General features: G+C 42.6%; 1 protein-coding gene across 1 annotated transcript; it reads left to right on the top strand.

The window, feature by feature from the left end:
• The first annotated feature begins 26,861 nt into the window (after positions 1-26,861).
• On the top strand, positions 26,862-68,851 carry LOC126237000 (circadian clock-controlled protein daywake-like). The gene is made up of 6 exons (XM_049946725.1): positions 26,862-26,983; positions 51,094-51,186; positions 56,604-56,739; positions 59,333-59,466; positions 64,560-64,712; positions 68,540-68,851. Exons 1-6 carry the CDS (start codon positions 26,890-26,892, stop codon positions 68,689-68,691), a joined length of 762 nt encoding a protein of 253 aa, XP_049802682.1. The 5' UTR covers positions 26,862-26,889; the 3' UTR covers positions 68,692-68,851.
• Positions 68,852-72,089: the final 3,238 nt, after the last annotated feature.

The following is a 72,089-nucleotide window of genomic DNA, read 5'->3' as shown; positions in this document are numbered from 1 at the left end:
GTATTACCAAACGGCACCTTCTTGATGACGTTGACGTCCCCGCTACTTTTCATGGCCCAACAAGATACACACATCCACCAAAAAGTCCAAAAACCAAAGAAAAAGTTACTCACCACACCACATTGTGCCAGTACTGTGTTGTAGATGTCGTTTCATTGTCACCGAAGTTCTGAGGTGACAGCCAACTCTGACACCAATATTATGACCTGAGATGCTGGAGCCGCTTTGTGTGCGGGAGGCTGAGTATGCAATATACACTCCTGGAAATTGAAATAAGAACACCGTGAATTCATTGTCCCAGGAAGGGGAAACTTTTTTGACACATTCCTGGGGTCAGATACATCACATGATCACACTGACAGAACCACAGGCACATAGACACAGGCAACAGAGCATGCACAATGTCTGCACTAGTACAGTGTATATCCACCTTTCGCAGCAATGCAGGCTGCTATTCTCCCATGGAGACGATCGTAGAGATGCTGGATGTAGTCCTGTGGAACGGCTTGCCATGCCATTTCCACCTGGCGCCTCAGTTGGACCAGCGTTCGTGCTGGACGTGCAGACCGCGTGAGACGACGCTTCATCCAGTCCCAAACATGCTCAATGGGGGACAGATCCGGAGATCTTGCTGGCTAGGGTAGTTGACTTACACCTTCTAGAGCACGTTGGGTGGCACAGGATACATGCGGACGTGCATTGTCCTGTTGGAACAGCAAGTTCCCTTGCCGGTCTAGGAATGGTAGAACGATGGGTTCGATGACGGTTTGGATGTACCGTGCACTATTCAGTGTCCCCTCGACGATCACCAGTGGTGTACGGCCAGTGTAGGAGATCGCTCCCCACACCATGATGCCGGGTGTTGGCCCTGTGTGCCTCGGTCGTATGCAGTCCTGATTGTGGCGCTCACCTGCACGGCGCCAAACACGCATACGACCATCATTGGCACCAAGGCAGAAGTGACTCTCATCGCTGAAGACGACACGTCTCCATTCGTCCCTCCATTCACGCCTGTCGCGACACCACTGGAGGCGGGCTGCACGATGTTGGGGCGTGAGCGGAAGACGGCCTAACGGTGTGCGGGACCGTAGCCCAGCTTCATGGAGACGGTTGCGAATGGTCCTCGCCGATACCCCAGGAGCAACAGTGTCCCTAATTTGCTGGGAAGTGGCGGTGCGGTCCCCTACGGCACTGCGTAGGATCCTACGGTCTTGGCGTGCATCCGTGCGTCGCTGCGGTCCGGTCCCAGGTCAACGGGCACGTGCACCTTCCGCCGACCACTGGCGACAACATCGATGTACTGTGGAGACCTCACGCCCCACGTGTTGAGCAATTCGGCGGTACGTCCACCCGGCCTCCCGCATGCCCACTATACACCCTCGCTCAAAGTCCGTCAACTGCACATACGGTTCACGTCCACGCTGTCGCGGCATGCTACCAGTGTTAAAGACTGCGATGGAGCTCCGTATGCCACGGCAAACTGGCTGACACTGACGGCGGCGGTGCACAAATGCTGCGCAGCTAGCGCCATTCGACGGCCAACACCGCGGTTCCTGGTGTGTCCGCTGTGCCGTGCGTGTGATCATTGCTTGTACAGCCCTCTCGCAGTGTCCGGAGCAAGTATGGTGGGTCTGACACACCGGTGTCAATGTGTTCTTTTTTCCATTTCCAGGAGTGTAGATGAGTGGCCCAGAGTAACGCCCAGAGACCTTAGTGGCACAGAGTATCTCAAATAACATTTATTTTACGGATGAGTTTACGGGGCTTTAAGGCTGCCTCAGTGCGTTAAATGGCAGTCATGCCTCAGTGCATGTTAGGAAGAAGCACTAACGTGTACCAGCAGCCAGTGGTGACGTTGGAGCCTCATCATCCCAAGTAGGCTTTCACGGCCGGCTAGTTTCAGGTGCAGACTATTTTCAGACCTACTAAGAAAGTTAGTGAATGCCTAAGATCAACAAAAGATGCTCGTCACCCCCTAGCCACCCCAGGGGTATATAAAATTCCGTGTAGTTGTGGCAGGGTTTACATAGGAACTACAAAAAGAAGCATCAATACACGTTTGACGGAGCACAAAAGAAACTGTGGCTTGGGACATATCGACAAATCGGCAGTAGCGGAACATGTTTTGAACGATGGAGATCACGAAATAAAATTTGGTGAGACAAGCGTGCTAGCGAGGACGTCGCATTATTATACACGTATGTATAGAGAGGCAAATGAAATCCACAAACATCAATACAATTTCAGCCGTAAAGAAGAAGGATTAAAATTGGACAAGATATGGCGGTCAACGTTGCATCAATCACGTGACAATCGATTACCTGCAATCGAGATAGCTACACATCGACGCCACGTGACGTGCGGTGGCGCCCTCTACGATCTCCATATAAGCGGCGGTCCCAGCTCCTAGCAGCCAGTCGTCGACTCACCTCGGAAGATGTTCTCCGTAGTTGAGAACGAAACGTCAGGGAGAAGAAGTTCTACAGATCGACCACGGAAATTTAGCCCGGAAGTGTTTACTGATATTGGAGCCACAGTTCGTGTGCGGCGGCAGTGTGTTGTCATGTATGCAACGGGCATTGGGAGCCGGGAAGGCATTGCTCAACCATAACATTCTGCAGTATGGTATGGCCCTATACCTCAGCACTCTCGTGGCAATCGTTCATGCACCAACGTGAGGCTGGCAGGCTACGTGGCACAAAATATGGGTTGTCGTGAAGATCAGGCCGTGGTAGTTCACAAGATATCGGTTGTCGTGAAGATCAGGCCGTGGTAGTTCACCGTAGCCGGTGTTCACGAGTCGGCAAGGGGCTGCATGAGCGCGCGATGCCTAGGTGGTGTGCAAATGACAGCTCACAGCTCATGCTCGCAGCACCCCAGTCTTCTCTTTATCCGTGGTTTCCGAGTCGGCAGCAACAGCAAACCACGGCTGTATTTTGTACCAGGTTGGCTGCGTCTCAGTGTTGTGTGTGTGTGAATTTTTAAGGGACCAAACTGCTGAGGTCATCGGTCACTAGACTTACACACTACTTAAACTAACTTAAATTAAATTATGCTAAGTACAACACACACACCCATGCCCGAGAGAGGACTCGAACCTCCGGCGGAAGGGGCCGAGCAGTCCGTGACATGCCGCCTCTAACCGCGCGGCCATTCCGCACGCCGTCTCAGTGCTGAAGTCAGCAAGGAGGTAGCAGGTGGACCATCATCGATGAGCTTGTAATAGTTTCACTAAAACTCAAAGATCGCCTTTGTCTCTGGTTTTGGCGGCACGACTGAATATGTCTTTGAGCTTGTCGGTGTCTCTGCATGATCGGATTTGACCTTCTTTATCGGTCTCGTCACTGCTCCTTGCCTCTCTGCGGTCGTTAAACAATTACTCTGAGTCACCAATCTCGGGTCTTGCTGCAACGAGGCGCTCTGGCACGTGAAGTTACTCTGGAAACGTGAAGTAACACTCTGTTTCAGACTGCAATGTTGCGACTTATTGCAACATTTGCTCTTTTGCTTTTCTTGCTCGGAGGATGTGTCGGAATGCCCACCTGTTGTCAATGTCTTCTGCTACATCGGCGGTACGATGGGTACACCGGGTCTTAGCTCGCCGAGCAGAACTTAAAAAAAAAGGCTATCAGTAGTTCTAATGGAATGCTGTCTACACCTGGGGCCTTGTTTCGACTTAATTCTTTGAGTGCTCTGTCAAACTTTTCACGCAGTATCACATCTCGCATTTCATCTTCATCTACATCCTCTTCCATTTCCATAATATTGTCCTCAAGAACATTGCCCTTGTGTAGACCCTCTATGTACTCCTTCCACCTTTCTGCTGTCCCTTCTTTGCTAAGAACTGGGTTTCCCTCTGATCTCTTGATATTCATGCAAGTGGTTCTCTTTTCTCCAAAGGTCTCTTTAATTTCCCTTTAGGCAGTATATATCTTACCCCTGATGATATACACCTCTACATCCTTACATTTGTCCTTTAGTCATCCCTGCTTAGCCATTTTGCACTTCCTGTCGATCTCATTTCTTAGACTTTTGTATTCCTTTTTGTCTGCTTCATTTACTGCATTTTTGTATTTTTTCCTTTCATCAATTAAATTCAGTATCTCTCCTGTTACCCAAGGATTTCTACTAGCCCTCGTCTTTTTACCTACTTGATCCTCTGCCGCCTTCAGCATTTCATCTCTCAAAGCTACCCATTCTTCTTCTACTGTATTTCTTTTGCCCCTTGTTGTCAATCGTTCCCTAATGCTCTCTCTCTCTACAACCTCTCGTTCTGTCAGTTTATCCAGGTCCATCTCCTTAAATTCATACGGTACATGAAGTCAGCAGACGAACATATCCAATCAATATAGAACGCTATCCTCCCCTTACAAGACGAGGAGAAGAGCTGATGTTCTGCTGAATATCAGGGCGTGTGTGAATGATGACAAACGAGTTAGCAGATATGGGAGGCAAGAAGACAAGCCATACGGTACATGAAATTAGCAGAAAAAGAAATGGAGATGATTCAAAACACTTTCCTCCATCTACAAGCTCTAGGGGAGGAGCTAATGCTCTGCTGAATATCAGCTGATAAACAAGTTATCAGACAGGAAGGGCAAGGAGACATGTAAAATATTTGCAATAACACAGTGAATCTTTCAACTCTGTTCTCAATCGTGTAGTGTCCAGATTGCTGAGGCACAGGAGGAACGGTGGCTGCAAGTGAAGGATAACAACACACGGAGAGTGAAAGCAACGATCACAGCCTTGGATAGCTCCTGCTACACACCGAAGCGACAGGAAGTGCTCCTAACACGTTGAGGAACTGGGCGCTACTCCCTGGCACATGGTTTCCTCCGCTGGTGAAAGAACCGAGTAGTGTGTTGTTCTTGTGCAGTGCGATTTCGGATGGGCTCATGGATTTAAAACTGCTGGACGCTACACCGCGTGGTCATCAGCACGCTTTCACAAGATCGTTACAGAAAACGTCACATACAGTTTCCAGTAGATCTAGTAATACACGTGGTAAAAGTATTAATAAAACAATGGAAATCAGCAAGAAGGCTTGTTGATCGTGGAATTAAGAGGATGAGCCAGCCACTAGAAAACACAATAAAAATGTCCAGCTAGATGGGGCATGTGTCATGACGCCTCAAAAGATTTCAACAATTTTCGTTATCCCCTTTAATTGAGGGTAAGTCACTAAATAGAGAAAAAGCTTCTCTCGTATCAGTGCACAACACACATGGCTTTAAAAAATGGTGCACTGTGAGTTTGCTGCCACAAACACTGCATTCCGATGGTTCATCATGCCGCAAGAGATATGCGTGTGGCATTGGGCAGTGCCCGATATGAAGGCGAGTGAGGACCACTTTGTCCCTTCGTGGAGACCGAAAGGAAGTGTACCAACGGCGAACAGCCGGTTTGACTAATAGTAGATTGTCACTAGCCACTTTCAGCCAACACTCTATTTGTCACCCACTCACCCGCGACTCGACAGCAGGTTGGGGGGGGGAGGGGGGGGGGGGACAGTTGCAGTGTGGTAGTTTCCTGGCGGACTGCTTTCGCTGCTCTATCGGCTTCCTCATTCCTTTCAATTCTCATGTATCCACGGATCCAGCAGAAAGCCACCTCTTCCTTCTGGTTGTGCACGAGGTGGATAAGTGTCATGGACCGTCTGATTACCCTACCTGCTGGAAGCATTTGCTGAGTAGCCTGTAGAGTACTAAGAGAGTCCGTGCAGACAAGAAACTTCCCTCTACCAATAAGTTTTACGGGTTCCAGCGTCTTTCTGACCAGCCACAACTCTGCGTAGTACACTGAGAAGTGGCTTGGTAAGCAGAGTTTAATGACAAAATTTGGGAAAATAATAGACACTACATTATTCCCATGATATCGTCCGTCGGAAAAAACACCATGGGCTTGCGATACTTCGATAAATTGCTGTTAAAAACTCGTTTAAAAACTAAGGTCGGAGTGGTGAGCTTGCTGTACTCCGTCATATCCAATTTAAGAATGAGCCTGTCAATTATCCAGGGAGGGAATTTGCTCCACGCAGCTACATCAGTTTGCTCAAGATATTCCTTCTAACGGACAGAAAAAAGATTAGTAGCCACGCGATAGATATTCCTTCGTTGTTTGGATTGTACAGTTCTGACATAGCTAACAGGTCTGTGATGGACTGCACTTAGTACATATGTCGCACCATGAGGTGTTCTCACCGAATGGTAAGAGGTAGATCACCAGCTTCTACAGAGGCGCTAGGAATGGGGCTGGTCTAGAGCCTTGTATACGGGAGAGTACCGCCAACCTGCCGGCCGCCGCCATTTTAGGCCTACTGCACAATGGCAGCCCTATGGACGGAACTGTAAAATTCGCCTTTATGAATAAGGGAACCGGCCTGAATATGACAGTGCGTTAAGTGAACAAATAACTATCGTTATTAATCGTTACATCCTTGATAACTCGGCGTTTACTGTGAAAATTAATGAAAATTTGCTACTCTGTCACTGAGATCGAGACGCTTATAAATATAGCTAGCAGCAATTTTTTTCTCACGCTGACCTTCGTGGAAAGTATTACATGCTCTAAGATAGACTCCAGTCAAGGTCTTCTGAGGTACATACATGACTTACAGTACATATTAAAATACAAATGCATACTTCGATTTGCATAATTTCTTTTTTAATACTTGTTTGTTTCAAATAATGTTAGTTGTTTGTAATTAAAAATAAAAAAAACACAAAATTACAAATTACCGGTACATCAGTTTAGCTAAAACATGTGAAAGACAATAAATTTCTTCTTCTTAAAATACCTTTGCTGCGTTCCTCATACCAATACTTCTACCATCGCACTTTGCTGTGGCATCCTTCTGTACCTGGCAATTATATTTCCTCCGAAGAATATAAATTAGAGTCTCCAAAAATTCATTTACGACTCTGTCCACGACACTGTGAAAAAAGGGAATATTCTGAATGAGTTCCTCGATTGATATATGTGCAACTGCCTCCATTGCTTGGAGGGACAACTTAGATTCCAGGAGCAGTTTTTCATTCACACGAAAGACTTTTTCTGTAATCTCAATAATGCGAAATATTTCTTGGGAAATGCATTCCAAGCTGTCTTGAGCTGTGTAATTTTTTAGTTCAGTGAGTCTTCGTACTGCTTCATATTCAGACCTCTCCTTTGCTGAAAGTGATTCTCGGCACGCTTCACAAAGCAAATACTTTTGCTTTACTTGATTTATTGTTCTGCCTGATAAATAATGTAGAGACTGTGCTTCCTCAGGTGGCATTTCTTCAACATCGCATACGTCTGAATTCGCACTTGCAAGCAAGTCAGCATCGTCTGTGCCTTCTGCTTAATCTACGTCCGTCTGTTCCTAGTATTCGACAAGAAATTCAGCATCTTCTGTCTGATAACTTCCATGGCGACTGGGACGAAAATACTGTGACACAGCAATAAGCCGCAGAATCATCTTGAAACTGAGACAATCTGGAACAGGATTACTGGCTCGAACCATATTGAAAAGGTTTTCCAGAGCATCCTGTGACAGCCTGCACAACAAAACACACTGGAAACCTTTTTCGTTCGGAAGATAACCCTGGACATTAATAGCTGTGCATGTTGCTAGAATAATCAATTTCCAAATTTTCAAACCGAGAGATGACACTCTTAAAGAACTGTACAGCATTATTGTGTTTGTCCTCAACGGCTCTACTCATGGCAGTTTTCCTGTTCCTTGAGGTCATTACTTTAAACCAAGGAAAATTGTGGCTATGAAAAACGCTGTTGAAGTGGCAGAATCTTAAAGTACATGTTTCTCTATTGCATACTGTAACGCTGCTGCAACGCTGTGATTTAAAAGTGCGTAAGCAGGACCAACCTTCAATTTTATCATAATGCCGTGGTCTTATGACATTATCTTTTAAATCCCAAGCAATATTAATTTCTTTTCCTTGTCAAACTCGTATAGTTTTTTGATAGGCTCAATCGAGACTACCGGTCCCGCCAAATTATTGTCTACAACTATTTGCTGTGGTAGGATAATGTGGTCGGAATTAGTTAGGTGATTCCTCACATTCTTCAAGATATGAGTTACGTCAGGCATGAAGTACAGGTTCCGCTCAGGAGAAAATGGATGTTGTCAGAAATTCTTTGTTTGATTATAACGGCCAGCAATAACACCACATTCACGCCACAGTGCCTGATTTTGTCCACACATAACTGATACAATAACTTCAACCACCAGACAAATCGCTTCACACTTCATAATTAATTGCCACAGGAAAGACATTCGTTCTTTACCTGAAATTGATTTCCCGGTGAAATGGTAATCAATTATTTGTTTCCATCGCGTACTTAGACCACCAAACATAAATACCAAGGCGTGACAAGCATGTTTTTCATACGATCCATTGGCTGCTGGAAGTGTTGTATGACCAATTACGAATTTCGGTGAAATGTCGTACTTTAGGCCTGGCGTGATACTCATCCATCGTTATTGCAACATGTCTTTCAAATGATTCATGGTCTCTACCTTCACCTTAAGAGCGGATACGAAATCCTCCAAAATACCTGGACTGGATGCCACAGACTCAAGTTTCCTTTGCAGAGTTCGTTTGCTAAGTAATGGTTGTCCCAGTTCTCTTACCGCATTATATCCAACGCTTCCACAAGCTAATCGAATTTTCAAAGCCTTCTTAATAGTTTCCGGTGACCACTTTGCCCCTCGCATAGTTTTTTTCTGCAGTGCCGAGATCTGATAGTCGTTTAAAAAAGGTTTCACAGATGCAGCCATTGTATCAGTTTCACCATTCGCACTGTGTAGTTGCTTCTGCAATAACTGGATTTTTCTTTTCAAATTTTCTAGTTCCGTTTCAGTGTCATTCTCAGGAGGTAATCCGACGTCAGAACTGTGAACATCCGCCAAAACTTCTTGAGGAAGTACGCAAACTTGCTCATTACCTGAAAAGAAATAATATTAATAATAATAACAAAAAAATATTTTGTCGAACTACAACGCCAGAAATTTAAGTTTCATAAAAAGCTAGTAGTGAATAAGATAGATAAGTTTCTCTTTAGTTACATATATTTAAACAGTACCTGGCTCTGTCTGTGTAGTGTAAGTGCGCTCGGGGCTCCCTTTGCAAACCCCTGTCCTTGGGTGGTTTTCGTTCCTTAATTTGAGGACGATGGCTAAATATAGTGGGTACCGCATTAGGCGTCAGTTTTTTAAAACCATCCTTACTATTTGCTTCAAACTGATCAGGTGTGAAGTGAAGCTAAAAATTACAATCCAAATTACACTGTTAAATGAAGTTCAAAACTAATGCTTGTAAAGTAGTATAGATAGCATTATGAACAACTAACAAAAAATCCTTTTCAAATTTCATATACGAGTACATGAAATACATCCGTATATGAACATTTGATTCTTCAGGTTCCGTCTCTTATTCAATGGTGATCGTAGGCATTATTGTAAAAATGATGTGGATGTAGCTTTATTAATACTATCGGTAACATTGTTAATGCATTTAGAGCTATTTCTATATAAATATTACTACAAAAATTTATATAAAGTGAAGCAAAAATCTTTGGTTTCAGGTGGAACTGAACCCAGGACCCACATATCAGAAATCAAATGCTATACCGACTTTTTTTTTCATCTCATTTTGCTATATATTGGTCGATGAATTTGTTCGTGGTGGACGTCCGATGACAGCTGTTCAGGTTCTTTGTTGATCAGTTCACTCAGTTTTTTGTAGCAGAGGGTAGCTAACCCTCTGTCCAAGCACGCTGAGCTACCGTACCGGCTGCCGACTGAGCTATACTTGCACTGTTACACTGTGCTTTGGAATACGTAATTCACATAATTATCTGATACAAAGATAAGTTTTCTTACCCCACACACTTTAGCTGTTTCGTATGGAAATGTATCTTTTCTTCCAATACGGTGTAGCCACAATTTGCGTCTTTTCGCATTCCTTTCGCCCTGTGGAATGCGGAAAAGCTTGCTACCTCGGTATGGTTTCGTATAACTATTTACAGCACAGCACTGCGGCATTTTCACTATAGAACAGTGGAACATGCAACGTTAAGCTCTTAATTTAATACACAAAGAGTATATATATTTCTAACACCTGTAAATACTAAAATATCGGATAGTTAATTCAGATTGGCCACTTACGCTCACGTATTGCTTAGGCTCAAAATTGCTGCCTCCTTCCGCTCGCCTCAACCGACCAATAGCAGCCGCTGATTGTCGGCAATCCGCACATAAAAGGTTGGCGACTCTCTCATACAGGGCTCTAGGCCGATCCAGTAGGGTCCTGCGGGTAGCCTAATGCCTTCATGGTGGACAGCAGGAAATATCTTTACATTCCAGTGCCTAACTGGTCCATATACTTTCGATACACGCATTTCGCAATTCATTTCAAGAATAAAATTATTCCCTATGAAAATGTTGGAATATCGTCCTGACTCTTCATCATCCTTTCCTTTAGTGGAAGCTTTCCCACATAACAGAGTAAGACCGTTTTTCACTGTTTGTGAATAAAATTCGTTCGGAAGTGACGTCACTTGCATACATAATGTGGAATAGCAGGAAGAGCTGCCGAGGACTTTTTTTTTGTGCGAAGAGATTGGTTGGGCAATTCTGAAATAAAGACAGAAAAAATCATATCAACACATCACGAACAATAGAAGTTAAAATTGAAGAAACTCACAAGCTTTAACACGACAATAATAAATGCTGCCAACACGTTTTAAACCGGTCTATCTGACCAACGTAGAACTCATAAAAACGGACAACACATTCAAAGTCAGGGATTCAAAGCTCAAACTCAACATCTATACAACACACAAAATAGTCGAAGGCAACATTAGGACAAAAACAGGAAATGAACAATAAGGGTAGTTCAGGGAAGCCTCATCAAAGGCTGATTGTCAAGTGAGTACGACAAGTAATCCGAGAAAACTACAACGTCATAAATGAAAGGGAGGAAACCACCAGAGGGAGAACATCAATAATTTATTTCTTCATTCAAATAAGAATCGACCAGCGTACACAGAACATCGAGAGAACCAGTCTCGAAGCTACCAAAGATCAAATAAATTATATAACTCGCAAAAACATCTAAAAAATAACAAGGCATCTGAGGAAGACATCTTAGTCGCATAATTACGGAGTCACTCTACCGACAGTATAATAGCATGCCCAAAAACAATAATTCAAGAAGTCTGGGAAATAAGCACCTTCCCAACTGGATGGGCACTTACATTAACACATTCTTGCATAACAAGGGAGATGAAACAGATCCTAACAATTATAGAGGAATCTCCCTCTTGCAGATGACCTATAAAATCCTGTAGAAGGCACTTTAAAGCAGATCTAAGAGACTACCTGATTCGAAGTTGCGACAGTATTAAGCAGGGTTTAGGAACAGAAGTTCATGTCTAGACCAAATCGTAAATTTAAACCACATCTTAGAAATTAAGAAACCTAGACGCTTGGGATGAGTGGTTGCATTTGAAGTTAAAAAATAAAAAAAGCGTACGACTGAAATGATAGAAATGCATTAATTAACACATTTATAAAATTTTGAAATAAAATCAGGAGTAAGATATGGTGGTGGCGTGTTAGCCCACTTTTTATTTGTGCATTACAGTTAGTGGTTAGAGAATACAGAAAGGCAATAATTATGGAGGGTATACAACTAGGAAGACAGTCAAACAAAATCACAGTGGATTGTCATTTGCAGATGTTATGACGCTTATCAAAGACTCTTTTGAAAACTATCAAGAACAAATTACAGAACAATAGCGTCCAGCAAATGTAGGAATACATATACTACTTGAAAAACCATAGTTTATGAGATATATCGCAAATGCACCTCAAAAGTTGAAAATAAATATAACACAATATCCAAAGGTAGCTTTTGAAAGTCTCTAGCAGAATGGAAGTCAAACAACGTGTAGGAAAAGACAGCAATAGAAACTAAAACACATGAAATGGAGAGTGCCCATCAAATAACAAGAAACTTATATACTATGAAACCTTTACCCTGGAACACAAAACTGAAACACTAAACCAGTGGTAAGACCAGAAATACTTTATGCAGCGGCCGCGCCATTTTTCATACCACAAGCGAACTCGCAGAACACTTCTTACACGTACAGAGAATGGCTTACTTTATGTTACCAAAAGAGTAAATATGTTGTTGTTGTTGTGGTCTTCAGTCCTGAGACTGGTTTGATGCAGCTCTCCATGCTGCTCTATCCTGTGCAAGCTGCTTCATCTCCCAGTACCTACTGCAACCTACATCCTTCTGAATCTGCTTAGTGTATTCATCTCTTGGTCTCCCTCTACGATTTTTACCCTCCACGCTGCCCTCCAATGCTAAATTGGTGATCCCTTGATGCCTCAAAACATGTCCTACCAACCGATCCCTTCTTCTAGTCAAGTTGTGCCACAAACTTCTCTTCTCCCCAATCCAATTCAATACCTCCTCATTAGTTACGTGATCTACCCACCTTATCTTCAGCATTCTTCTGTAGCACCACATTTCGAAAGCTTCTATTCTCTTCTTGTCCAAACTGGTTATCGTCCATGTTTCACTTCCATACATGGCTACACTCCATACAAATACTTTCAGAAAAGACTTCCTGACTCTTAAATCTATACTAGATGTTAACAAATTTCTCTTCTTCAGAAACTCTTTCCTTGCCATTACCAGTCTACATTTTATATCCTCTCCGACCATCATCAGTTATTTTGCTCCCCAAATAGCAAAAATCCTATACTACTTTAAGTGTCTCATTTCCTAATCTAATTCCCTCAGCATCACCCGACTTATTTAGACTAAATTCCATTATCCTAGTTTTGCTTTTGTTGATGTTCATCTTATATCCTCCTTTCAAGACACTGTCCATTCCATTCAACTGCTCTTCCAAGTACTTTGCTGTCTCTGACAGAATTACAATGTCATCGGCGAACCTCAAAGTTTTTATTTCTTCTCCATGGATTTTAATACCTATTCCGAATTTTTCTTTTGTTTCCTTTACTGCCTTTCACTCCCTGTATTTTACCCCTGCCACCTTTAGATTTTGAAAGAGACTATTCCAGTCAAAATTGTCAAAAGCTTTCTCTAAGTCTACAAATGCTAGAAACATAGGTTTTCCTTTCCTTAATCTCTCTTCTAAGATAAGTCGTAAGGTCAGTATTGCCTCACGTGTTCCAGTATTTCTACGGAATCCAAACTGATCTTCCCCGAGGTCGGCTTCTACCAGTTTTTCCATTCGTCTGTAAAGAACTCGTGTTAGTATTTTGCAGCTGTGGCTTATTAAACTGATAGTTCGGTAATTTTCACATCTGTCAACACCTGCTTTCTTCGGGATTGGAATTATTATACTGTTCTGGAAGTCTGAGAGTATTTCTCCTGCTTCATACATCTTGCTCACAAGATGGTAGAGTTTTGCCAGGACTGGCTCTCCCAAGGCCGTCAGTAGTTCCAATGGAATGTTAGCTGCTCCCGGGGCCTTGTTTCGACTCAGGTCTTTCAGTACTCTGTCAAACTCTTCACGCAGTATCGTATCTCCTATTTCATCTTCATCTACAATCTCTTCCATTTCTATAATATTGTCCTCAAGAACATCGCCCTTGTATAGAACCTCTATATACTCCTTCCACTTTTCTGCTTTACCGTCTTTCCTTAGAACTGGGTTTCCATCTGAGCTCTTGATGTTCATAGAAGTGGTTCTCTTGTCTCCAAAGGTCTGTTTAATTTTCCTGTAGGCAGTATCTATCTTACCCCTTGTGAGATAAGACTCTACATCCTTACATTTGTACTCTAGCCATCCCTGCTTAGCCATTTTGCACTTCCTGTCAATCTCATTTTTGAGACGTTTGTATTCCTTTTTGCCTGCTTCATTTACTGCATTTTAATATTTTCTCCTTTCATCAATTAAATTCAATATTTCTTCTGTTACCCAAGGATTTCTACCTACTTGATCCTCTGCTGCCTTCACTATTTCATTCCTCAAAGCTACCCATTCTTCTTCTACTGTATTTCTTTCCCCCATTCCTGTCAATTGTCCCTTATGCTCTCCCTGAAACTCTGTAATACCTCTGGTTCTTTCAGTTTATCCAGGTCCCATCCCCTTAAATTTCCACTTTTTTGCAGTTTCTTCAGTTTTAATATACACGTCATAACCAATAGATTGTGGTCAGTGTCCACATCTGCCCCTGTAAATGTCTTACAATTAAAAACCTGGTTCCTAAATCTCTGTCTTACCATTATATAATCTATCTGATACATTTTAGTATCTCCAGGGTTCTTCCATGTATACAGCCTTCTTTCATGGTTCTTAAGCCAAGTGTTAGCTATGATTAAGTTGTGCTCTGTGCAAAATTCTACCAGGCGGCTTCCTCTTTCATTTCATAGCCCCAATCCATATTCACCTACTACGTTTCCTTCTCTCCCTTTTCCTACTCTCGAATTCCAGTCACCCATGACTGTCAAATTTTTGTCTCCCTTCACTATCTGTAATATTTCTTTTATTTCATCATACATTTCTTCAATTTCTTCTTCATCTGCTGAGCTAGTTGGCATATAAACTTGTACTACTGTAGTAGGTGTGGGCTTCGTATCTATCTTGGCCACAATAATGCGTTCACAGTGCTGTTTGTAGTAGCTTACCCGCATTCCTATTTTCCTATTCATTATTAAACCTACTCCTGCATTACCCCTATTTGATTTTGTGTTTATAACCCTGTAGTCACCTGACCAGAAGTCTTGTTCCTCCTGCCACCGAACTTCACTAATTCCCACTATATATAACTTTAACCTAGCTATTTCCATTTCAAATTTTCTAACCTACCTGCCCGATTAAGGGATCTGACATTCCACGCTCCGATCCGTAGAACGCCAGTTTTCTTTCTCCTGATAACGACATCCTCTTGAATAGTCCCCTCCCGGAGATCCGAATGGGGGACTATTTTACCTCCGGAATATTTTACCCAAGAGGACGCCATCATCATTTAATCATACAGTAAAGCTGCATGCCCTCGGGAAAAATTACGGCCGTAGTTCCCCCTTGCTTTCAGCCGTTCGCAGTACCATCACAGAAAGGCCGTTTTGGTTATTGTTACAAGGCCAGATCAGTCAATCATCCAGACTGTTGCCCTTGCAACTACTGAAAAGGCTGCTGCCCCTCTTCAGGAACCACACGTTTGTCTGGCCTCTCAATAGATACCCCTCCGTTGTGGTTGCACCTACGGTACGGCTATCTGTATCGCTGAGGCACGCAAGCCTCCCCACCAACGGCAAGGTCCTTGGTTCATGGGGGGGTGGGTGGGAGAGTAAATATATATGACTAAAATTACAGTTTAATATTAGTTTAACTGAACAATGACAAAATAAACTTATACAGTATGACCAACAGCACTGTTTAATTAAACAATAATGAAATAATCATTATTATATCACTCTGTTGCCACTGACAGGTGTTTCCCCGTAGTAATGACCCATTCGAAGCATGAATCAGTGCCAGCCAACCGCTGTTTCGATTACTATTAACCTCGTAGGCTGTGGACTCATTGTGGCGTTGTGTTGCTAGCTCGTAATCTTTCTTGCAGGGATCTTAAACTTTTTTGTTACCTAGCTATCTGTTTATTTTTTATTACAGCTGCTCACTACACAGTTTATAGGTGTGTTAACCGAAGCATAAATGAAGGAATGTGCATGTTTGAGTTCGCAAAGGTGAAACACCAATGGAACAATGCAAAACAGTTTTCGTTGGCATACTTTATACACTACTGGCCATTAAAATTTCTACACCACGAAGGTGACATTCTACAGACGCGAAATTTAACCGACAGGAAGATGATGCTGTGATATGCAAATAATTAGCTTTCCAGAACATTCACACAAGGTTGGCGCCGATGGCGACACCTACAACGTGCTGGCATGAGGAAAGTTTCCAACCGATTTCTCATACACAAACAGCAGTTGACCGGCGTTGCCTGGTGAAACGTTGTTGTGATGCCTCATGTAAGGAGGAGAAATGCGTACCATCACGTTTCCGACTTTGATAAAGGTCGGATTATAGCCTGTCGCGATTGCGGTTTATCGTATTGCGACATTGCTGCTCGCGTTGGTCGAGATCCAATGACTGTTACCGAGCGAGGTGGCGCAGTGGTTAGCACACTGGACTCGCATTCGGGAGGACGACGGTTCAATCCCGTCTCCGGCCATCCTGATTTAGGTTTTCCGTGATTTCCCTAAATCGCTTCAGGCAAATGCCAGAATGGTTCCTGTGAAAGGGCACGGCCGATTTCCTTCCCCATCCTTTCCTCACCCGAGCTTGCGCTCCGTCTCTACTGACCTCGTTGTCGACGGGACGTTAAACACTAATCTCCTCCTCCTCCTCCTCAATGACTGTTAGCAGAATACGGAATCGGTAGGTTCAGGAGGGTAATACGGAACGCCGTGCTGGATCCCAACGGCCTCGTAGCACTAGCAGTCGAGATGACAGGCATCTTATCCGCATGGCAACGGATCGTACAGCCACGTCTCGATCCCTTAGTCAACATATGGGGACGTTTGCAAGACAACAACCATCTGCACGAACAGTTCGACGACGTTTGCAGCAGCATGGACTATTAGCTCGGAGACCATGGCTGCGGTTACCCTTGACGCTGCATCACAGATAGGAGCGTCTGCGATGGTGTACTCAACGAGGAACCTGGCTGCACGAATGACAAAAAGACATTTTTCTCTAATGAATCCAGGTTCTGTTTACAGCATCATGATGGTCGCATCCATGTTTGGCGAAATAACTGAGAACGCACATTGGAAGCGTGTATTCGTCATCGCCATACTGGCATTTCACCTGGCGTGATGGTATAGGGTGCCATTGGTTACACGTCTCGGTCACCTCTTGTTCGCACTGACGGTAGTTTGAACAGTGGACGTTACATTTCAAATGTGTTACGACCCGTGGCTCTACCCTTCATTCGATCCCTGCGAAACGCTACATTTCAGCAGGATAATGCACGACCGCGTATTGGAAGTCCTGTATGGGCCTTTCTGGATACAGAAAATGTTCGACTGCTGCCCTGGCCAGCACATTCTCCAGATCTCTCACCAATTGAAAACGTCTGGTCAATAGTGGTCGAGCAACTGTCTCGTCACAATACGCCAGTCACTACTCTTGATCAACTGTGTTATAGTGTTGAAGCTGCATGGGCAGCTGTACCTGTACGCGCCATACAAGCTCTGTTTGACTCAATGCCCAGGCGTATCAAGGCCGTTATTACGGCCAGAGGTAATTGTTCTGGGTACTGATTTCTCAGGATCTATGCACCCAAATTGCGTGAAAATGTAATCACATGTCAGTTCTAGTATAATATATTTCTCCAATGAATACCCGTTTATCATCTGCATTTCTTCTTGGTGTAGCAATTTTAATGGCCAGTAGTGTATATACGCGTTCCCGCTCGAGCGTTAAGATCTCACACAGAAATGTATCCGAAAGTTGAAAAGATGATAATGTAATGAGAAAAAAATGTAATGAGAAAAAGGAGAATAAAATTCTATGGATACATACGCAGGATGTATAATGACAGAATAACAAAACAAATCATTGACTTACTAAATAATTATAAATCAAAAACCACTTGGATGAGAGAAGTAGGCTGAGATACAGATATGGACGAAATAAGAAACAGAATACTTTTTAAGGAAGCACAGAAAACTCAGACTTTGAGGGCAGAAAAAAGTCAAGAACTGGAAGAATGTAAACTCAAGAAGAGAAGGAACAACATTCCCGAAGAATGAAAGAACTGTGAGGCAAGAGGAAACTACAAATGGAAACAAATAAGCAGAAACAATGTTTATATATCGTATCCTCGAAAAGAGTTATTGAAAATAAATAAAAAAGAAGAAAAAACAAGATTTGCAAGTGCTATGGAGAACATATGGATGCTAAACTATGCATATTATAAATTGTAATACAAGGATGCATGCAGACCGCCTAATAATAGAATCTCGACAATCACATTAAATCTGCAGTTAAGAAATAAAGATGTAGATGGTCAGGGCAATAATACCAGGCTACCCCAACGACATTGTTACGATATGACAGTAGATCTTCTGCAGTCCTATTTGACGGGCGTAACTTTCACAGGGTTTCCGTCCTCTGAGTTCCTCCACAGTCTCAGAATTCATATTCTTTCAAAAATTCTCACTTGCGCAGATTTGACTTCTGTCTTCCAACTGCGACACTGGCGCTTAAGCATCTGTTAATACTTATACAAATATTTATTCATTGACAAATAGACATAAAAAGAAATAAAATTTACTTGCCGAAAATATCGGCAGTTGGTATCAGTTGGTGGTAGAATGCTCTGCTTCGAAAATTCTTCAGTTTTAGCAATAACACATCGCAAGATGTATGTGAGTGTGCTTTACCAAAAACAATTTTAGATTCCAGGTAAATCACACAGTTAAAAGTAATCAACAGTGCAATCATATGGCATGTATTCTCTCAACTCTTGGTAATGCTGTTATTTCAGATTCAAGTAACGTATATGAAGTTTAATCTAATTAGTTTTATCAATAATAATACACAGAATATAAGAACAAAGTCGAAAACTAATAATGCCTTGCAACTACCACAGAGTTAACCACACACAGCACTCACATATGCTGCCTTCGGGAGAAGTAGACTGCTAATCTCTACAGCAGATAGCTGGGTCGAATCAAATTAATAACATTTTAGTATGAGAAACAACACTAAATTGGTCTTCCTGCCCTATTGATAATAAAATTAAGGAAAACAACTATGATATTACTTCAGGAAATAGCGCAAAACCTCGCAGTGGCCAGTCGTGGTTTCACCAACCTCACTGACGTCTCTGGTTGTACAGCCAACGACGTAAGTGTCTTCACAGTGAGAATGCCCGAACGATTAAGAAATTTCTTGTTTCACTTTACAGAATTGAACTTAATATTACATAACTTTGACGTCATTCGGGAGCAGATCTGTTCATGATTTACAGAAAATAACTCTACTGGTTCTCTTGCCTGCTGGCGGTGGTTGATGACATCGTCGTGATTGACTTTTTCCTTGACTGAAGGCGGGTAAACTATAGTACATGTCGGCCAGCCGCTCTCTGCCATTGGCATTGTCAGCGTGTGGATTAGGAAACAAATCTGACATAGAAGGTTAATCTAATTTATTTTATCAATAATAACGCACAGAATATAAGAACAAAATCGAGAACTAACTACACCATGCAACTACCGCAGATTTAACCACCTACAGCAGTCACATATGCCACCTAAAGAAAAGTTATTATTGAAGAAATTAGTAAAGAAAATATTAGAGAAAAAAGTGACTTCTGAACCTACACACGGAGTAGCTAATCAATGTACTCGTTGTGTGCAAAACCTTATCTTATTATAATTAGCATTTGAACAATGAGGCCGTTTCCTTTTCTAAGCCTTTACAGCACAATATCGACTATCCTCTTAATGAGACAACCATCAACAACAATCGGTTACAGCCAAAACAAAATAAAATTAATACACCATCCAGTCTCATTAATGTGGTCACTTGTAAAATGCCTCGACAAGCACTTCCGCAGCGCGAGAAGTGCAGGGAGAGAGTCAATCACTATCTAGAGCTACCGGTTGGGATGCGGAGCTATTCAGACTCCAGTGCCGTGGCCAGGTAAGTTTTTCAGTTGATGATCCTTTGTGCGAACAGCCATGTCAGGGGACTACTGTAAACTTATCGTGGTGCTCTTCGACCCATCTACGAACATTGCGATTTGTGTGACACGTTAGATTTTCTTGCTGGCTGATGCCGTCGTGCCGAGGAAAAACAAATTGCATGTTGGTGTGGACGTGGTTCCCAGAGACACAGCATACTTCTGTTTATCTATTACGTCTTTCTGAATGACAATGTCACCCAGGGGATGGCACGAAAACATTCTCCAGACCATAACGCTGCCTCCTCGGCCCTGGACCCTTCCGACAATTGTTGCAGGGCCGTATGCGCCAACGACCATCTGTCCGATGGAGCGTAACACGAGACTCATCTCGAAAGGCCACTTGTCGCCACCCAGTGACGTCCAGTTGCAGTACTGCCATGTAAATTAAAGCTTTCGTCGTCGATGAATATCAGTCACCATTGGTGCATGAACCAGGCGCCGGCTGCGGAGGACCATTCGTAGCAACGTTCGTTGAATGGTTGTTTACGAGACACTATGGTAGTCCTTGCTTTATCTGGCAGGTCAGTTGCTCAACAGTTGCACGTCTATAAGACCGTACACATCACCGCGGCTGTCATTCACCTCTGTCATCTGCGGCTCGTGGTGCCACATAGTTGCTTCGGCGCCGGGTTTGGATAGCACGATTTTGCCAAGCACAGTGCGCAATGGAACAGCTCAGCGTGGCATGGACTCAACAAGTCGTAGAAAGCCCCCACAGCAATACTGAGCCATGCTGCCTCTACAGCCGTCCATAATTGCGAAAGTGTGCCGGTGCAGGACTTTGTGAGCAAACTGACCTCTTGATTATCTCCCACAAACGTTCGGTGGGATTAATGTCGGGCGATCTCGGTGGTCAAATAATTCACTCGAATTGTCCAGAATGTTTTTCAAACGAATCGCGAATAAATGTCCCCTGCCGAATTGACGCATTGCCCTCCATAAATTATTCCATAGTGGTTGGGGGATGGTTGCATGGGGTCTCCAAGTAGTCAAATATAATCATTTCCAGTCCATGATCTATTCATTTGGGCCACATGACCCAGTACATCGCACGTAAACACAGCCTACACCTGTACGCAACCACCAACAGATTGCACAGCGTCTTCTTGAAAACTTGGGTCCACGGCTTCGTGAGGTATACGCCACACTCGAATCCTACCATCAGCTCTTACTAACTGAAATAAGGACTTATCTGACCATCTCACTAGTGGTAAGAAAGATACTGCCTACAGGAAAATTAAAGAGACTTTTGGAGAAAAGAGAACCACTTGTAGGAATATCAAGAGCTGAGATGGAAACCCAGTTCCAAGCAAAGAAGGGAAAGCAGAAAGGTGGAAGGAGTATATAGAGGGTCTGTACAAGGGTGATGTCCTTGAGCACAATATTATGGAAATGGAAGAGGATGTAAATGAAGATGGAATAGGAAATGTGATACTGCTTGAAGAGTTTGACAGAGCACTCAAAGACCTAAGCCGAAAGAAGGCCCCGGGAGTAGACAACATCCCAATAGAACTACTGATAGCCTTGGGAGAGCCAGTTCTGACAAAACTGTACCATCTGGTGAGCAAAATGTGTGAGACAGGAGAAATACTCTCAGACTTCCAGAACAGTATAATAATTCCAGTCCCAAAGAAAGCAGGGGTTGACAGATGTGAAAATTACCGAACTATCAGTTTCACAGGCCACAGCTGCAAAATACTAACACAAATTCTTTACAGACGAATGGACAAACTGGTAGACTGACCCTACTTCTTATATTTGAAAATAGATTAAGGAAAGGCAAACCTACGTTTCTAGCATTTGTAGACTTAGAGAAAGCTTTTGACAATGTTGACTGGAATACTCTGTTTCAAATTCTGAAGGTGGCAGGGGTAAAATACAGGGAGCGAAAGGCTATTTACAATTTGCACAGAAACCAGATGGCAGTTACAAGAGTCGAGGGGCTTGAAAGGGAAGCAGTGGTAGGGCAGGGAGTGAGACAGGGTTGTAGCCTATCCCCAATGTTATTCAATCTGTATATTGAGCAAGCAGTAAAGAAAACAAAAGGAAAATTCGGAGTAGGAATTAAAATCCATGGAGAAGAAATAAAAACTTTGACGTTCGCCGATGACAGTGTAATTCTGTCAGAGACAGCAAAGGACCTGGAAGAGCAGCTGAACGGAATGGACAGTGTCTTGAAAGGACGATATAAGATGAACATCAACAGAAGCCAAATGAGGATAATGAGATGCTTAAAGTAGTAAATGAGTTTTGCTATTTGGGGAGCAAAATAACTGATGATGGTTGAAGTAGAGAGGATATAAAATGTAGACTGGCAATGGCAAGCAAAGCGTTTCTGCAGAAAAATGGTTGAAATGGCTCTGAGCCATACGTAACCCCAACCAACCTAAGGACATCACACACGTCCATACCCGAGGCAGGATTCGAACCTGCGACCGTAGCGGTCGCGCGGATCCAGACTGAAGCGCCTAGAACCGCTCGGCCACTCCGGCCGGCGTTTCTGAAGAAGAGAAATTTGTTAACATGGAGTATAGATTTAGGTGTCAGGAAGTCGTTTCTGAAAGTATTTGTATGGAGTGTGGCCATGTATGGAAGTGAAACGTGGATGATAAATAGTTTGGACAAGAAGAGAATAGAAGGTTTCGAAATGCGGTGCTACAGAAGGATGCTGAAGATTAGATGGGTAGATCACATAACTAATGAGGAGGTATTGAATAGAATTAGGGAGCAGAGAAATTTGTAACACACCTTGACCAGAAGAAGGGATCGGTTGGTAGGACATGTTCTGAGGCATCAAGGGATCACCAATTTAGTACTGGAGGACAGCGTGGAGGGTAAAAATCGTAGTGAGAGACCAAGAGATGAATACACTAAGCAGATTCAGAAGGATGTAGGTTGCAGTAGGTACTGGGAGAGGAAGAAGCTTGCACAGGATATAGTAGCATGGAGAGCTGCATCAAACCAGTCTCTGGATTGGAGACGACAATAACAAACAACTGACCATGGCCTGATTTTCTAGTCTTCTAGGGACCAACCGATGTGATCGCGAGCCCGGGAGAGGCGGTGCAGGCGATGTCGTGCTATTAGCAAAGGCGCGTGCTGTCACAGCCCATCCTGACGGATATGTTCGTCGTACGTCCCACATTGATTACTGCTGTTATTCCTCGCAGTGTTGCTTGACTTGTAACACTGAGAACTCTACGCAAACGCCGCTGCTCTCGGTCGTTAAGTAAAAGTCGTCGGTTACTGCATTGTCCGTGGTGAGAGGTAATGCCTGAAATTTAGTATTCGGCACAAACTTGACACTGTCGATTTCGGAATATATAATTCCCCAACGATTTCCGAAATGAAATGTCCTATGCGGCTATCTCCCCTTTTCGCATTCAGTGTCTGCTAATTCCCCTCATGTGGCTGTAATGACGTTGGAAACCTTTTCACACGAATCGCCTGAGTACAAATGACAGCTCTGCTACTGATCTGCCCTTTTATAATTTGTGTATGCGATACTACCGTCATCTGTATATGTGCACCTCGCCATTCTATGAATTTTGTCGCTTCAGCTCCCTTTAACCGCAACGACACGGGAACGGTTTACAAAATTAATAATTTTGTACGTAGTTAAAACTTTTCTGGTACATTCAGTGATGTATGAGGATATGGTCTTCAAAATGTGTCCTGAATACAGTTAGTAGTAAAGAAGTAATAAATCAATACACGTTTCAGGGGACATTGTTACTGCATCAACAGCAGAGATGTAGTAATCGATAAGCTTTTTTTCTCTCTTAATTTTGTAGGCGCCATCAAGGCGAAAAAGTTTTGTAAACGTTTGAAAATACGTGTAATGTTTTTTTACAATCTCTAAGTGCTCCCATTCTCAAATCTTGAACGGCTGAAGTACGGGTATTCGCTCATCGTGGACTACACTGCTTTTTTTCGTCGAACCTCACCCCTTTGGCAAGTAAGTTATTTTCACAGTGATAATTTCCACATATTAAGTGATATGTTTTCCAAGTCTGCGTGTAACCGGTCCAGTGGTTTAAGAGAAGATGTAGAATATGCATGCTTACTTATATACGCACATCCATATTTGTGATATATATGGGCTGAGAATGGTCTACGGGTAGCGCCTTTGGTTGGTAATCACGAAGTCCTCGGTCCCGTGTCTGAACCCCGCCGCTTCTTAAATTTTGAATAAAAATAGTTAGTAATGGCGGCCGAAAAATTCCAACATAAGATGTCACCCTCATTCTGCCAGCGGCCTTGTCAAAGAGGGTCGAAGAGTGGACAGAGTTTCAGAGCACCCACCTGCTCTTGGTGTGGGAAACCTCCACTAAATGTCGGAATATTCAGCAATGATCAACGGCATGAGGAAGCAGAAGACAATGGAAAATATTCCGGACTAGTCCCCCATTTGGATCTTTGGGCAAATACTGCCAAGGGGAAGGTGACCATGAAAAGAAGATTGACTAACCATTAAAAGGATAAAGCTCTAAAGATCGGGGCGTGGAATGACAGAAGTTTGAAGGTAGCAGGTAAACTAGAAAACCTAAAAATGGAAATGCAAAGGCTCGTTCTATATGCAGTGGGTGTCAGTGAAGTGAAATGGCAAGAAGACAAAGATTTCTGTTCAGACGAGCATACGGTAACATCAAAAGAAGCAGAAAATGGTATACGAATAGGATGGTACGACAGAGACTGAGTTGTAGTGAACAATTCAGCAAGCCAAGAACCTAACACCGACGAGAACCTACAACGCCTAGAAGTCCGTAACAGAAATTTTGAATCGTCCTGTATACTCCGGAAGTCACTGTGAAGTGCAAGGCAGGGAGTACGTCACAACGGACTAGTTATTGTGGCTTTTTCCCATTCCACTGACGTATGGAGCGCGGGGAGAATGATTGCTTGAACGCCTCCGTGAGTGCTGCAATTACTCTAACCTTGTCTTCGAGATGCCTATGGGAGCAATACGTAGGGGTTGTAATATACGACTAGATTCATCACTTAAACTGATTCTACAACTTTCTAAGTAGGTTTTCGTAAGATAATTTGCGTCTATCTTCAAGCGGCTGCAAGTTTAATTCTTTCAGCGTGTTGGTGACACTCTCTAGTGCGTCAAACAAACGTACGACTTTTCCTGCTGCTCTTCTTTGTATCTGTCCAATATCCTCTGTTATTTAGTATGAGTCCCACACATTTCGGTAATATTCTAGGATGAGTAACAGGAGCGTTTCGTATGCAGTCTCCTTTGCAGACTCATTCATTTTCCCAGTTTTGTACACATATACCGAAGTCTACTACTTGCTTTACCCACCACCGAACCAGGCCGAAGCCTATGTGAGCATTCCATTTCGTATATCGACAAAATGTTGCACCCAGGTATTTGTTTGAGTCGACCGTTCCCCTCTCTGACTGACTGATGGCTCAAAATGGCTCTGAGCACTATGGGACTCAACATCTTAGGTCATAAGTCCCCTAGAACTTACAACTACTTAAACCTAACTAACCTAAGGACATCACACACACCCATTCCCGAGGCAGGATTCGAACCTGCGACCGTAGCAGTCCCGCGGTTCCGGACTGCAGCGCCAGAACCGCACGGCCACCGCGGCCGGCTGACTGACTGATATTACACTCGCAGCACACTGCGTTATTTTCGTTTCCTGAAGTGCATAATTTTACATTTCTTAACATCTAAAGTTCCCAGTCTCTGCATCTTTTGTCTTATCAAGATCTGACTGATTTTATGTGAAGTTTTTTTCTGATAGTACTTCACTACAGATAATCGAATTTTCTCGGAAAGTCTGAGGTTTCTATTAATTTTGCAAGGGTGCCAACACACTTCCTGAGACACACCGAAAGTTATTTACCTGTACATCTTTCGACTGTCCTTCCAAGATAAGATGCTGTGTCCTTCCTACCAAAAAATTGTAACTCTAGTCATAGTCACAAATTTCGCTTGACACTCTTAACACTTACCGAGCGAGATGGCGCTGTGGTTAGCACACTGAACTCGCATTCGGGAGGACGGCGGTTCAATCCCGCGTCCGGACATCCTGATTTAGGTTTTCCGTAATTTCCCTAAATCGCTAGAGGCAAATTCCGGGATGGTTCCTTTGAAAGGGCACGGCCGACTTCCCTCCCCGTCCTTCCCTAATCCGATGAGACCGATGACCTCGCTGTTTGGTCTCTTCCCCCAAAACAACCCAACCCAATCTTTACAGTCGTACTTTTCACGATAAGCTTAGGTGTAATGCAGAGGCAAATGCTTCTCTGAAATAGAGAAATATTGCATCCATCTGCCTTGATCAACGGTTTTCAGTATCTCATGTGAGGAATGTGCGAGTTGGCCTTAACATGATCGATGTCTTCGGAATCCATGGTGGTCGGCATGAGGGTGTCATTCTGTCCGAAGTAAGTCATTATTGAGCTCAGAATATGTTCTAAGATTCTATTAAAATATGAAGATTACAGCGTGTTATACAATAGTGAGAAGACGATAGGACTACATTCACTCTTATTGTCCTTACGTTTCATGGAGCAACCTTCCGTTGAATTTTTCTCAAACGTACACTGTCCTTAGCAATGCCTGTCGTTAGTGAAGCTCGTTTTCGTTGGCTGGCTGCAAGTGGTTAACACGTTTGGTAGTTCGTACCAAGTGCAAATTAACGCCTGATGTTAGTAACTAAAGCGACTTGTAATTAGCGGCGCAGCGAAATAATTTCAATTGTCAGGTACTAAGACAACAGTTGTAGTGGGCTCGTTACTTCATTTCCTGCCAGCCTCAAGGCGAAGGGTGACTAGACATTCTTCAGTACAGAACCAGGGAGTTAAACGTGAAACCTGCAGTAGACGACGGCCCGTGTCTTCAGACTGTACGTGCAGTCACAGCGGATTCGCGACTTGACATTGAGGCTGCCTTGTTGACCATGAAAAGCAGCCATCAGGTACCAAATTTGATTCGCGTGGCCGCTGAATGGGCAGCGGCAGCTTCCCCCTCTTCTGCTAGCCCGGTGGTGTTGGCAGCCTTGCATCCCCCACCAGCGCCGCCCGCGGGAAGGCGCGCACTTAAAAAGGGGCGCGCAAACGGACGCGGCACACCGGAACGGCACGGAGGACGCGGCGCCATGGCCCACGTCACAGCCACCGCCACCGCCGCCCGCATCTGCGCCGTGCTGGCCGCTGCCGTCGCCTGCGCCGCCGCCGCCGCACTCCCCCTGCGTGAGTACCGTCTGCCAACCCCAGCAAAGAGTACGCGCTCGTGGGTATTCGAGAGGCACTGTACGTGAAACTTACTACCAGATTCAAACGGCGTGCCGGACCGATACTCCAACTTTTCCCTTTCGTGAACAAATACAAAATTGTGAGGACAGACAATAAATCGTATATGGACAGCTCAATCGGAAGAGCATCTGCGTGCTGACGGTAAAGGTTCCGGTTTCACGTCCCTTGGCCGAAACGTAGTTTTAATCCACCAGGAATTTTCAAATCAACGAATTCTTCACTGCGTGGTAAAAATTCATTCTTAATGTGAGTAAGTGGTTTCTCCGTAAAATTCTTTATTCCAGGAAAGCTAGTACCTTAAAGTATGCAGAAGAACTTCTGTGCAGTTTCGCAAGTAAAAGAGAGGTACTGGTAGATGAAAACTGTACGTTCCAAGATAACTTAGTAGAGCACCAGTGTACACAGATTCCTTAAAGAATGGAGTTCTCATATATAAAGCGGTTTCAGAAGTCTGATTGCCTTACAAACGAATTGAGTAAGAAAAATTAGGAAAAGATTTGAAATTTGGTTTAAGTCTGTTGGAAGACGATAACACTCAAACTTTCAAATGTCAGACACTCAGATCGGTAGCAAACGTTGTATGTCGATAGAGTATCAACCAAAACACCAATTTAGTTCGTGCTGTGTGCTGTCGTCCGGTAGAAGATGCGTTAACGGTTATTAAAAGTAACAACACAACTATGGACCATATGAAACGCGTATCAGTGAGTGATATCTTGGCAGATCTCGCGTCGGTGAGTTGGTGGAGCGTGTGGTCGTTGTACCATAGGTTCCACGTTCAAACACTCCCATGACAGTTTGTTTTAACTGTTTAGGGTGAAATGGTTCAATGGTAGAACAGTTTCCTGACATGTCAAGGGACTTTTCTGAGTTCGTAACAATGTTCTTTTGGCGTTGGAGACCACATTTGTATAAATAGGTTTGGTGCTCTGTTGGGCAGGCCGGTGTGGCCGTGCAGTTCTAGGCGCTTCAGTTTGGAACCGCGCGACCGCTACGGTCGCAGGTTCTAATCCTGCCTCGGGCATTGATGTGTGTGGTGTCCTTAGGTTAGTTAGGTTTAAGTAGTTCTAAGTTCTAGGGGACTAATGGCCTCAGATGTTAAGTCCCATAGTGCTCAGAGCCATTTGAAACATTTTGCTCTGTTGGACATGTGGCACAGAACAGACACCACTCGTGATGAAGCAGCGAGTGCATTTGAAATTTCGCAGGATAAACATAAACAGTCGGAACAGTAGAATAAAGAAACAATTGCATAATACGTTCGAAAGTATTAATAGTCCCATATAACACGTTCACGCATAATACAGAAAAAAACAAATTTTCATGACTGGGGTAAGAACCCAGGATCCTCGGTACGACAGTTAACCTTCTACCAACTTCTCCAGTGAAGGTATACATATTATTTACAATCAGCTATGCTTTTCCTGAGCTCCGTAGTCCTGGTGTTATTTTTAATTAACGACCCTTCTGCACAACGGCAGAATATAGTACGAATTAAATCGGAGTATTGGTTTACACTCTGTCGACATAAAACCTTTGCTACCGGTATGAGTGTCTGACATTTGGAGGTTCTGGTGTAAGTGCTCCTATTCTCAAATACTGGATCAATATAGTCAGTGTGGTTTGCGCCTCGTGAGCTACGTTGCTTCGAGACATATAAACAGTTTCTAACTGTAATTCTTGTTCTACTGAGTCAGCCTTTATGCATAAGATTGCGAAAGCATTTTACATTATTAAATTTGGTCAATAATAATATGAAATATTGAAAATAAAACTTTTGTTGGTTCAAGAAGCCAGCAGGTAAGCAATCTTCATGGGGCTCTGCATCATGAACCAAGAACCATGAAGTGGGTTAACTTTTTAGATTTGCCCGCAAAATGCAGACGTCCCGGGTTCGAGTTCCGTTCCAGCACACATTCTTAATCTGCCAAGAAGTTTCAAACCAGAGCACTCTTTGCTGATGAGCTAAAATCCAGTTTGTAGACCCTATACCTGTTTATCCGTCGACAGCAGTGAACTGATATCACATTTGCTATGTTGCATTCACGGTGGCTTCATTCATATTCTAGGATCATGCAATCTGTAAACAGAAAGAACATTCGGCTACCTCAAAAAGTTTATGTAACAGGATTTGGAATTAGTTAAAATATCGGATAATTGAATCAAGCACGTGCCATTTGTAGGATAACCGCAGATGTGTTGTTATAAGCCGCCACAGACTTTAGTATGAGATATTGTCTTAGTTAATATAAATCTATTTCAAATGTTAGCTTTTCGAGTAAGTCTCAATCTAATTGGTCTCACCATCAAACTGGACTTATTGTACTACACACTGTGTACACTAATAGCCATTTCACAATAATTGTGGCAGTTCTCGTACCCTAGGGATTCTTGTGGCAAAGAAGACCGTAGTATCATACTAGGCAGTACGGGGACGAGTATGCTCTTGGATACGTTCATCACACGCACAGAGCATACCGCGCTATATGCTCTGAAACACCTACTTTCATTTCCGGAATCGAAAAGGGCTGCTGACACCTGCAAAAATCGCTTGAAGAGGGACGTTCGTTCATTGCCTACCACGCGCGATTTCAGAACATCGGTTACATCGGTTCACCAACACTGCAGTGTTCGCTTGTCATTTCGTCTGGTACTTACCATAGAAACAGCTTGCGATTAAATTTAATACCCACTACGCTATGCGACCCTAAACGTATTCATTTATGTACCTTTCTAGCTGGTAAAATAAAAGTCACAGTTTGCATTTCTGCCTCCATAACGGCTGTACTGCGACATGGAAAAGCCGACTGCAGTTTGCTGTAGCCACGTACTATTTGTTACACATATCCATCAGCATTTTACAACGGATGGCTACCATATCTTGACAGCGTCTAAATTGCACTGAGATTCACGACAAAATTCTCACGGTATGTGGACTAAATGCAGTGTCGTGTACAGGCGTTGAGAAATGGTACGAACAAATTGCCGAGGGATACACAGAAGTAGTTGGTGCTGCTCTGGTCTCTGTCATAGGTTTCATTCTGCCACGAACCGTTGTGAAACAGCGAGGCCAACACAGATTTAATTCTGTCACACAGAACAAAAATGGGGCTGAACTAATCGACTATTTTTCAGGCAGTCTGCTTTTTTTCTACAAATATAATGAGCTAATCAGAAAAATCACTCAATACTTTCTTAACTCGGTATTCTCAGATTTGATATTTCTTCTCCTCCAAGCATTAGAAGTCTTAGCTAAGAATTAATTTTAATGCTCCATTTCGTCATGTTTAATTTTTTACCAATCGATAAATGTTTCGTCTTACATGTTTATTTGTTTACTCTGGACGTCAAATTAATACAATAGCGGTACGAGAAGCGGCAGAAATAAATTTTGTTCTGATATATTTCATGAACAATTAAAACTACAAAACAAATATAACTATTCCAGAGGGCAACAGGCCACACTTTCTCTCTTCTTCTACTCTATGAAATTCAAAACAGAACCCGTAATAACAAATTAGGATGTTGTTCGTCTGACAACTTGGCACCCTGTTGCAGAATGATGATCCAGCGACGTATCACATCCTGCTAACGCTGGTACAGAAGTCGCCGAATCATTTGTTTCCTTTTGGTAACTGGTGTGATATATTTCCCATATGTCTCAATATTTTGCTTAATCTTGTGACCAGTGAATACCTCCTACACTCCTCTGTAACTTGACCTCGATATTACAGTCTCGATGTGTCCCAGAAACTTCCCACATCACGTCTTCTCCAGATGTAAAGTTTATTATTTCTGGATGTCTTAACACTAATACTAATAACATTTCGTTGGAACGTAATTCCATAGATCGCTTTCTTAGCATACGGATGTACCACTTCATGAAAGACGGTCTAGCACAAACGCCGAGTTTCTACTGGAGAAACAATTGTAAGACTGATTCAATAATTGTAACGCTTTTCCCATACCAATAGCTTTCTGCCAAAGCTTAAAGACGCGGTAGCTAGTTGTTGACAGATCTACTGTGTACTTACGTTGAAGAACAGTCTAACTGATCATATGTTCTCACTAGGAGGTTCGAAATTGTAGTCATAGCTTTTCGTAAGCCTTGTACACCATGTAAGCTGAATTATCTGAAGATATTAAGTCAGTGGTATTACTTCAATTAATTTCTCGTCATTTCACGAATTTGTTAAAATCAGTAGTGCGTATGTTACACTCGTCGTCCCACGCTCAACCATAGTGCAGTTAGAGTGGCGCATTGTCGGAAACGAGTATAAGTTCCCCGTGTCGTACAGACAGAGTTCTACTGCGGTACGGGTAGCAGGTGTATCACAGTGTGCGAGAGAAATGGCGTGGCAACTAGAAACGAACTCCAAAGCAGAAGTACACGGAACATTACGATTCTTGTTGCGATAACGTCGAAACTCAGATTCAGAAAGAAATTCTGACGGTATGTGGACCAAATGTAACGTCACGTACCGTCATTGCGAAAGGGTACCAACAGTTTGTCCAAGGATGCACAGGCGTAGTTGGCGCTAATCGGAGCGGAAGGCCATCGACATCGACCACACAATGATAGTGTCCAGGCAGTCGTGGTACTTGTTCTGAGCAGTCGCAGATTTGTCAGCGATCTGGATGTTCACACAGCAGTTCTCCAATGGTTCCGTGAACAAGGAAATGATTTCACTTGCAGAGAAACTGTGGAATTTTCCAATCGTTGTTTACACAGAATTGGTATCTATGTTGAAAAATAATGGCATACATCTGCGTCATTTTAAGTACAGTGCAGCATTCAATAAAATTTACATAGCTTCTCACCACAATGCGTAATTAACTTTTTGATGTCCCCTCGTAAACATGAGGACTTTTTGATAAGTTTGAATTTTTTATTCTGTTCTCAGTATGGGACTATTACACGTCATGCACATTAATCGCTCGACTTTCCCGACCCACCGACGCAGGTTGCAACCCACGACCACTAGAGGGCTCCGAATTGTAACATGGCGGTATTAATGTAACTATGTCTGTGCGTAAGAAACAACGTGCTGTAATCGAGTTTCTGACCGCAGAAGAATTCGTGCACACATTGAGCATCCTCTCCTTCAGCACGATAGTGCCAGACCACTCACGATCCCTGTGATATCACCAACAATACCACGCCTTGGATTCACTGTGGTCGATCACCCTCCATGCATTCCCGATTCGGTCCCATAAGATTTTCATGCGTTTCCAAAACTTAAAGAACACCTTCGAGAACTGCACTTTGATAACCGTGCAGCGGTGCCAGAAGAAGTGAGGTTGTGCGTCCGCCAAAGAAGTCAAACGCTCTACAATGACGGTATCTACGGACTAGCCTCCCAGTGGGAGAAATGTTGAGAAATAAACACGTAGACATGAAAAATAAAGATGTAAAATCTTAGTGAGATTAGTTTTATTTAAAACAGCGTTAAGAGTTTTCACATAAAAAATTCGGAGGCGTTGCTTTCAGAAACGCCCACGTAATGACATTGACACATAATTGTTATCATTCTAGCGTGACATTGCAATTTTTACACGTGTGTAGTAGCCTCATTAGCCCCTGCAGCAGTGCACAAGGGTGATCATTATTTGAAAATGCTACTTTTGGGAATTCGATGAAAATTTTCCCTACATGAAACGTTATAGATCAGTGAGTGCAAATAAACGAAACTCACAGATGAAACATCATGTGTTACTTAGCGATCTCTTGGGAAGCAAAGGTGAACTGCTCCCTTACGTTTCTCAGTTCTCAAACGTGTCGATTAAATAGTAAAGGAACGCACATTTTCGTGCAGGGTCTGTTGTTAATTGGTAGAAGGTCAGTCTTCACTATTGCCCCGTTCGCCCTCTTTGAGAGTTGGCAACACAAGTTCATGATCTTACGATTCAATTTTAAGAGTCACACATAACTGTACAACTTTTTGGAACCGTACATGTAGAGATTTAACTGTAGATACCCTACATATAGTTTAACTTTAAATACGCCCATTTTTGATTACACTTAATCACGAATTTTATCAACACGGAATGAAAGAACGAATTTACTGCTACCAATCACCATTTATATTGTAGCTTGCTTTACACACAGAAGATTCAGTTGTTATAAATAAACTGAATGTAAGTAAATAACAAGGTTGCTGTTGCCAGTCAGTATTTATTTCCATAACGCGTTTCGAAGGTTTAAGGCTTAAGGCTTCGTCATCATGAGGATTTATGTAGATTTATGTTGCATGTATGTAATTTCGTCACAGACACCTTTCCCTGTCGTGTTACATCAGATACCTCATCATACATTGTAAATGCAAATATCTCGGTGCATGTGATGCAACACGACGGGGAATGGACTCCAAGAGTTAATGGAGGTAGGCCGATGGTTACTTCTAAGTACTTACACATGCAGGTTTAATCTACAGAAATCCTCATGATGATGAAAGTTTAAAACTTCAAAACACGTTGTGGAAATAAATAGCGACTGGCAACAGCAACCTTATTTCATTATATTCAATTTATTTACGACGACTGAATCTTTCGTGAGGAACGCAAGCTGTAATTAGTAAAATAATGAAGCCGTGTTGACGATACAGTCTCGAGTACAATGTTTCAAAAGTTCTTCCTATTGTTCGTCCAAATTACGGATGTGTAACATACCCGTCATTTCTGGTACAAGGCCTTTCCTTTGCATCGAGAGATGCTAACGAGCTCATACCTGTGCCAGGAACGTCTTTCTGGGAGCTCCCTCTGTCGACCTTCCGTAACTTGGTGTCTTCTGCAGTAAGGTACAGCACTGTAATCTGCTGTCAAAAAATGGTTCAAATGGCTCTGAGCACTATGGGACTTAAGTTCTGAGGTCATCAGTCCCCTAGAACGTAGAACTACTGAAACCTAACTAACCTAAGGACATCAGACAGATCCATGCCCGAGGCAGGATTCGAACCTGCGACCGTAGCACTCGCGTGGTTCCGGACTGGAGCGCCTAGAACCGCACGGCCACCTGCGGCCTGCAATCTGCTGTCCTTCAGCACTCTAGACTGCAGTTCTTCACGACAAGATTTGAGGATGCACAGTTCTTAGGACCGGCTGTTAACCTACATTTACGTTTTACAATAGTTTCAATTTTTTTCAGAAGTGTCTAGGAAAACATGGATTACTTCATTAGTAGTTTACAAGTGTACTTCATCCATATCATACTAGCACTATTTGCAAAAAAATTGTTTCGTTCTGAATATTACTTACTGTTATGAATTCGACTGTAGACGACAAACGTATCGCTTTTTAATGACTAGCACTCACTTTGCAACATTGGGTACCTTTATGTCAGATAGTACCTTTATGTTAGACACACAGTCCAGTCACATTAATGAGAGCACCGCCCCTGTACGACATCAAAGTGCAATAACAACTGGCAGACGGCATGTGGCAGCACTGGCACTAGAGGGTATGTAAAGCGTGGCGGGATGAAGCAGAGAAGCAGTGCACGCGTTGTCGTAATCCGGAAATGGAGCAATTTATCTGAGTCCAAACTGGCATGATCACTGGCTTTCGGGAGAAGGCGTTTGTAAACAGTTCGCGTGCCGCTGTGGCTAAAGTATACAGCGCGTGGCAAAACGGCGCTATCCAAAATCGGCGCCAAGGCAACTGTAGTGGACAAGGGGCCTAGATAACAGGGTGAACGACCTGCAACTGTTGACCAACTGACCGGCCAGGTGAACCAAGGGGCTACCAACAGTGCCTCCTTAACGACTGTTCAGGAACATTGCTGCATATGGGCTTCCACAGCAAACATGCGCCCATGTTCGCTGTAGTTTATCGGTGACGAAGGCTGAAATTTGCACTCCAGTACCGCTAATAGAAGTCCACTGAGTAGCGAGGAATACTATGGTAAAATGTAAGCTACGATATATAAAGTGTATAAATATCAGAACAAGAGCAGTAGTAAACTTGCAAATTAAACGACGTATAACATAAGTCATTTTATTAGCATCCCAGACAAGAGCATCTATGGGCTTAGTTTGTATCAGATGCCATATTGACTTAAGACCATCTGGTACCCCACTAGTACAAGATAAAGAAATGCGCTACTTTTAAATATGTCGTCTTACTGTGCGTGTTCTGGAAATGAAGTAAGAAAAGATCTCGAATGTCTGTTATTTAACTGATGAAATCTGTTGTGCGAAAAGAAAACTGAGACGCCAAAAAGGAATTAGAACAAACTAAGAAAGAATTGAAAAATTACTATTGTCTTCGTATTTTATCCGTACATTAAAATCCGTTTAAAGACTGCCACAATTTGAGAACATAGCACACAAAGGCCTTGCGGCAGTTAATGGAAAATGAGATCTTACCGAGTTTATAATTTGTGACATGCAGGTGTCTATCTACACATGGCAACCAGTATGACAGTGGGGTACAACTAAATAAGTTTTGGGTTACACAGCTAAGAAATTCTAGCTAGCCGTTTTGAAGTAACTTACAGCCTCGTGTGCTTAAGGGAACTAAAGGGTGTTCAAAAAGTCTCTCCGCACTGCCGTGTGATTGTTAGCCGCGCGTGCTAAATGATTGTTCGCCTGCATGGGTTACTTCCCTTCAAGTGCACTCTCCCAACATCCCACTGCTTCGTTTATCTCAGCCAGCTTGAGTAGTATCGTTGGTGTGTGTTCTTACGTGTTGACGTGAACATTTTAGTCCTTTGTTCGTTTGTTTCGTTTTTATCAGTGTTAAAATGCTAACCATTGAAGAACGTGTGTTTTTAGTCGAACAGTTTCAGTTACTCGAACATTTAATTCAGTTTTCCCGGAGACAACACTCCCACATCGCGATACTGTGCGAGATTTGATTAACAAATTTCGAAGTACGGGTTCAGTGACAGATGCACCGAGAAGTGGTCGTCCTAGCGTTTTGTCTGACGATAAACTACTCGATGTTTCCGATAAAATGTCCATGAGTCCAAACACGTCAGTAAGAAAACTCACCCAGGAAATCGATGTTAGTATCGGAACGGAGCCGGCCGGAGTGGCTGAGCGGTTCTAGGAGCTACAGTCTGGAACCGCGCGACCGCTACAGTCGCAGGTTCGAATCCTGCCTCGGGCATGGATGTGTGTCATGTCCTTAGGTTAGTTAGGTTTAAGTAGTTCTAAGTTCTAGGGGACTGATGACCTTAGAAGTTAAGTCCCACAGTGCTCAGAGCCATTTGAACCATTTGTCGGAAGGGCCCGCACAGCTGTAAGGAAAAAATTAGAACTATTCACATACCAAGTGACAGTCAAGAACTGAAAAATACTGCATTATTGTCAATGGTTCAAAAATGTCGTTCAACAAAATGGAAGGGATATTGTTAACGAAACGTTTTTCACTGATGAGACGTGGTTTCATTTATCCGGGCACATGAACTCGCAAAATTCTCGTATGTGGAGAACTTATACTCCATTGTGTTTTCATAAGGAACCACTTCATTCTGTGAAAATAGGAGTTTGGATTGCAATTTCTAGACGTCGGATTGTGGGTCTCATATTTTTCAACGAAACAATAAACGCACAACGGTACTGCAATGATATTCTGTAACCATTCATAGGAGAGCTTGTGTTAAGTGAAATACTGTACGGTTGTTTTCAACAAGATGGTGCAACCGCGCATACAGCCTGCGTTTCAATGTCACTGCTTGCTGATGTTTTTGGTGATCGCATAATTTCACAGGGACTTTGGCCTCCACGATCGCCTGACCTAACACCACCCGACTTTTTCCTCTGGGGTGCAGCGAAAGCAACTGTCTATAAAAACCGTCCAAAATCCGTCGATGAATTGAAAACTGCAATATCCACTTTCACTGCTTCTGTTACAGAAGAAATGTTACACCTTGTGTTTGGAAACATGATTAGACGAACTGAATTGTATATTCAACAACAGGGGGGACACTTTGAACATACAATGCGAAAATTTACAAGTACAAATGAATATTCAATAAATGAATAACTTGTATTTCATTGAGTTTCATTTTGGTACATTCACAGCGGCATACGGCACGCGCGGCTAACAATCATACTGCACTGCGGACAGACTTTTTGAACACCACGTATTTATTTCATCTGTGTTATCGTTGTTGGCTCATAAAACAGCTGGGAAACATTAACAGTTGCATACCAGTGGCCAACACCAGTGGGAGGGGTCAGCGACTGACCCCACAACCATAACACATTCTCTATCTAGGTTAAATCATATTACTTATGTACTCGTACTTCCATAATTTTGGCAGATTATAAGATTAAAATATTGATTATTATTATTGGGAAAGGGTTTCTGGGACATATTTTGTAAAAAATAAATATTTTTTTTACATTTATTTGTATTAATTTCACAATTACAAGGATTACTCAGATACACATTCATAACACTTTACTATACGAACTACTTCTTCTTTCTTGGTGTGTGCACGGCAGATATACTTCCTGCAAGAAGTGCAAGCCCTCATGTACTTACGGTCTTTGCTTCTGGCGCATAAGTAACAGCGTCCTTTCTTTGGCAGACTATGAACAGCTGCACGTGTTACTTTCCATCGCGGCTCTGTAACGTTGTTTCCTCTGCTCACCGCACCTTGATTTTGATTACACACATACCCAAAAGTTGATAACGCTGTAGTGTATTTTGAGTGTAGGCCTACAGCATTTTGAGCGCGTCTTTTCATGTTGAGGTCATAAAGTTCACGAGCAAGATCTTTCTTCATTCTTCCAGAACTCTTTGTCGGGTAATTCTTTGTCCATTCCTTGTGTGTATCTTGAAATACAACATATGAATTGGATGTTGCAATGTCAATCAAGTTGAAAAACACCGCCATTGGCCATCGACGCGTTGCTCGTCGGCAGCTGTACGTTCTTACACACTTACAGAATGTATCCACTCCTGACTTTGTACAATTGTAGAATAGGATGATGTTTGGCTTCTCTTCCGTCACATTCATATCATGATGTTGGGTTGACAATACTGTAACAACCTTTCCTTTCTTAGGCACGTAACTGACTAAAGTGGCATCATCACTAAAGGCAAATCGGATTGTTCCTGGTGAAGCTTTTCTTAGAAAAACAGGACGGAGTTCTGTAGGAACATCGCGTTTGTCACTTCTAATAGTACCAACTGTAGTTATTTTCTCATTTAAAAGATCAGATGTGAGTGGAACGGTAGTGAACTTTCTGTCCATGGTAACATTTCTTCCAGATTGTTTCAAGTTAGACATTTCAATCAATCTTCCAACTATTTCAGGGCCACTGTTATGGTTCTTCTCATTAGCGTGCTTTCCAGCGTAGGGATCCGCAGCGAAGCAGTATTTCGTATCTGAATCACATAACAAGTTCACCTCTATTCCATATTTTTCTGGTTTTGTTGGAATATATAGCCTGAATGCTCATCGCCCATGGAAGGTCACAAGTTCTTCATCCACTGTGACTGACTCATAGGATTATAAAACACAGGAAATTTACTATCAAGTTCCATATATCCCTGATAGGAGCAAATTTGTCGGTCTGTTTTCTAGCTGCTCAAGTTAGAGCATCATCAAAGCGCAAGCACTTCAGTAAGAGCCTCAGTCTATGCTCCGAAAATGAGGCTCGGTACATCGGAAAGTTTTCTTTACTAAATATATCACGTACACTGTCCTTGTTCTGTCTATGGACTCCACAGTTCAATAGAATTCCAATTGCTGATACAATTTCTTCCCTTTCAAATGCTTTCTATTTTTTTATGAAAATATCTTCAGATGATTTCCTAAGATTTCCAAGCTTTTGATTGGTACACATCAAAATGTTATCCAGGATGTTATCGTCGAAGTACTTGAGAAAAGCTTTACCTGGTATATCAGGTTTTATCCCTGGCTTAGTTCCTTTCGGGGTTCTCATTACGTTAGCAACAGACCTCCCCCTTTGATTTACGTAAGGGCTTCTCTTCCATATCATACTTGACGGGGCCACCATGTGTTTTTCAAGTTGATCAATTTGTGCTTTCGGCTTGGGTCGTCTTCTTGTTGGTTGAATATCTATAAAAATATGAAAACAGAACCGAACACTAGCAAACTAAGCCCTCTACCGAGACACACATCCTAATATACTCCAAAATATCTGCAAAAAGTAATAAAAATCAATACCCTGTTCACGTTCATCCAACTCGCTGCTGTCAGAAACTACTTGATCTGGAATTTCCATGACTGCATCTTCAGTTTCACTGCTTGAGGTTTCAGGTAGTTCACCGCTAAATTCATTGTCTGAACTCTAAAGCAAATTGCTAATTTTGTCAGCTGTCAATTTCATCTTCTGTCAAAGTTATTACACAAACATATTGTTGTGTTGGCAGAAGAGCCAACACCGTATTACTAGTAGAGGCCGAAATGCACGCGTTTTAGCTCACGCAGGCTGGCGTGAAGAGGGAAGAACTATACTGACGTGAGGTCTGGAACATGACAAGGAATGCGAATTCAGAAAGCGGACGAAATTAGTTTGATACTTTAATCCATTGAAGATGAACGTCGCTCTTGACGGTACATGGTTCACAATATTATCTGTTCAGATTATAGTAACTGAATATGGCGCTTTGATAGGTCGTAGCAAATGACGTAACTGAAGGCTATGCTAAACTGTCGTCTCTGCAAATGAGAGCGTCTGTAGTCAGTGAACCATCGCTAGCAAAGTCGGTTGTACAACTGGGGCGAGTGCTAGGGAGTCTCTCTACACTAGACCTGCCGTGTGGCTGCGCTCGGTCTGCAGTCACTGATAGTGGCGACACGCGGGTCCGACGTATATTAACTGACCGCGGCCGATTTAAAGGCTACCACCTAGCAAGTGTGGTGTCTGGCGGTGACACTCACCACACTGTTTACCAGTTGACTGCGAGTGGTTATTGTTGAACTGTTACACCTTCAGTTATAACAATCGCTATAACTCAACAGTGAGTATAAACCAAAAGCTGTTCTTATTGTCGATTGTAGCAAATTATAATTACGATAAATGTCATGTATTTATTAAATAAACTACTGAACTGGAAACTTCGTTGGGGTCAGTTACTGACACCCTCCACCCCCCACCCCCCCATTGGTATGCAACTGTTAAATGGAGAGGAAACGAATAAACTTTTTCAGAACTCGCTACACGCTTAAACAATAGCACCGACAGGTAGAGAACGGTAGTGAAGGTCGGCAGTTAGCCATCACCTCGACCAGCTGTGATGCGGAGCAATTGGCTTGCGCTGCCGCGTGCCACCGCGGCGCGTGGCGTGAATGCAAACTGAGGCCGAGATTAGCAGACTGGCCAGTGGGCTAGCGCGCCCTTGACAGCGCCAGCGCAACGTCACACCCGAGGAACAGAGTGTGACTGCGTCCGTGGTCTCCACATAACCCTGGACTAAGTCCGCATCCTTCTACAGGTCTCCCATAACATCTTCGTATTGTTCCAGATTAAATTCGAGGTGCTTGTCTACTAAATACCAGGGTTGGAACTTAAATAGTGGCAACTACTTATTCACAACCGATGATGTGTTACATGTTAGCATCTGTTACTATCCTTCAGAGTAGTCACCATCGTTGTGTAGAACCCGTTGCCAGCGATGTGGAAGGCGTAGTATACCGTTAGCAGAGCCTATTCTGTTGATGGGGCGGATGGAGCCTTCTAAAGTTATTGCGTTTCTCGTGTACGACTGTGATGGTGTTATCCTAACGCATTACGTTCCTCCACGGCAGACCGTCAAATGCACAGTACGTTCGGTTTTGGAGCATCACCTGCGACCAGCTTTGCGAAAGAAGCGGCGACACTTTCTGCGCAACCCACCCAACATTTCGCACAATGCGCGGGCGTGCACAGCTCAAGCTGTGGCTGCTCTGTTCGGTCGATGGGACTGGGAGGTGCTGTACTATCCACCATACTCCCCAAAATGGTGCAAATGGCTCTGAGCGCTATGGGACTTAACTATTGAGGTCATCAGTCCCCTAGACTTAGAACTACTTAAACCTAACTAACCTAACGACATCACACTCATCCATGCCCGAGGCAGGATTCGAACCTGAGACAGTAGCGGTCGTGCGGTTCCAGACTGTAGCGCCTAGAACCGCTCGCCCACACCGGCCGGCTCATACTCCCACGACTTAAGTCCTTGTGACTTTGATTTGATTCCGAAGATGAAGGAACCACTTCGTGGCATTCGCTTCAGAACTGTTACAGATATTCGATAGGCAGTAGACCACTCCATTCAAACCATCAACAGAACAGGCTCTACTAAAGGTATACTACGCCTTCCACATCGCTGGAAACTGGTTCCACACAACACTGGTGACTACTTTGAAGGACAGTAACAGGTGCGAACATATAACTCTTTCGTATCTGTTGTGAATAAATAGTTGCCACTATTTAAGTTCCAACCCTCGTATATTATACCGAGGTCTTAAAACTGTTGTTGCAGTACTTTCATCAGAGTGACATAGCAGACTACTGTAGATGTTAGTAGTAGTTATAGGCTAAGTTTATTGCAACTGCTGTTACAACATTACTAAGAATGCTTCATTTTGCAAACGATTCTTTTTCACTCCATTGCAAGTCGGCCGACTGATGCACTGTATTTTGGTGCATTAAACATACACATACGCACACTTTGTTTCTGGAACAAATTAACGAAAGCGCCAATCCCACACCTCTGCTCCCTGCACTACAGTTCCGACCTAGGTATTCGGGAGTTTTCCTTTTGTTGTAAAGTAAATGATAGTAAACGCTCAATTGAGTACCACTCTGCCCTGCCCTCAGTTCACTGGGATTTGGGTTAAAAGGTCCAAATGTACTGTGAGTCTTTTCTATAACAAACCGCCCGACCTTAGCGTAGGGAATGCAGACTAAAAATATACAAAAAATTTGCAGATTCTAAGGATTTTTCAATGAAGTACAGGATGATGCAAAGTTGCAAATACACCTGCAAGAAGTGACAAGGGCTCCTTACAAGTAATCTGGCTAGCACATAAGATATGAAGGAAAAAAGACATCACTATCAGCTTTTCATTTTCATACACTGTAGAATCGAGTACAAGATGATATTGGTGCACTTTGCTACATGAGAAACGTAACCGTCTCTATGTTGCGAAAACAACGTTCTCAGTTACAAGACCGAAATCACCACAGACGAATAATTGTTTCCTATTATCTACTAACTAACAGGGTAACGCATCTTCTGTAGTATTTTAAAAGGAGCTGTTGCAGTTGATATTACTTGTAGGACTACAACGTAGCTGGTTAATTTAGCTGTATTCAGGTTGATCGGAAACAGGCTGAAAATCTTTATCTGACTCCAGGGGCCTGATAATTGGCTTTCGGGAGAAGGACGGGTGCGTTTCCGAAACGGCTGGGTTTGTAAGCCGCGTTACAGGGTAGGCTGTGCTGAGAAATAATTGTTAAGTAAAAAGTTTCGATACATTGCGCCGTTTCCGGGTTAGTTGGCGTTGAAGTTAGCCAATCAGGTGTGCTAATTCAAGCGGCCCATCAGATGTAGTGTTAGTTGGTCTCATAGCGTAGATGATAGTGCCAGAGACTGCTCTGCCTTTGTCTCGGGTTCGATCCTTACTATCGTCCCATGTCTCTATTTGCATCGCTCTCTTGTTCAGTTTTAGGAACCCATACGAAGTACATGTTGGCAACAACGCTACTGACGGCCACCTTAAATTTGCGCGCACGGAGGCCAGATCGCATAACTTCAATGTTAATTAAATCAGACACAGCACAACATATCGAATTTTTTTGTTAATTATTATTTCTGAGTACGGCCTACCCTGGAACAGCCTTACAGTCTTGGGACCCACTACCTTTACGATTGAATTCTCTACCAGTTATAAATTTCTGAGACCCCTTTCGAACAGCTCTTTTTTATACACACAGAACTGCATAAAATACCGGAAAACTTGGGGATTAACAAAACAATGGTGAAACGATTGGCTGTTTATTCTGAATATAAGAAAATATATCGGAATGTACCTGAACAGAAAAAAAAAATTCGTACCGTTTGTCTCAAAATGTGGTACGTTTTTAATGTCCGCTATATCCGGACAAAATTAGACGGTAATATACATGCAGTTGTTGGGAAAGCTCATAAAATGTCATCCCCGAGTGGGACTCATATCACGCACACACCTGAGCATAGTTCTCCAATTCGGGATCGATACATAACAGGTTACCAGAAAAAATAATCACAGACGACGTTTACTATTCGCCATATGTCGTTTAAGGCAGAGGGAAAGAAGTCACAGAGAGAAATTCTAAAACAAAGGCGCCGTACATGATTGAAACGATTCCTCTTGAAATTACGAGAAATTAGCTTCCGAGAGTAAGACGATGACAACAACATCAAAGAAATTACAATTCATCTAGAGCCGAACAGGCAGTGACATCCCTCGCCCAACAGAAAGGATCGTGGTTCAGTGCCGTTGCTATTAGATCGCTCGTACATTCCAGAGGGTACGCGGCTGCCTCGTCAGTTGCCGGATGAACCTTGAAGCTAGTAAACGAGCCGCCTTTCCAGAGTCAGCAACTGGAAATGCAATATGTGCTAAACCAGTTCCACAACAGCCATACTTGCAGGAGTGGCCTCTGTGGCAATCAAACAGTAGCAGTTTCAAAACTCCGGACAGAGGTCTACAGTTTTTCCCCACTCTGCTGTACAGCACATTCAAACCACACTTTATCCTTAACTGTGGCTTTGTTATTAATATGTTCTGAGCTTCTGTAAATGCATAGCAAGTTCTTAGCGTTTGCTTCTGAAATGGTATTGGCAATTTATGTACAAGTAAATCAAGACTCAGACTGGTTCTTCCAGTTATAACGACAACTTACCAGCGAGAATCTTTGTCTTATATCGTTAATGACTTCAGCACCTATCCAGCGTACTTCGATTTTGCGGATACCATACACTTAGTCTTTCAGGAGCATCCACTAAGTGGTCAGGAATAACATACTCGTATCCTAGCAACAATACCGAACGAGGTGGAGCATGGATTTCCACACGGAACTCACATTCAGGAGGACGATGGTTCAAATCCGTGTCCGACCACCCTGATATAGGTTTCCCGTGATTTTCCTAAACCGCTCCAGGCAAATTCCGAGACGGGTCTTTAAAAAGGGCAGGGTCGATTTCCTCCCCCTTCTTTTCAAAAACCAGAGCTTGCGCTTCCTCTCTAACGGCCGCGTTGTCGACGGGACGTTAAACCCTTACTTCCTTCTTTTTCTCCTAGGAGTCCCTACATGCGAATCATGGAGTTCTCATTTATCCGAAAATTACCTCGAGCAATTAAACAGAGAAACGACTCGTGGAGATAACATCTTGGACCTACTGATAATAAACAGACCCGAACTTTTCGACTCTGTAAGCGCAGAACAGGGATTCAGTGATCATAAGGCCGTTGCAGCATCCCTGAATATGGAAGTAAATAGGAATATAAAAAAGTGGAAAGGCTTATCCGTTTAGCAAGAGGAATAGGAGGCAGATTTCAGACTAACAGATCAAAACGAAAATTTCTGTTCCGACACTGACAATGTTGAGTGTTAATGGAAAAAGTTCAAGGCAATCGTAAAATGCGTTTTAGACGGGTACGTGCCGAGTAAAACTGTGAGGGACGGGAAAAACCCACCGTGGTTCAACAACAAAATTAGGAAACTACTCCCAAAGCAAAGAGGGCTTCACTGCAAATTTAAACGCAGCCAAAACCTCTCAGACAAACAGTAGCTAAACGATGTCAAAGTTAGCGTAAGGAGGGATATGCGTGAAGCGTTCAGTGAATTCGAAAGTAAAATTCTATGTAGCGACTTGACAGAAAATCCTAGGAAGTTCTGGTCTTACGTTGAATCAATAAGTGGCTCGAAACAGCATATCCAGACACTCACCCCCACCCCCGCCCCCCCTTCTAACAGCGGTGTACCGCAAGTCTCTAGACGAACGGAAGGTTCCAGATGATTGGAAAAGAGCAGAGGTATTTCCAGTTTTCAAGAAGGGTCGTCGAGCAGATGCGCGAAACTATAGACCTATATCTCTGACATCGATTTGTTGTAGAATTTTAGAACATGTTTTTTGCTCGCGTATCATGTCATTTCTAGAAACCCATGATCTACTCTGTAGGAATCAACACAGATTCCGAAAACAGCAATCGTGTGAGACCCAACTCCCTTTATTTGTTCATGAGACCCAGAAAATATTAGATACAGGCTTCCAGGTAGATGCCTTTTTCCTTGACTTCCGGAAGGCGTTCGATACAGTTCCGCACTGTCGCCTAATAAACAAAGTAAGAGCCTACGGATTATCAGACCAGCTGTGTGGCTGGGTTGAAGAGTTTTTAGCAAACAGACACAACATGTTGTTCTCAATGGAGAGACGTCTACAGAAGTGAAAGTAACCTCTGGCGTGCCACGGGGGAGTGTTATGGGACCATTGCTTTTCACAATATATATAAATGACCTAGTAGATAGTGTCGGAAGTTCCATGCGGCTTTTCGCGGATGATGCTGTGATATATAGAGAAGTTGCAGCATTAGAAAATTGCAGCGAAATGCAGGAAGATCTGCATCGGATAGGCACTTGGTACAAGGAGTGGCAACTGACCCCTAACATAGACAAATGTAATGTATTGCGAATACATAGAAATAAGGATCCTTTATCGTATGATTATATGATAACAGAACAAACACTGGTAGCAGTTACTTCTGTAAAATATCTGGGAATATGCGTACGGAACGATTTAAAGTGGAATGATCATATAAAATTAATTGTTGGTAAGGCGGGTGCCAGGTTGAGATTCATTGGGAGAGTCCTTAGAAAGTGTAGTTCATCAACAAAGGAGGTGGCTTACAAAACACTCGTTCGACCTATACTTGAGTATTGCTCATCAGTGTGGGATCCGTACCAGGTCGGGTTGACAGAGGAGATAGAGAAGATCCAAAGAAGAGCGGCGCGTTTCGTCACAGGGTTATTTGGAAAGCGTGACAGCGTTAATGAGATGTTTAGTAAACTCAAGTGGCAGACTCTGCAAGAGAGGCGCTCTGAATCGCGGTGTAGCTTGCTGTCCAGGATTCGAGAGGGTGCGTTTCTGGATGAGGTATCGAGTATATTGCTTCCCCCTACTTATACCTCCCGAGGAGATCACGAATGTAAAATTAGAGAGATTCGAGCGCGCACGAAGGCTTTCCGGCAGTCGTTCTTCCCGCGAACCATACGCGACTGGAACAGGAAAGGGAGGTAATGACAGTGGCACGTAAAGTGCCCTCCGGCACACACCACGATTTTTGACAGCCATGTTTGTTCTTGCAATTGGTATTGCATGTGTAAATGCATGGACAGATTACAAGAAAAACGCATCAGATTTAGGTGTTCCTAAAAATAAGACACTTGATTTGCTTCACTTTAGGGCAAAGTACTGACAAGAATAGATAAGCCAGCTGCCAGGAAAAGGGGGTGTCCCTCTAGTGAGAGTCCAAGTACTTGAGAACGGGTCAACGTGGAAGCTCGTTCCGAAGCTGATGTTAGTTTGGACAACGTTGAGCATGTTCCAGTGGTCAGTGGCAAAAAATCGTTTGACTGGTGCAAGAAACCGGGTTGCAAAGGCAATACCAAATTTTATTGTGTAAAATGTAACATTCACTTATATGTTTCTTTGATTATAATTCTTCACAAGGGTAAAGCCATAGTTTATGTATATAATTATTGAGTAAGCTTTGTGTAGTTTATGTATTTTGATGAAATAAAAATCACATAAAATACTTTGAGTTTTAGAATTATACTGCACTCACTTGAACACAATGTCCTCATTTGCGGATGAGTTGTATCCCCCCCTTGGGAGGCACCCCGGAATATTTTATACATCTGAAAAATCATAATTTAATTCGAAGGACTGGATGGCAAAGTCATGATTTTATTTTCAGGAGAAAAACAATTCCTGACCTGATCTGACAAAAAGAACAACGTATCACGAAAGAATCAGATGTGATATATTGGGTTGGTACATAAGTTCGTAGCGTTTTTCCATAAGTTTAATAAACACAACAGATACACATAACAGAGACTTTAGCCATGAATAATATATTCTCCTTCGCTGTTTACAACAGCCGGCCAAAGCTCGGGTAACTTTTCGATTCCTCGACTGTAGATACCATGTGATTTTGAGGCGAAGAACTCGTCGAGACATGTTCGCAGTGCATGTTAATCCGGAAAGGAAATTCCTTTAAGGCTGTTCGACAGAGCGGAAAGGATGAAAATCTGAAGGCGCAAGATCACGTGCATAAAGTGAGTGGAGAATGACTCAACAACCTGTATAGCGTTTTTTGTCACTCTAGTAGGAAGCTAGTGGAGTAGAATCACTTCACGCACTCTTTCTTGTTGTTCTTGGACTGCGTCTGCAATACGTTTCGGTTGTTGAGAATAAATGTCATCAATGATGATTACACCTTGTAGAAGCAATTCGTATTACTCGACACCTTCACAGATACGCTAGAGGCATAAAATTATCTCTTATGGATGCGGGCAGGTCTTTGTACGGGGTTGCTTTATTTGGGCTCAACCATTCCTTTCTTTTCCTTATGTTGGCATAAAGACACCATTTCTTATCACCAGTAACGTTACAGGATAGGATTGGACCGTGTTGTTCTCGAGCCAATTGATAACTTGAAAGCAGAGGCACGCATATGGCGCCCGTTGACTTTTGTTATTTTGGCTTAGAAAAGGGCGTACCTGTACACCCGATTTTTGAACCTCCTCTATTGAATAGAAAAGTTCCACGATGATCACAGTTCTTCACATCTGGAATTTTTCGAATACACTGACGTCGGTCATTGTGGATGAATGCGTTTAAACGACCTTCATCAAGCCCCGGAAGTCTTCCCGAACGTGGAAAGTCAGTAATGTCAAAATAATTCTCCTTATTACGAGAGAACCGTTTTCTTGCTGTGCTCTGTCAAGTGGTGTTATCGCCGTACATACGCAAATGTTTCTGATTACTCCGTTGCTGTCATCCCTCTACTGATCTCAAACAGATGAATGTGTCGGAAATGTTTCGATTTCTCCACTTGGTGCCCCACTTCCTGTCATCCACAGCATCGTTCACTACGTCCAGATGACAAAGTGACAGTATGTAAACTCAGATAGCAACCGTGGACTACGGGTAAAACATGACAATCGATAAATTAGCCCGTAGAAACCAGAATGTCAACATGTAAAACAAAAAACCTACGAACTTATGCACCAACCAAATACATGTACAGACAAGCTAATGATAAAAATTTCAGAAAAACTGGATGATTCATTCAAGAGAAAGAGCAAGCTAACAACACTTTGGTCCACCTCTGGCCATTTGCAGGCAGTTACTCGATTTGGCCCTAATTGTAAGTACAATGCCAAGCCGAGTAACTGCGTGCATAAATACCAGCACGTTACTGACTTGCTCAGTTTCTGAAGCTCTTTCTCTTGAATAAATCGTTCAGTTTTTATAAAATTGTAATCATTTGTTTGCTGTACACGTACCTCACATCTAATAATTTCCATTCCATTCGGAAAATTCCTTCATGGTGCGTCTTCTTTTTCTTAGATTTTATATCTCTCTCCCACAGTCTCCTTTTTCTCTCACTGATTTATGTCGTATCCCACTGCCACTGTCTCCTCTACTTAAACTCTCTCCTTCTGACTTACTTTCCCACTGCCACTGTCTCCACCATAACTAGGTTGGATCCTGGGGGATCTAACTAGTTTTTTTTTTTTTTTTCATATGCCCAAGTGTTTAAAATTTCAGTCAATCATTCGCCCTCTTCGGTACCTACGTGTTGAAGTTCGCTGGTCTGGAAGACCCACTGGCGTATGTATAGTCTCTGCATTTTTCATTAAAACCGTCTACTTTCTCTTTTCCTTCCACTGCTTCTATCTCCATCCACCACTCTTTCTCATTTATTGATAGTTTCTCTCACTGACCATCAATGTCTCTTCTCTCTTTCTCTACACTAGCACTGTCTCCTCTCTGTTCCACCGTCACTGTCTCTGTGCTACTCTTTTTGTGCACAAAAATGCGCGAATATGTTCACATGCCAAAATATTTGTTGGGGAAGGCGGAATGTGGATTGGTGCAGCTGGTTCCCCACCTACGTCAGAGTTTTTTTTAAAGAGGATCATATTTGACTTTTTTGTGCTAACAGGTGCATTTTTTCGTTGGTTTCCCTCTTTTCCCTGTTAAAGTAAGGTGTGCTACCTACATAAAACCAATTCTGTAAGTCATTTAAGTTTCGACGCTTTATTTATGTACTTTGACACATTAACTGTACATACTTTGACACATATAAACAACAAACAAGTACGCATAATGTAAGATTAATATAAAACCGTTTACTTTTTCATTTTTTCTGTATACTTTATGCAGTGGCCGTGCGGTTCTAGGCGCTACAGTCTGGAACCGAGAGACCGCTACGGTCGCAGGTTCGAATCTTGCCTCGGGCATGGATGTGTGTGATGTCCTTAGGTTAGTTAGGTTTCATTAGTTCTAAGTTCTAGGCGACTGATGACCTCAGAAGTTAAGTCGCATAGTGCTCAGAGCCATTTGAACCATTTTTTGTATACTTTACTCATCGAACGCATGTCATCGGAAATGCTTTGCTTATGATTTATATTTGAAAGGAGTAAAAACTTCGTTAGAAATATTTTGATGAACTTACAGTCTCTCCAGTATTACATAATTTGTGGCAGACATTTTAAGATTATTTTTAGCCGATTTCTGTCACCATAGCACAATTTTGGGTTTATCTGTATAGAAGTAATGTGACCATTGTACAGAGGGAGCGCGTCGTAAAGTTTTATTGGTGAAAAGTGGCCTTAGAACCCTTGCGATAACCCTAGTACCTTTGCCATGTATTCGCTACGTCAGTTAAACAGACCGTGTGTTACTTGCGTGTTTTACGAGCATAAGTACGGTAACCCTCAACCTCTGAATCTCGGTAACGGTTGGTGATATCGAAAAAAGTTTCTTGGTTCCCCGAGAACTTAATCTTAAGAACATATGGTAAAAAATCTGCCTTGAATAGCAATTATAGAAGTGATCATCATCACAATAATTGGTATTTTTGATAGCCAAAATTCATGGTTTTTCGAGGTTTCCTCAGTAGCGGCTCATGAACAAATGGTGCATTTATAAGCCGCCTAAGGTCCACCCCGGACCACACCTACCGCAAGAGAACCAACCGATTCGCTCAATTTGCCTGGGGTACAGGAAACGTGTAATGTTTAAATTTTGATGCTGTGCTGTAGGGTAGCTACAGAAGGCTCGGCCCTTTTCTTGTGATAGCTATACAAATGGTCACTTGGCCAAGGGCTATCCAAAACTCTTGACCCTTTATCTCTGTAATCAATAGAACTCCTGCATATGATCCTCGGAAAAATCGCATTTTGACTGGCAGATATTTGGAAAATATTGATAGCGTGGAGTGTTGTGCACGGGCCTGTACACACGGTTGAGTTCCGATGATTATCTTATAACACTAGTAGAATACAACGACCGAACGGACAAGTGGTCTTAGTGCACACGTTAATTAACTTCAATATGCTTTTCGCAAGCGATCTTGTGTTCGATTACATGTATAATTGGGGAGGGGGGTGGGGAGTACGGGGGTAGGGACGGGATGGAAAAGAGATAAAAAGAAAATAACGGCTTCCAGCCGCGCAGGTCAAAGCGCAAATGCAGCGGCGAGATTTGAAAATGTGTGTCGGATCAGGATGCTCTGCTTGTCTAGAACAGTTGGCTCAACCTCCACCGCCATCCGGACGCGCTTCGCTTCAGGCCCAAATTCCCAGCTTCCCGCTCGCCCACAGGAACGACACGGTTCTCATTCCCGTAGTATTTCAGCTGTTGGTTTTACATGCGCACTGAATTTCTTTCATCAAACAGCCGTCGTGCCCATAGAATTGTAGAGTTCAGTTGTTAAATATTAAGGTAATTCCATCGTATCTATTTCTGTTTGTAACGTCTGCCATTTCTACACGAATAAAGGATAACTTTATTTTCTATTCCAGCGAGCTACATCAAGCCTTGCAAAATCAACGATCCTGGCCTGAATGAATGTTCACTGAAGAATGGTCGAGAGGCGATACCATCCATCCTAAAAGGTGAGACATTTCATCTACAATATTTGTAACATTTTTTGCGCCATTACTGACGACGTACACAGACGAGCCATAATACTGTATTATGATCACTCCCCCTTGCTGGCAACGCGAGCACTTGACGTGGCAAGAAGAGAATACAAACGGAGCTGAGACGAAAGGGGAATAATTCGAGTTGAACATAGTGCTTAGCAGCAGACGAGCCCGATTTGTTCCCATGTTGATCCAACATTTATCTAGTTCACACAGTCTATTCAGTTACCGAGTAACATACAAAGATCAATACAGTTTTTCAGGCTAGCTCATGACGAATAACGTGCATCTCCACACACGCAAACTGTTTTTACTGAGGTGAATAAGCTCCAAATACCTACCACGTTAACAAAAGCACACCAGCGGCTGTTAGGCGCTCATTTGTTGCCCCAACCGAGGACAGCGACAAAAGAACACCTAGCCCCGCTCTGTTCTCTCCCTCCTCGACTTGGTCTTGTGATCACTACTCGAGTCATGTTAGCTCTTAACTTCTGTACCATCATTCCAAATTATTTACAATTTTTGAACATACTTTATGCTAACCAAATAAGATATATTTTTACATTACATCTGCATCCCAGTATGAGACAGATTAAATTTCTATATAGCTGAAATTATGTCTTTTGGAAAAGTATTTTACACTTTGAATCGGAACTGTTGGAACCTAGTGAAGTTCACAATTTACATATCCTGCATTACTACTTTACTGAAATGACACACTCACAACAGTACTAGAATTTCATACTAATACCTAAATAAAGAACAATAATACAAATTATTTACGCAGAGGACATAGGTTGTGTTACTCTGGCGGACTTTCTGTTTTGCCCACAAGCATTGCAATGCAATATTTGTGTTTATACATTCCTCTTTTGGTGTTGCAATGTGTCATGTAGGCTCTTTCTCGAGATGTCTTCACTTTCCTCCACATGGAGTGTCATTTGTTTGTGACACATTGTCGTCATGAATATTTCTTATACATAAAAAAGTTATATAATCTTCGACAACATTCTAAATTCTGTGTAATGCATCGGTAGTAATAAATTAATTGGGATCGTTATTCTGTTGCGATTTCTTTTATTCTTTCTCTGAGTATATAATTCAGAGTTGCATACACTCAGAACCTCGCAGTGTGAGCATGCTGCAAGCTAGCTTTCGGCAATGCGGTTTATTTAACGACGCGGAATTTTCCGGACACGGCTGCACAGCCTTTCCTGGGTCGGCTGTCCCATCCTGTTTTCCGGCATACACCTCGCTCACTTTGCTCTGCGGCCTCACTCGTCAGCTACATGTTGCTCATCCCAGCCTTTGCTTTCTTCCTTTCGGCCTTTGTCCCGCTTTTTAACGCGGGATCGGCCGTGTCATTACGGATTTGGCATTGTTAGTTGCAGAGGGTGACCGGATGCCCTTCCTGCTGCCACCCCAAACCCCCCGGGATATAAGTAGTGTACCCCAGCTGTCTGTGTCTAGTGTCAGCCATGACATAGTGCGAACGTGTTCAAATGTCTGTGAGTCGTGCAAGTGAAGCGGAACGTGAGGATCAGCCCGGTATTCACCTAGCGAGATGTGGAAAACCACCTAAAAACCACGTCCAGGCTGGCTGGAATACCGGGCTTTGGCATTAATCCTCCAGAGGGATTCGATTCGGGGCCGGCGCGCCTATCGGAGTCCAGGAAGCAGCGAATTAGCGCTCTCGGCTACCCTCGCGGGTTCAGCGCAGCCCTGATCAAGTTATACGTAGAAAACCCATGGCTTGTAACGTTATAAGCTTCATGCCCAACTACACTTAATTTATGGGAGTTACGTGACCTGTGCTCTGCTTAGAAGAATGTGGGGAATTAACCCCAACATTAGCGAGTTTAGAGTACTGGACCATGCCATTGCACAAGTAAAATAATACCTGTGTATGAACTTACAGAGCCCAAAAATCAAATCACTAAACTTACTAAAGGGTCATGTGCCTGCCCACTGGCATGTGTACCAAAGACATCGCTATTCTGGTCTCATCAGGAAGTAATCAGCAGTAGCGGGTTTATGTCGCAAGAACAGAAGTTCGACTGTATCCCAGACGTGTTCCTTCTGGTTCAGATAAGACGAGTTTTGTGGCCAAGACATCAACTTTAGTTTATGACCGTGCTTCCCAAATCACTATAGCACAATTCTGACGTTGTGGCACGGACCTTCAAAAACCTACCAGACTTGGCGAATCCATGTCACCAAAAATTTCTGCTGTGTTGTGTTCCCAAGTCGGGCCAATGTTTAGTCCAGCAGGTGATCATAACGATTTCGTTCATCAGTGTAATTAACTCATAATCAAGGATTTTTTTCCAGAATTTAAATGTAGGATTACCACACACCCCTATCAAGACAAATGAGGTAGTTTCCTAGTTAAGAAGTCACACGTTCTGACTGCCAAATCTCACTTTTGTCGGGAGAATAAAAAAATTATATATATCTTTTTGTACATAACTTACATGTATCCAGAAAATGGAGGAAGTATTCTGATACTACAGAATTATGTTGCTCACCTTGAAAGTTATCTTAATAAAATTGTCATTTGACGTCATATTTCCTATTATTTCAAGCCGAGAAGCTCTTTTGGTAACGGTATGAGAAGGAAAGATTGGCAACCGACCAAATATAGCGAAGTATAATCTGTATTTTCGGGAGGAGTGCGTATACCTAATATCAGTTTCCTCAGAACATATTAAGGAAAACGTTGTATTACTATAGCAGCGTTTCACATCACAAACTTGTGGTCTTGGTTATTCGAAACATATGACAAAAAGTGTGTTACATGAACGAGACGAAATGAGTCGTATTATTGTTTCAAATATTCATTTAACATTAGAAAAAAGTCTGAAAATACCATCCTGACACTGTGTTATTCACGAAAACACTGTAATATTTTCCATTTAACTCCTGCGTGCACACGACAGACGGTATAACAAGAATCAATCGTAAGCAAAAATCTTACAATGTTCTGGGGCGTCTAACATGGCGGCGCGGCTTCAAATGGCTCTGAGCACTATGGGACTCAACTGCTGAGGTCATTAGTCCCCTAGAACTTAGAACTAGTTAAACCTAACTAACCTAAGGACATCACACACATCCATGCCCGAGGCAGGAGTCGAACCTGCGACCGTAGCGGTCTCGCGGTTCCAGAGTGCAGCGCCAGAACCGCGCGGCCACTTCGGCCGGCTTCGGCGGCGCGGCTTCAAAACAGTTTAAAGCCTATGTGTGTAGCGAAATCTCCCCGTATTATATGTACCTCCAACGTTATTACATTACAACATTAAACATCCTTGCGAACGTATTTTATTCTTAATAGTCAGATTCATTACGAAACGTGCAATTTCACGGTACGAGAACACCAGCATCGCTGGTACCTCCAAGATGCAAAATGCCCTTAACATCGAAAAAAATCCAAAAAGTAGGCAACGCTGCATTTCAGAACTAACAGAATATAATGATTTTTTTAATTATCGTGTATAATATCTCCAGCTCTTCGAGACTTTCTCGTCTGGGATTTTTGGTTCAAAATGCACATATTACTCGTCGTAGATGCACTTCAGGTACACGCCTTTAGTCCATATTTTCTTCCCATAACTATTTTCAGTATGTGAACCATTATTCTTGACGAAGGCTCTCATGGCTTGCAGCCACGAATGCTGTCATACATGGGAATTAGACGCATGTCAGCAGATCCCACGTTTGAGAAACGAGTTTGATATTCTAACAATTCATGCTTCATATTTCGTTGCTGAAGAACCTTTGTGTGCCGGTAAATTCCATTAATGAATTTATGGATACGAGGCCTCAGGGCTTCTTCTTAAGTACTCTTTTCTTCCGTTGCTCAAGAAGACGTGCAGGGTTACTGGCTTCTTCCGACTACTTAGACTGCAGTTTCATTTATGTCTAGAAGTTGTGGATGTATCACTCTCCCCATAGCAATATTATACAAAAAAATTTAATTTGTTTTAATAAGATCTGAACATGAGGAGACATTTATTTGCGCAATCTCTTTTGCCTGCATTAAACTACACGACAGTCACCTTGCAGATAGTTTTCTTATAATTTATTGGAAAACACGATACATTCTGTTTACTGATAAGCCAATCGCACTAGGTACAAATAGAATACTCCAGCAGTACATACCCTAACACCACACTCTACACTTCCTCGATGTTTTCCATCTGTGGTGCCGGACGATGTGGGCGTGCTGTTCTAGGAGCTTCAGTCTGGAACTGCGTGACCGCTACGGTCGCAGGTTCGAATCCCGCCTCGGGCATGGATGGGTGTGATGTCCTTAGGTTAGTTATGTTTAATTAGTTCTAAGTTCTAGGCGACTGATGACGTCAGAAGTTAAGTCGCATAGTGGTCAGAACCATTTGAACCATTTGAACCAACTGTGGTTGCTGTTTCGGGAAGTTGTTCACCTGGACCAATTCCGACAGAGGTGCGATAATTTGCCAATATTGCCAGCCATCAATGTTTTGTAAATATTCGAAAACTTTCAATGAAATTCCGTTGCCACAATCATCAAGAACGAAGGTTTGGAGACTACGCAGTTCACAGTTTATCTATTTGAGAACACACGGAACATGGCTAACTCAGAAAAACCTGCAGACAACGGTATTACCCAAATCGCGTTTAAATATGACTTACGTTACTGTGTAAAATGTACCAACATAAAAACAAAATTTCACAGTAAGCAGCTCAGCGCCGTACTGACAAAAGATTATCTTTTCATCGTTCGTATACGAGGGCGTGCTGCAAAGTCATGCCTTGAAACGTGTAACATGGCGATTTGTAACGTAACTATGTCGTTGAGTGTGGAACAGCTTGATGGAATCGAGTTTCGAATTCGAAGATTTTGTCCACACGCAGATCACCCTCTTCTTCAGCATGACAATGTCAGACCACACACGAGCGCTGCGACCTCTTCAGTAATCGAGCACCTTGGGTTCACTGTCATCGGTCACCCTCACGACTTGGCACCATCTGGTTTTCATCTGTTTCCAGAAGCCAAAGAACACGTTCGAGAACTTCAATTTGAAAATGAAGAAGCGGTGCAAGCAGAGGTGCGGCTGTGGCCCCGTCAACAAACATTCTACAGCGACGGTATAAATAAAGTGGTCTCGCGTAAGGAGAAATGTCTTCGTCGCCAGGGTGACTATGTTGAGGAATAAATATATAGATTCAGTAATAAAAGTGTAGAATGTCAATAACGTTTCTTTTATTCAAAAAGGTTTAAGAGTTTCCATTCACAAAAATTCGGAAGCATTAGTTTTCAGCACGCCCCCGTAAACCGTGTGTATACGAAGTCATAGTGGTTGTAATTGAAGCCCGTTCCCGTTCCACACCTGTCACTCGTGCTGTTGCAGGAGACCCCAAGTACCGGGTGCCCAGCATGGAGCCGCTGGTGATCAGCGAGGTGAGCGTGGCGGACCGCGGCCTCAACATCACGCTGCGCAACGTGCGCCTGCACGGCATCACCGACATCGAGTTCCGATCCTCTGTGTAAGTGCGCCCCGCTCTGGACTCTCAGACGGCAGCGCGTCACGCCTCAAATATCAGACTTAGTTGACGTAGAGTACCGAACCAGTGGTCATGAGGCCCCCAGGTTCACAGACTACGGGCGTCAGTAGGAATGTGAAGGAACATTGGGATATATGTCTTAGTAAATGCAACGATTTGGATAACCTGAGTAATAAATATCCATCTCTGGGACTAAACTTTTTCGACCATAATAGACGAAGTACGAGGATATTGTACAGATAGGTATGTACCCAGCAAAGTTGTAAGGAATAGGAAGGACTTACTTTGTATGAACAACTATGTTATAAATTTGCTCTGAAAACAATGCGAGTTTATTTACAAACGTAGCAAAACCTTCATAGACAAACAATCAATGAACGATGTAAAATTAACGTAAGGTGAACTATGCTTAGAGCGTTTAAGGGGGTACACCAGAATAAAGCTCGATCTTAGAACCTATATCATGATTGTTTTTGAAGTGTGGCATTTATTAAGTACCTACATTTGCTAGTCCGTCTCCATGGGTGAGGGGTCAGCACGATAGACTGCCATGTGGAGGATTCGTGTTCGATTCCCTGTATTGCCGAGGATACTTCCTTGACTGGAGGCCTTTCCAAAAATGAGCACTCAGCCTTGTGAGACCACGTGCGGAGCTATTGGTCCGAGTAGTAGCGGCTCCAGGGCAAGAAAACTGACAATGGCCGGAGAGAGGCGTGCAGACCTCCCGCCCTCTACTGAAAGGAATGACGTCATTGGCAGAGGACGAAACGGCGGTCAGCTGAATTGCAAACCAGATAAGGAACTGTGAAGGGATGAATATAAGGTGACGTCAACGACAGGAGAAAATAGTTCAGTGGGAGTAGGATTCGTTAGGACCGGGAGCGTAGGGTAGAGATAGAGTCTATTTCGCGTGCCGTTAGTTCCATTCAGTGGCAGAACCTCCTTTTGACTCTGGAGACCCGCAAGGATATCTTGACTGTACCGTGGTGAGTCGCGGTGTGGTTGAGAAACCTCCTGTTAGACGCAGACATTCGCCACAGACTAGCTACGTTGGGACACCTGCAGGCCTTCTTTGCACTGCACAATCGCAACTTCACAGTTGGGAGAGCATCAATCCACGAATCAATCGTGTGGTGGAATGTAACTGCCTTCAAGGGACGGTTTAGACACTCCACAACACCGTTTGCATGCTGTCATGTGTATCCCGTACAGTCGAGCGATTGCACAAATTATTCTATCTCGCTTTAAAGGACCTGATCATGAATCACTCTCTGAAATGTCAAAACTTCCCAGCGAACTTTGCAAGTTGTGCATTGTGTTAAACACCTGTGGAGCAGCAGTCTCGTTTAGTACGCTCGCGATCTCTACCAGCTTGCTCAAGTACCCCTCTTGAGTTAACGAAAGCAGGGTGCGATGCAGCTCCGCAAGCATATGCACCGTAGAAGTGTGACAGTACGTCTGGTCCAGCCGAAGTGTGGAGGTCTCGCAGGTACAGTGACGACCTTCTATTTCCTCCTGTGCAACGATCGTCCTAACCATGAAGTCTTTCAGTAACATATATTCCGGACGTAGGTGGGTTTGGAGAACATCGTTAACCTCACTGCCGGCGCGGCTGTCGAGTAGTCCAAGCACATGTGCACATTTGGCGTCTGCGTTATCCCGGTGGTACCAAAATTGCTTTCGGTGTGGTTCGCCCACACCACAGTGATGGACAATCCTCCCAGAGGGCATATTTTGATGGCATACGGTTTACTTGCGCTGCTGAGGCATTTCGAGAACGTGACAGGGGTTAATATTACTCGTCCTACTTGAGAGCAAGATGACGCTCGACACCTAGCTGGCGTAAGTTGACAGAAAAAAAATTAGCAAATTTTTATATGACGATCAGTTTGGCTGTAGCAAAGGGGAGAATCTGTCGACCTGAGAAAAGCATTCGGCAACGTAAAACGTTTGAAATCTGAGATAAATAAGGGTAAGCTACAAGGGAAGACGAAAAATCTACAATGTGTACATAAACCAAGAGAGAACAACAAGACTGGAAGACAAGAACGAAGTTTTTGGAGTAAATTAGGTGTACGAAAGGGATGTAGACTTCTACAGATGCGGCGGTCTTCACAAAATAATTAGAGTAATGTACTTTATGTCTAGGAAATATTATAAAATGTTAAATAGTTTCTACCTATTAGAAAATTCAGTTTGTTAACCCACTACACTGTTGTTTCATCTGGGACTAATATCGCTAACGTTTTTAAGGATTCTACACCATAGGAATCAATAAGTGTTTTCATTTATTCTCAGCTCTGCCTCCCTACTGATTCACTATGAAATATTAGGGCAAAATAACTGTAAGCCGTTTATTTATTACAAAGTATACCAATAGTTAAATTTCCTGTGTAAGTAGATGCAGCTTTGCAGAAATTCATGGAGAGCAGAGAGCGTCAGAACTGAAGTTAAAGCACTTTTACTTTCCCGCGAGTGATCTTATTCAATGCCATTAACGCAATAGAATTCTTTTAAATCTCCACTGATTCAGTTTAACATGCATGGCAGTATAGGAATGTAACCTTTGTCGTAGATTTGACCCAAAAGGCAAGAAGTTCGAGTGGGGCTTCTTCCTGCCGCGGCTGCAAGTTCTAGCCGACTACCAGGTGGACGGCAAGATTCTCGTGCTGCCCCTGAAAGGCAGTGGTCCCGCCAACATTACTCTCCGTAAGTCACGTATTTAAGTGAAACTCGTAATAGCTGTTTCTGAAATTTATTTATGCTCTCTGCTGGCTTGTTAACTAAAATCCTTGATTAATAATAGCATATTAATTTGAATCTAATCATACTCACATTAGTAATTTCAATAATTACATGTTTTTAATGTATTCTATGAAATCTACCAACTAATTCACAGGAAGTTCATTTAGATATCACTGAGTTACGTTTATGAATGTTAACACACTTTACACTCCAAGGCAATCCCCTTCCGTAGATATCAATAAGAAATCGCTTGGTCCCTCTAAAGAGGACACAAGTTTCATCGACGAATTTTGTACCTGGACAAGAAAGAGATGATTATGTATCAACATTTATGCTCCATACAAAAATAAGTCTTACAGAAAAGACATCGAGGTGAAACATTGATTGCCAGGTCTATAGCTGGAGAATAATCATGAAATTAGTTACGTTTTTCTAGCTGGACAATAATTTGATATGTGGCTATGTATGACACAAAAATATAACAAAAAATCTTACAGCGACGTTAAATATTCCTTATGATACTGTTTTCGTTGCCATGAACGGTAATTAACTGCACAAAGAACTTCAGTAACAGCTAATATGTTATAGCTGTTTCAGTTTCAGATGACTTTCAAAAATCTTTACAATGATTTGTTCATGACAAAAGAGCAAAATTTAGAGTTTCCAGCAACCAGATTAAGATAATGATAAAACCAAGTAACAAAACTTTACTTTTTTCTGTAACTGGCACAAAAACAAATAATCTCTATGCTTTCGAATGTGCTGATGACGTAAACGTCAATGAAAATGTAAGATTAGTTCTCGTTTTGCAGTTATGATAACTATAGGTTTAAGTTTATAGATGTATAGACCTTGGTGTTGTCTCTCAGAGGAGGGGCACTGAAGACTTACCGCTTTGCCTGGCGTTTGTAGTTTTCTGCTGGTGATTCCCTGATTAGTGTCCAGCAGTAATTGGCTAACACTGAGACACTCCATTTCCCTGGTGTCTCATTTCCTCCTCCGAAATTTGCTGGTGGAAGCGTTCTCCGTGCTCGTTGCTAACAGCACCACAGTTGTCAGGAAAGAAGTCTAAGTGAGAATCTAGGAATTGTAACTTTAAGAACATGTTGCAACCCCAATCTGCTGTAGCAGTGCAGAAGATTTGCCACAATATCGTTAAAGTTTTCTGCTCTCTTATTTCGTAGAGAGTTTGTTGGCACTTGAACGACGGCATCCCGAGTTAACTTTTCATCACCTCACACGGGGGGTTGAAATGCTGATCGCTGTACAGTCTGCATATGTTCGGTTCCTCGAATATCTCCTATTTTATTTTCGCGTCACTAAGGAGTGGAAATTGGTCGTTCAAATAGAGAAATGCTTCCCCAGTTTTGTCCGTGGCCTTAACGAAGTTTTTCGTTAGGCCGAATTTTGTATGAAGAGCATGGAGAATTACGAGTTTTTTTATTCCACAAGATCAGTGGTTCAAATGGTTGACGGTTAGGTCAATCTCCCTTTTTTATTTTTGTTATGAAGAGCTTTGACACTGCTATCCCAGAGTCCCAGGAAGCAACACAGTTTGGTAGCCGTGTTGTAGCCCAAGTAATACGCCTGTAGCTTTCAGATCCCCGGAAATTTTCCATAGCTGCCATTACTCGCTGTTAATCTCCACAAAATACCGAGTTCTTTTCGCTTTCTAAAAGTGGATGGAATGCCATACGGCGATTGCGGAACGCTGTCACATTTACCACTTTATCAAGACGGTTCCACTGTTGTAGTCTCAACGCCAACAGTTCAGCTTTACCTTTAGACAATTCCATATCTCTCACTAGGTCATTAAGTTCCTGGTGTGCTATTTTGCGAATCTCTGTATACTCATTATTATCAGAATTTCCGAAGAATTGGGTTTTGAAGATGACGGTGCAGCACTAATTTCACTACCGCCCTCGTCACTGCCACTGTCAAGTGAGGCAGGAACAGGCAGTCCGTCTCCGTGGAGGACTGGTCACGTGGCCGACGACATGTTAGGATGCGCCAAGAAAGACTTTCTCTTATTGGAAATGCCATGTGTTAAAGGAATTGTCATACAAAATAACAATCACTCCCATGGTTTGATGGTTCTCGCCAGGTCACGGGTATGGAAGGCCCGTGGAAGATCTTTTACGATTCAACTATGAATGAAGACTCTAAACACAAGATATGAAGCATACATGAGGAACCCACGGTTTGTACTGGCCCCTGATGTCACAGCCAAAGCACAGTCTGTACTCCTTCCTAATATATGACGTTACGACCTCCCTTACGATTTCAGTGTAGCCTGTCCGCGAATGTAGCAAAATGTCAACACCGATTACGCATTTGCAAAGCACATTGAATCACAGTAATTACAATGACCCCACGCACTAGCTACACTTCAGTAACACCCTCTTCCAACACAGGAACGGAACACAGATTGTAACAGATAGAAACTACGCTGAAATGAAACATGCTCAGCTCCTCGCTTCCTTTTGCCCTTCGCCGTGTTGCTTCGAGCACGGGCGACAAACTTCATCACTCTTTCTACCATGAACGGGATTTCGAAGCCTATATGGGAAGGGATTGACAATGAATGCTAAGAAATTGTAATTAAATGCACCCCCTTTAACGTGGAAAGAGATCTAATTCGCGTATTTCCTTGTCGTTTACGTTATCAATGTGACCGACACAGTTAACAAACATTTATTTCATCCCAATTACTTTTTCAGTGTTGCCTAGTGTAACTAGAGGAGAATTTCTGCAGTGAAAAATATCATTCAAAAATCAACAATGACAAAGAGTAACTTAATTGTTTTCGAGAAGAAATGAACACTGTAAATGAAATATCTGGCTTCAGTCAATATTTTGGCACAAATTACAGAAAGTTTTAAAAGAATTTTATGAGACAAGCGGTCGAATATGACTTAGAGGACGAACCGTTCAACTACGTAACACGTAATAGAAGTAACAATTACTTTTGTGCAGGCCTGTGAAAAGAAATTGAGCTACAGCATAACTCGTCGTTTTAAACAATGAGGAAGAGAACGTCGTGCTCTGTTCGAAGGGACAGCACAAGTTACTACGGAAAAGTATGTATTTTCACATGATTCTAACCTAACAAGGAATTCAGATAGTCACTGGTTGCTGCTTCAAGTGCCCTTTCGGCAGACATGAGTCTTGAGTTGCTGCCATCTACTCTGTTTAGTAAGAAACATGGAACGGCAGTACATATATGACACAAATGCATGAAGAGTTGAGTTTCAAAACAGCAATGTTAGATCCACGTTACTGAAACTCGCAGTGTAACAACCATTGAAGCCAGCAACAGAGAAACAAGTCAGCGTTTTCGGCGGACAAGATCTACGAGCTGTAAATTCAGTGATTAGTTTCAAGTGACGTCTCTACAGCTAAGCAAATTATGCTCTATTGTGCCCTGATTGTACAGTGGAGTATTAGAGTTATCGCTGAACCCAGAGAATGTTATGGAATGCTCTCGACATTAACCTCTTTGGAAGGAAAACTTTTGACACTTACTGATCAGATTATGTTGAAAGGAAGCTTTCCAGCTCTTACACACAAATCATAGAGTGTAGAGCCTGAATTTAAAAAAAATATTTAAAGTATATCATTTTAATTACCTCTATGGTCTAGCAGTGTCTGCCTATTCCATCTAAGACAAAACACGAGTAATTTAGATCCCTGCTATTGCACACCCTTTACTCGTTGACTTTTTTTCTCATAGAGAAAGAGAGAATTAACGTAACCATTGTTCTGTGAGATTAAGCCGCTATTTTGTGTATCAATATTGAAGAGAATAAAAGGTCTTATATTCAGGTGGACATTACAAATGAAGTACTGATATTTACCCTTGACATTTATTGGTAAATGTTTGTGGAGATGTATGTCCAGTGTTTCTGTTGTTGTAGTTGTGGTTCAAAAATGGCTCTGAGCACTATGGGACTTAACATCTGAGGTCATCAGTCCCCTAGAACTTAGAACTACTTAAACCTAACTAACCTAAGGACATCACACACATCCATGCCCGAGGAAGGATTCGAACGTAGCGGTCGCGCGGTTCCAGACTAAAGCGCCTAGAACCGCTCGGCCACACCGGCCGGCGTAGTTGTGGTCTTCTGTCCGAACGCCGGTTTGGTACAGTTTTCAGTGCTACTCTATCTTGTGCAGCTCTTTTCATCTCTGTGTAACTACCACAGTCTACATCTCTTTGAACTTGTTTACTGTATCCGAAGCCTTATTTCGGTTTATATATTTCAGTGCTCTGTCAAATTTTACTCGCTGTATCATGTCTCCCATCTCCAGCTATTTCGTCTTCTCTAGATATCATACCGTCTTCAAGTTAGTTGCCCTTATATAGAGCGTCACCTTTCAGCCTTACCTTCTTTGCTTATTACTGACTTTCCGTCTGAACACTTGATATTCATATAGCTGTCTCCTTTTTCGTCAAAAGTCACATTAAACTTCCCATAGACAGCTCCCTACGTAATCATTCTGCACTTTCTGTCAATCTCAGTTCTAAGGCGTTTGTATGCTATTTCCCCTATTTCCTTTGATGCATTTTTATATTTCCTCCTTTAAACAATTAAATTTAATATTTCCTTTGTCATCCAGGGATTTTTAACAGATCTGGTCATTCTACCTATGTGAGCTCTTTCTTCAGTTTTCATCTGCAATTAATTTGTCTCTGCTTCTATTATATTTATTGGCAGCCGCCCGGTGTAGCCGAGCGGTCTGGGCGCCTTGTCACGGTTCGCATGGCTCCCCCCGTTGAAGGTTCGAGTCCTCCCTCGGGCATGGGTGTGTGTGTTGTCTTTAGCCTAAGTTAGGTTAAATTAATTAGTGTGTAAGCCAAGGGATCGACGACCTCAGCAGTTTGGTCCCGTAGTTCTTACCACAAATTTCCAATTTTATTGGCATACATAATACAAAGAAGGAAAGAAGGTAAGAGATACAACAAGTTTGGCCTAACAACAAGTTAGACTCAACCTGTGGTGCCAAAAATATAGAGCTACAGAAATTGCCCTACTAGGCTAGCCTGTGTTTTCCAGTTGACGTCCCAATAACGCTGAAGTTCGAGTACGAGCTGGTGAAGAAGGAGGACGGGAAGGAGTACTTGAACCCAACCAAGGCGACGCCCACGTTCGACACCAGCCGGACCTACATACAGCTCGACAACCTGTTCAACGGTGACAAACTGCTGGGTGAGTCAGAGAGGAAAACAGCGACCCTAATAAAGCACGTGAAACTTCATAGGTCATTGCTTTATTTGGCTCGCTATCACTAGTACGCTTTTAGACTGAGGGAATAACTATCTTTCAACAAGAGTCAATCCCACATTTAGTAAATAGTAAACTTAAATATTCCAAGTATGCTTGCTACTGCCATTGCATTTTTAGATTCTAAATAAGAATCTAGTTATTATATTTATTTACACATTTTGTAACACGAACGCGTAGATATCACACACAAAGTATATAATACATAATTTAAAAAAAACGCAATACAAAAGACGTTTTTCAAGTTCAGTACTACGGCACTCATTTAACCTAGGTATTCTAGTGCTTCACTTAGGCAGTTGTGCATATCTTATAGGTCTCTAAGGCTGCATCCTTCCGTCTTGTAAAATGAGTCATTCACAGTAGCATGATTCAGTGGGTATGTCCTTACATATGATGGCGGAATGCAAAACTCAAAGGATTGGCGGGAAACACTGAAAATTCATTTCTCGTGACAACAAATATTTAAAACCATATTTGCCAGAGAAGTCCGCTGTAAAGGATAAAAAAGGTGACCTCTCGAACCACTTATTTATGAGGAATCGAAAGCTTTTTGGTTAATTTCATGAGAGAAAGAAGTCGCTGTGGAATTGTAATGAGCAGTTAAAATCGAAACTTACTTCCAAATTAAAACCGTGTGCCGGCCGGGGACTCGAATCTGGGACCCTTGCCTTTCGCAGCAAGTGATTTACCAACTTTTTTTAAATTTCATTATCTTCGTTATTGTTTCTTCCATTTGTTCAGGGCGGACATCCCACGACACCCGTGGAAGTTCGTTGATGATCCATTCATTCAGTTTTTCGTATTTTTATTGTTACAGAGGGCAGCTAACCCTCTGACCGAACAAGCTAAGCGACCGTACCTGCAGCAGCTGAGCTATCCAAGCAAGAATCGCTCCCCGCCCTGCAGCTGTACTTTAGCCAGTACCTCATCTCCCAGCTTCCAAACTTCACAGAAATTCTCCTGTACACACTGCGGGACTACCATATCTGTAAGGCAGAATATTGCGCAGACATTTCTTAGTTACAACCCAGGAGATTGTTCCCAGACTGAATTTTCACTCTGCAGCGGAGTGTGCGCTGATGAGAAACTTCGTGGTAGATTAAAACTGGGTGCTGGACCGGAAGCCGTACCTAGAAAGGCGAGGGTCCCAGTTGCGAGTTCCTGTGACACAGTTTCAATCACTGTTTCTCATCACCACAAACCCAGCTGCAGAGGGAAATTTATTCTGAGAGCAGGCTAAATAGTATTTCGAAATACGCACAAGTTATTTTTTTGGAAATGGATGAATGAAGAACTTGGCAGTAAAAGCTTCATATTTTAGTCGTTTCAATAGAATTCGGATATTTTGTCTTCTACGGTTCTCGTGTAACTTTTATGTCCCTACCTAACTTTTTTATGATGCGGAAGTGAAATATAGCTGTTACTCAAATAGATTAAACATCTTTTACTTTGTGATAAGTGTTTTGATATCAAATCGACATAACCGATTAAAACTATCCCTGTTCCTCGCGATCTAAATATAAGACAACTAAATGGAAAAGCTGAACTACTCACCTCAGTACATCAGTGTTGTATGCCCACTGAAACTCTCTTTCTGCGCAATTTGTTTGTTTGACATTTCCTAGTCTTCTTTCACTTCGTCGATACAACAACGTGTTTTTATGTGCAAATCTAATATCATTTGTGTACTTTAGAACAAACTTCTGTAACAACACACCCTGCTGTCACATGTTTAACCTACATTAATTTCGTGAATTTGAGAGGAAGGATGTACGTGAATGTTGAAGTTACGTCCAAACAATCAAAGAGTATTCGTAACAACATTAGTTCAATACTTATACCACGCTCATCTACGTTTTTACGCTTGTGGCAAAGCTCGGGTTAATATGATCACGATGGCCTTTGATATTGTATAGCACAGCTACAGTGTGAATAAACCGAAAATGATAGGTCCACAAGGTGTCCTTGTCATGTGTACATAGTCTTCCATTCCCCAGTGCTTTAATCACTTAACTGAAACTCCGCACAAGTACCCCAATGAGAAATAAGGAAAGAACTTGTGACAAGAAAGGAACTCCTATTTTAGACAATGTGTCTGTGTATATACTGCATGTTTTAACGTACATTATTTCGCAAATGTTAGGGTAATAAATTTTCTCGTATTTCCGGCCGCACGAAATGGTTTAAAATCCACAACAAACTTTCGACAGAGTACTCTGCAGTCATTGGCAAGTGATAACTGTCGTCTGGCTGCTGCAGCCGTCGGCAGCAACACCACGACAGTCACTAACTGGCAATGACTCAGAAATAGTCCATCAAAAGTTCGTGGATTTTAAACAGCTTCACGCGGTTGGAAGGTCGAGACGATTTTATCAGTATATTTTGCCGTGAAACCACGCATTATTACAAATGTTGTCCAGTAACCAGTGAATAGGTTGGTCATAATGGTCTGCTACAGTGCGTTGTCTTCAACAGTTTGTGTTTAAATTGCACACAAATGCAGGTTTTCAGAGACATATGACCTTAATGACTCTTAGAAATAGTACGTCTCCCTACAAAAATCATTTTAAGAGGAAGAAACAATGATAGAAATAAAAGAAAGGTTCAGGAGCGCAATTATAATTGAAGTTGAAAGGATATAAATGATACAGTTCGCTGATGACATTGATATACTGAGTGAAAGTGTAGAAGAATTACATGATCTACTGAATGGAATGGACAGTCTAATTAGTAAAGAGGAGGGATTTAGAGTAAATCGAAGAAAGGCCAAAGTAATGAGAAGTAGTAGCAATGAGAACAACGAGAAACTTAACATCAGGATTGATGGTGACGACGAAGTTAAAGAATTCTGATACCTAGGTAGCAGAATCACCAATGACGGACGGAGCAAGGAGGACATCAAAAGCAGACCAACACTGGCAAAAAGGGCATTCCTGGCCGAGAGAAGTCTGCTAGTATGAAACATAGGCCTTAACCTAAGGAAGAAATTTCTGAGAGTGTACGTTTGGAGTACAACATTGTATGGTAGTAAAACATGGATTGTGGGAAAACTGGAACAGAAGAGAATCGAAGCATTTGAGATGCGGTGCTAGAAAAGAATGTTGAAAATTAGGTGGACTGGTAGAGTAAGGAATGAGGAGGTTCTGCGCAGAACTGGAGAGGAAAGGAGTATGTGGGAAACAATGACAAGGAGAAGCGACAGAATAATAGGACATTTATTAAGACATCAGGGACTGACTTCCACGGTACTAGAGGGAGCTGTAGAGAGCAAAAACTGCGGAGGGAGACAGAGATTGGAATACAACCAGTAAATAATTGCGGACTTACGTTGCAAGAGCTACTGTGAGGTGAAGAAGTTGGCACAGGAGAGAATTTCGTGGCGGGTCGCATCAAACCAGTGAGAAGAGTGATGAAAAAAAACGACGCGGTTTGGAATTTATGCGTCACCAGATATCCAGGAGCGATTACTACACGTAGATTTGGCGTTTGAAGTTGTATGAGAAACAAACATTCGCATCTGATATATGTCTTGTTGATCTCTGATACGTCAAGCACCTGCGTGCATACATTATATCTTTCTCTGACCCCTTAAGTTTGTCTTTGGCACGTGCCAGCCAAAGACAAAGAGAGAGAGAGGAAGAGAAAGTGTGTGACAGAGAGCGTGTGGTTCTATAAACATGTCTATAGCCCCAAAGCGTCTGGAAAGATTTTGCTGCATATTCTAACCCCGCTGTATGTGTGGCTTTCAGGAGACAACACGAACATGTTCCTGAACGAGAACTGGCGGGAGGTGACAACGGACGTGGGCCCCGTGATAGCACAGGCGATCGCCGAGGCGGTGCGCCAGATCCTGTCCGGCATCGCCCTGCAGGTGCCTTACGAGCAGCTCTTCATCCTGTAGCGGCCGGCGCAGCACCCAGCCACCTGCTAGATGCTGCCTTCTCTCACTCGCTTATCTACACTCGTTCTCAGAGTGCAACCGGCGCTAGTGCAGCATTTTAGGGTAGACGCTAAGATGTACCTCTAGAGTCGAAGCTCATTAAATCACTCTTCCTTCTTCATCAAGGTGTTTTACTGATTTGGAACGATGATATTAGGAGTAGTTTCTCTGCTGCTCCAAATATTTGAGAAAATACGTGTGCCTTATATGTACCCTTCAACACTTCCCGTTTCCTTCTCCTGCGTTCGTATGTTCACCACAACTGCTGATCCCTCACGGTCTCTCACTATACCGAAAGGACTGATGACCTCAGCAGTTAAGTCCCATAGTGCTCAGAGCCATTTGAATCATTTTATACCGAAAGGGAATCTGAGTGGGAAGATTAGTGCCGCATCCAGCACACTCCTGATGAAGAGCCTAGGAGCTAGAGGAATAGAGTCTCTGTTTATAATTCTGAAAAATATTGGAAAAATATTGTGTTAAGCGAATGACCCGCCTGTATCGTGATCTAGTAATATGTTGAGTAGCAATATTATAAGAAGGAAAGTTGGTACTCACCACATAACGGAGATGCTGAGTCGCAGATAGGCACAACAAAAAGACTCTCTTATCGTTGTGCTATGAGCGTTGAAGGAGCACTACTGGGCGACATTCATCGAACAGCCTCTACTACATGGTCCAGTTGATACCTCCAATCGTATTGCTACTATTACACCCTACAGTGGAGCTTTCCACTAACATATGTTACAATGAAGACTCAGTTTGTTTCCATTCTCCCCGAATACTCGGAGATAGTCGTTGCTGCTGTTTCGGACGAAAGGCGACGCCTATCTGCGACTCAGCGTCTCCGTTATATCGTGAGTAGCAACTTTCCTTCTCATAATTTTGTTACATTCCATCCAGGATTTTCCATTGATTGAATATGTTGAGTAGTTAATATGAAAATGAAATGTGTTGCAGTTTATTTATAAAATTATTATTTATCTGTATTTCAAATGCTCTTTGACTGACGCGTACATTCGAAAAATCATTATTTGAAAAATTTAGGTCAAGTTTTTGATGGAATGATCGGAAGGATGGCATATGGGATAATTTCAGTATTCCTCGAAACATAGCCTGAGTGCAGATGCTGCTTAATCGAGAGAGTATCTGGGGGATTAGAAACCGATTTCAGCTGTCTCTTATCGTCTCTTAACGTTGTGCTATAAGCCTTGAAGGAACACTACTGGGCGAAATTCCTCCAACAGCCTTTACTACATGGTCCAGTTGATACCTCCATTTCTATTACTACTATTACACCCTTCGATGGAGCTTTCCACTAACATATGGTACAATGAAGACTCAGTTTGTTTCCATTCTCCCCAAATACTCGCAGATAGTTGTTGCTGCTGTTTCGGGCGAATTGTATAGCACGATGCCGACGCATTAGCTGATTGAGGTCAGAACCTTCTGCTGCCACATTTACGAAATAATGACACTTTCCCTGCTTACAGCGCTAACATAATGTTAATGCAGAAAATATCGTATTCCAAACAGTTGGCAAATAATTTAAAAAAATGGTTCAAATGGCTCTGAGCACTATGGGACTTAGCATCTGAGGTCATCAGTCCCCTATAACTTAGAACCATGTAAACCTAAGTAACCAAAGGACATCACACACAACCACGCCGGAGGCAGGATTCTAATCTGCGACTGCAGCAGTCGCGCGGTTCCGGACTGAAGCGCCTAGAACCGCTCTGGCGAATAATTCAAATCATGTAGTTATTTAGAATGTACAGAAACAGCTGTGCTTCTTTGACCGTCCAAAGCGTTCAAACGCAAGCCTGGGAAAATACCCCGAGACTATCGTACTACGTCCAATGAATTTCTAAGCAGCCGTGAGCCAGGTCTACTCCCTCTCGCTAGACCAAGGACGGCCCTCTTTACACAATATTACGCAAAGTGAAGTATTCGATTTCGTGATCAGTTACTTCCGGATAGGAACATCATCAGGACAACGGAATGACAATACATGTTGACGAACCATTGTGTCACTGCTCTCTGTAGCTGAGTTGCAACGACTGTGGCTGTAAAACTGACAGGGTAGTCTGAAGACTGGATCTTGCAGTAAACCTTAGAGTTGCTAGTGTAACAGAGCACTGACGTTCCCAATTCACAGCACAGTTACAACAAAGAATCTGGACAAATGTAGCTGAGCATCCTCCCATTCAATTCTCTCCGTTCACGAGTTATGACGTACAGGATATCTGGTATGTAGACGCCTTCTTCCTTTTTTACGTGACCTTGCATGCAGAATCCTGTGTCCTATGTAGAGTTGCTCTCTTCCAAGATTACGGTTCGATCTTTTAGGTGCGGTACATACCTGACCTAGTGAATGTAAGAACTAGTAGCATCGGTAGGGAAAGAAATATAAACGAATGTGTGAGAGAAAGGAACTGGGAGGCAACCAGCTATCTTTTTTTTTATGTTGCACATAAGTAGAATCGCACATTGTTCAGTGTTATTCCACTGTGCATATTATATCCTTACAAAATACAAATTTCATTGTATAACAAATAAAAATTTGCAGCTCGCGTAACTTTTGTGCTTTCATGCACCCAAAGCAAAAACTGTAGACGCAAGTACAGATTACGCGCACAGATATAAAAATTCTATATAATTATTGTTGTTGTTGTGTACTGATTAGAACGTTCTTCATCATGACCAAAGACAAGAGTTTCCTGTTATTATTGGTAAGTGAGAAAGTTGTTTAGCAATAACGGGAACATGTTTTATGTACGTATTGGAAGCGATGTATGATAGGTTTTTTAAAAATGAACATGAACAGTCACAACCGTAAGAAACTTCTTTTTTTCATGAGGTTGTCAGTTTCCGTCTGTTTAAGAGCAGTTTCGGGCCTCACACCATGATGGTAGACGGTGGCTGTAAACGGAGCAGTCGCCACGGCACCACAAACTGGAACTGCAGTGGCGTCTGTGGAGTCGTAGCGACTGCTCCGTTTACAGCCACCGTCTACCATCATTGTGTGAGGCCCGAAAATGCTCTAAAACAAACGGAAACCGGTAACTTCATAAAAAAGAAGTATCTTGCTGTTGTGACTACAAATGTTCATTTTTGAGCAATAAAAATAACCTGTGTACTCCAGTAGAAATGTTCCCAAAAATTATTGATACGTTTTTGTTTTCCATTCATTTTTTTCTACGTTTTATCTTCCTTTGAGGAAATTGCGTTTTCTAGAGCTATGTGATAAACCCGTACTATTTTTTATTTCTGCTAAAACGTTCCTCTGTTTCACGTTACAAATCAACAACTCTCGAGTAAAACAATAATTAAATATTGACAGTTTGAATTTTTGTATA

Source organism: Schistocerca nitens, chromosome 2 (assembly GCF_023898315.1).
Source record: "Schistocerca nitens isolate TAMUIC-IGC-003100 chromosome 2, iqSchNite1.1, whole genome shotgun sequence".
Taxonomy (NCBI): Eukaryota; Metazoa; Arthropoda; class Insecta; order Orthoptera; family Acrididae; genus Schistocerca; species Schistocerca nitens.
This window is presented reverse-complemented; position numbering and strand designations above follow the sequence as displayed.

Excerpts from the sequence above, each read along its gene's own strand:
- LOC126237000 (XM_049946725.1), top strand. The coding sequence starts at position 26,890 with ATGGCCCACGTCACAGCCACCGCCACCGCCGCCCGCATCTGCGCCGTG. Across the intron at positions 56,740-59,332 it reads ATCGAGTTCCGATCCTCTGT|ATTTGACCCAAAAGGCAAGA; the intron begins GTAAGTGCGCCC and ends CCTTTGTCGTAG. Across the intron at positions 59,467-64,559 it reads TCCCGCCAACATTACTCTCC|TTGACGTCCCAATAACGCTG; the intron begins GTAAGTCACGTA and ends TGTGTTTTCCAG.